The sequence below is a fragment of the Callithrix jacchus genome, chromosome 5, assembly GCF_049354715.1.
Source record: "Callithrix jacchus isolate 240 chromosome 5, calJac240_pri, whole genome shotgun sequence".
Taxonomy (NCBI): Eukaryota; Metazoa; Chordata; class Mammalia; order Primates; family Cebidae; genus Callithrix; species Callithrix jacchus.
In genome coordinates, this window is record NC_133506.1 from 45,916,883 (window position 1) to 45,988,074 (window position 71,192).

The following is a 71,192-nucleotide window of genomic DNA, read 5'->3' on the forward strand; positions in this document are numbered from 1 at the left end:
TTTTTGAGATGGAGTCTTGCTCTGTTGCCCAGGCTGGAGTGCACTGATGTAATCTTGGCTCGCTGCAACCTTAGAAGCCCAGGTTCAAGAGATTCTCCTGCCTCAGCCTCCTGAGTAGTTGGGATTACAGGCACGTGCCACCACGCCTGGCTAATTTTTGTATTTTTTTTTTTAGTTGAGACAGGGTTTTGCCTTGTTGGCCAGGCTGGTCTTGAACTTCTGAACTCAGGTGATCCATCCACTTGGGCCTCCCAAAGTGCTGGGATTACAGGTGTGAGACACTGCGCTCAGCCAAGAAACCCCTTCCGCATACAGAGCTTTGCTCCTTTGTACTAGAATGTTCATGAACAGGTGGGGTCAACTGGTGGATACATTTAAAATCTTGACAGAAGTGGCCAAGGAGATCTTTAGAAAGGACAGAGGGAGCAGTGATATCCAAGTTGATCCCTGACCAATCAGAACAGGTGTCAGCTGCAAACACCCAAGTCAGCTGAGCTAGCCCTGGTCACCACAACTTCTGTTCCCACCAGCAGCATCCAAGAAGGCTTGGCCTATAGTCATTCTCAGGCTGCCCCCAAAGCAAACCAGCAAATGGTCAGCTTTATAATAACAAAGTCAACATATTATAATCTCATGGGCTGTCAATTTCAATGGCAAACATTCATTCATTCGCTCACCAACATTCACTGAGCACTTACTATGTCCCAGACACAGTTTCCGGTGCTGGGAACAAGATGGACAAAAATTTCTTTGCTGGTGGCACTGGTGAGAACAAGCAGATGACAAAATAAGTGAACAGCCTGTGGAGAGGGTTAACTGGTGGTAAGGGCTGTAGATAAAAATAAAGCAGGAACAGTAGATCCAGAACGCCAGGTGCGTTTGCGGTTTTAAAAAGATTGGTCAGCTGAGGCTTCATGGAAGCAGCATTTCGGTGAAGACCTGAAGGAGGTGAAGGCCGAGCCACGTGGATCTCTAGGGGAAGAGCAAGCCCCCAGCAGAGGCCACGGCAAGGGCAAGGGCGCTGAGCACACACCTGGCTGGTTCAAGGAAGACAGAAGGGGCCATGTGGATTTAGTAGCTTTTTAAAAACTGATGATAAAAGCAAATGGTGCTTGTGGAACCACCATCCAGAAAAACGAATAAAAGAGAAATTCAAAGTACACATACAGTAGGCTGGGCGCGGCGGCTCACACCTGTAATTCCAGCACTTTGGGCGGCGGAGGTGGGTGGATCACAAGGTCAGGCGTTTGAGACCAGCCTGGCCAAGATGAAGAAACCCTGTCTCTACTAAAAATATAAAAATTAGCCAGGTGTGGTGGTGGACACCTGTAATCCCAGCTCTTCAGGAGGCTGAGGCAGGAGAATCGATTGAATCCAGGAGGTGGAGATTGTAGTGAGCCGAGATCACACCACTACATTCCAGCCTGGGTTGACAGAGCGAAACCCTGGCAAAAGGAAAGAAAGGAAGAAAGGAAGGAAGGGAGGGAGGGAGAAAGGGAGGAAGGGATGGAACGGAGGGAGGGAGGAAGGGAAGGAACGGAGGGAGGGAAGGAAGGAAGGAAGAAAAAGAAAGAAGGGAAGTCCACAGTCACTGAAGGGTGGGAGCAGGAGAGAGGAACTAAGAGCTCGGTGTCTGGTGTACGGTTCACTTGATAATCAAAGCAATTTTCCATTTTGACAGGGCAACGCCGAAACAGTGCAGCTGCGTCCAAACTTCCAGCTGCAGCAAAACACCCGGCGTTTTCACAGCTCGCACCCCAGCCCTGAGCGAGCTAGGCACATAGTAAGTGCTCTCTCTGCCTTCTACATCCCCCCAGTTCCCTGGGTCCTGAGGGGATGAGGAAGAATGAATGCAAACCCCCAGTGTACAGACCGACTTATCCCCAGACCCCACAGGCCGCCAGCTGGGCCCCCAGCAGCCCGGGAATGACAGCGTCGTCTCTTCCTCCTCCTGCTTTTATGAGCTGTGAAGGAGGCTTGTCTCGTGTTGCACAATTGCCCCTTAATTGCTGTTTCCTCTCAGTTATGAATTATGTCATGGATATAGCCGCTCACGTTATTAAACTTCCACACAGGCCTTATCGTCTGGAGTCCGGCCAGCAACCCAGCCTGACCTACTTTCCCACCGGATTTCAAAACCGCCTCCCTTGTCCTCTCGTTGGACTTTTCCTAAGGAGAGTCTACTGTGCCCAAAAACTCAACGCTAAAAATAAAAACTAGAACGGAGAAGGGGGGCCACAGCTGGCCCCACCGAAGGCCCAAGGCTCAGAGCGGCCCCTGGTGACTGGGACCAAACCCCTCCCTGCCTAGAAGCTTCCTCAGGAAACCTGTCCTTGGGATGCAGGGGTCCCAGCAGGACAGTCAGGGACAGCAGTCCAGGTCCCCTGGGTGATCAGACCCCACTCTCGCCTTCAGTCATGGCCGGGGTGGCTGACTTTGGAAGCAGGGAAACCTGGGTTCAGACCTTGGCTCTGACACTGACGAGCCCATTCATTCATTCATTCATTCACTCACTCCGGATATTGACTGTCTCCTGAATGCTGGCCCTGTGCTGGGCAGTGGGGAAATATTTGAGAATGAGGCAGACACACAGTCTCTGTGGGCAGAGATGGGCACAAAACACAAATTTTGAAGTTAGGGCAATGAAGAAAATAAGACAGTGTGGTAGGTTTGAGAGGAGCAGGGCTGCTCGTGGCAAAGACAGTAAGGGAAGTCCATCTATGAGGAGGGGTTGTTCGAGCACAGACCTCCATCATGAGAAGAGCCAGATCCGGGAGGGGAGCCTCGGGAGGTGCCGCACATGCAGGATAGAAGGAGGTGCTTGCTCTCAGGCTCAGCCACACGAAGGTTGGCATTTGAGAGTGACAGCCTCCTGAAAGCTTCATTCTGGGAACCTCACTTGCCCCACCCTAGTCCTGGGCCTGCTGGGAAGGAAAGGCATCTGAATAAAGGGCTCAACCAATGCAAACGCCCTGCAGTGGGATGAGCCTGGTGCGCTGGTGCAGAGAGAGCCAGGGAAGAGTGCGGTGCAGGGATGGGAAGGGGGTGGGCGGAGAGTTGGTGGGTGCAGATCACAGAGAGCCTCGAAGGCCGTGCTAAGAATTTGGTAAGGGAGAAGCTCTATTGTGAGGGCAGAGCCAGCAGTCCTCGTGGTGAGGTGATACTTGCAGGGCAGGTGTGGAAGACTCAGGATGCATTTCCAGGCTGGATGGAGGCTGGTTTCTTGATTGACGAAGGAGAGATTAGCAAGTGCTTCGTTTCTCAGCGCCTTTAATATTCTTCATCTGGGAAGTAGGAATAATAAGATCAACCTCCCCAGGGAGTATGCTGTACTTAGCACAGTGATTCGCCTGGGTCACCCAGGAAGTTCGTGGCGCCACCAGGACTGGAACCCAGGCCCTGCTCTCCATGATGATCGCCACAGGCAGGGGCTGGGTCTTGGCATGAGATTCTCCAGCGATGCCACCTCCCAGCCAAACAGGCCTCGGCAGCAGGGGCTGGATTATTTTCTTTCTGAATTGTGCTTATGCGTGGGGCTGTTTATCTAAGTTGGCTGAAGTTAATTTTTATAGAAATGGTACATGTTCGCGGAAAACAAACTTGAAAATAAGCAAGAAGAAAAAGAACAGAGAAAGAGAGAGGAAAGAAGGAAGGGAGGGAGGGAGGGAGGGATTTAAATCAACATATGTACACTTAGACGAGTTATATAAGGACCTTCACTGTAGCATCCTTTGACATAACAAAAAGTCTGAAAACAATGTGAGTATGCAAGAATAGGGGTCTCGGTCGCTGCAAAAATTAAATATTTCAATCTTGTGCTGGGACCGAAGCGAATAAAGCAGGTATCTCTGTACCAATTTGAAACAATGGCCAAGATGTAATGTTAGCCTAGAAAAATGAGATGCAAAACAATTGTTATAGAATGCTACAAAGTGTGTGTGTGTGTGTGTGTCTGTGTGTGTGTGTGTGTCTTAAGGAGAGAGCGAGGAATGTGTTGACCTGTTTGCTGGTAGATGCGCAGACCGTCTATCAAGGAGCCACAAGGCTCTGGATTCCTGACTTTCCCGGGGGAAATGGCAAGTGGGAGATGGGAGGAGGAGGATTTGGGCCCGTCCTCTTGCACTGCTGGAAGGAAAACTTTTGGCTTTTGTTTTTGTTTTGCTTTGCCACGCACATGCCTGTCTTCTGTGCAACATTTTAGCAATATTTGAAAAATCAGAGACTTTTTGAAAGGACTTGGGATAATCTAGGCTGGCGTTTCCTGAAAGCTCCCCCAAATCCCGGGATTCCAGCGAGGTGCCTGTGGGCCACAGGGCTTGGGGAGGAGCTGCAGGCGGCCTGACCCTCCTTACCCAGAGATGTTTCTCTTTCATGTTTTATGGGTTGGACAAGTAAAGGTTCAGCTGTCAAAGGGTTTTGCCTGCTTTGAAATAAAATTTTTGAAAAGCTTTGATCTTGAATAATCTCTTCATTTTACTGATGAGGAGACAGGGACCCAGAAAGAAGAAAAAATAATATTCTCAGAGTCAAGCAGACCTGGGTTTGAGTCCGGCTCTGGCTGTGTGCCTTGGATAGTAAATTTTCCTCCCTGAACTCTGGCTTCCTCCTCCAGGGAGAGACAACCTCCCAAACATGAGTAGCTCACAGATATCAAAAGTGGAAGTAGACCCTGAGTCCTTAGCTAAGGACCAGAACAATCTTGGCAGAAACGTGCACAGGAAGTCAGATGGCCTCTGCCTCACCATCCTAGGTCTCAGGGTCCTCTGCCTCACCGTCGGATGTTCCAGGAATGGCAAAAGCTCTCCCTTTCCCCCATGTCACTCAAGCCTAGAATCAGGCATTGCAGTTTGTCAGAAGTCAGCTCACTACAAAACCCAGGTATTCCCTTGGGACACATTCAACTGCAAGGGGTAGGGAAATCAATTCCAAATGACTTAATCATTAAGGAAACGTGTCTTCCTGTAAATTCAGAAATGCAGCGATGGCACGGCGGTTCTGACACGCACGGCGGTTCTGACACGCACGCCTTCAGCTTTGAGAAACACACGCCCTGACCCCTGGCAAGGTTTATTTATATTGTCCCCTGCTACAAGAAATCCAGAGGCATCCAGAGCTGGTGGGGTGACTCCGGGGTGCTACCAGGGCCTCAGGCTCTTTCCCAGGTTTGTTGTTGTTGTTGTTTCATTTTTGACAGAGTCTCACTCTGTCGCCCAGACTGGAGGGCAATGGTGCGATCTCGGCTCACTGCAACCTCTGCCTCCCGGGTTCAAGCAATTCTCCAACCTCAAGAGTAGCTGGGACTACAGGCTCCCACCACCGCGACCAGCTAATATTTGTACTTTTGGTAGAGACAAGGTTTTGCCATGTTGGTGAGGCTGGTCTTGAATGCCTGACCTCAAGTGATCTGCCCATGGCAGCCTCCCAGAGTGCTTGGATTACAGGCATGAGCCACTGCACAAGGCCACTTTCCTGGTTTTTGCTCGGCCATCTTGAGCATGTGGCTCCTCTTGCCAGGGTTGGCCATGGTTGGCCACGGTTGGCTGTGGCTGCAGCATGATATTCTGCCTTCGGCTCAGATCCACACCGCAGGTGGGAAGAGTGGGCAAGGGCTGGGCAGCGTGTCCACCATGTTTGTCTCTTTTTGAAAAGTTCTTCCGGGCGCCCCACTGGCAAACTTGGCTTCCTTATCATTGGTCATACTGAATCACGTGGCCACTCCTGGCTGCAAGGCAGTCTAGGGGAGCGAGTGCCTTTTGCTGGCTCATTGCCACCCCAATAAAATTAGGGTTCTGTCAACAAGGAAGAAAAGGAGTGAGGGCATGGGGCAGGCCCTGGGTAGCATGTGCCACCAGAGTTCAAGGGTCGTTGAAAGACATCTTCCACAACCTGTGTTCTCTTTCTTTTTCCATTTCATCCTCCTCAATGTGTGGATTCCTGCCCTGAGATATGTTTTATCCCCTCAGTTTCAGGCGGGGGTCCTTTCCTTGAAGGCATGTGCTGATGCCCCCTCAAATAAAAGAGGGTTCTCCCAGCAGGGAGGAGAGTTGGAAGGAGCTGTAGCTGGGCAGCTGATGATATTTGTTTCACGTCTATTCACTGGAGCTTCTTTTATCCCACCCTCCTTTCAGTTCAGCTCATTGCAATTTCATTTCCATCTTACAGCATGGATCACTCACCTATGCCTACAAGGGTGCTGCCAGGGAAACCACCCCCAACCTTTTATTCTCTTGAGCAGGGAGTTGGCTTCAGGTTGGCGGACCTTGGCTGGACCCATTAATATAGTTCCTGCTCAGCTGGAGGTCGGCTGTCTTGGTTGGGCTGGCTCATCCTTCTCCTGGGACCAATGGGCCATTCTGGGCATGGCGGTTGATAGTGGGGGCATAGGCACAATAGCCATGTAGAAACATGCAATAGATTTTGGTTTTGTTTTCTTTTGAGATGCAGTCTTGCTCTGTCACCCAGGCTGTAGTGCACTGGCGCCATCTCAACTCACTGCAACCCCCGCCTCCTGGGTTCAAGCGATTCTCCTGCCTCAGCTTCCTGAGTAGCTGGGACTACAGGCGCGCGCCACCGTGCTCACCTAATTGTTCTGTATTTTTAGCAGAGATGAGGTTTCACTATGTTGGCCAGGCTGGTTATCAAACTCCTGACCTCGTGATCCACCCGCCTCAGTATCCCAAATTACTAGGATTACAGGCCTGAGCCACCACGCCCAGCCACATGCAAGAATCTTAAAGTCTGGTTTCAAAATGACACACTATCCCTTTCATCACATGCTATTGGCAAAAGCAAGTCCATGGCCAAACTCAAGTCAAGGCTGGGCGAATACACTCCACCCCTTGCGGAGGAACCACAAAGTCACATGGGTGGCTCACCTTCCTCGTCTTCGCTATTTGCTGATGCTCCTCCCACCTCTCTTTGTTTTGGTCTCATTTATGGACTCCTCTCCTCTCTCCCTTTAAACGTTAGGGCCCTAAGGCTTCTCTTCTCTTCTGTCTCTACGAGTGGTTTCTGTGCCGTCTCAACCATTCTCTAGTTTTCAGTCACTGTGTTGACACTAATGACCCCAAATCCATAACTGCAGCCTTGGCCTCTCTCCTGAGTCCAGCGGCCAATGGGACACACCCCCCTGAACATCTCACAGAATCCCGAGATCTTTCTCCCGCTTTGACCTCAGCGCCCTCAGCCCCAGCCACACCCCAAACTCCCTCCTCCTTTATTCCCATGGCACACGACCCCTTCCATGTAGCTGCCCAATCTGGGAATCTGGATGTCAGCGAGTACCCCTGTCTCCACAGTCCCGTTCATGCTACAGCTGATGCTGATCATGTCACTGGCTGAGCACTTCCTGTGTGTCAAGGGCAGGGCTAACCTCATCCCAGTATTCTCTGATTTAATTCCTGAAACACCCACTCCGAGGAGGGAGGCACTGATATCAAGTTGTCCGTTTTTATGTGGCACAGGCCCTCATCAGACAGGTGGCTTATTTCAGAAGCTGCAGTGAACGCTCCCAAACCAATTGATTCTGCCAATCCCCAGGGAAAAATCCTTCAGAATCCTCATGGCCCCAGAGGCCCAGGCTAAACCCCTTGCTCTGAAGTTGTTGGGTCCAAGATTCTCTCATTTATTCACACAGCAAAGGAAATGACTGCACTCACTCCATGTGCCAGTCAGCCTCTGGGTACTGGAGAAACACGGGAGGCCCTGGAAACTTAGGCCCAATGGCAAGAAAGAAAATAATAAATATCTAACATGTCAGATAATGATGAAGAGCTGTGAAGACAAATAAGGCAAGGCAAGGGGAGAACCATTTACAAGGGGTCACTATTTCAGGAGGGAATTCAGAGCCAGCCTCTCTGCTAGGAAGGGATTGTCATGAAATAAGGGGGCAGCATGTGCAAAGGCCCTGGGGTGGAAAGGGGCTTGGTGGCTGCCTGTGCAATGAGTGTGAGAGGTGGAGGAGGCCACAGCATGGGCGTGGCTTCTACCCCAAGTGAAGTGGGTGCCATGGAGGGTTTTGAGTAGAGGAAGGCCCTGCCCTGACTGATTTTCACAGAATCCCTCTGGCTGCGTGTGGATAACAGTCTTCACGGCAGCCAGGAAGCAATGAAGTCTGCAGCAGGAAGCGAGGTTTTGCAGGCCTCATGACGCTTAGATCACAGAGAGGACTCAGGTTTGAGTGACATTCTCAAAAGGCACAGGAAAGCCAAACAGGACTTTCGGGTTAACCAGAACCTGCCAGAAGATGGATGGTGCCTGGCATACCCTGACCCCAGGTACCTGGTCTTCTGTCCTTTTCTGCAGCATCCTCGGCAGGCGTGGACGCTGCGGAGCTGGTGTTGCTGGTGGGTTTTCCCCTGTGCCTGCCTCCCGGCTGTTGAGGACAGTGCTGGGGAGGATGTCAGCACTTTGCACCCCAGCGTGGTCTAGGCGACGGTGGCCCAGCTCCTGCCAAAGACGCTGACTTCTCTGAACCTGAGAACAAAGAGTGACGTTTTCAGTTCTGAAAAAAAAAAGCCCTGTGTCCATGTAGGCTGCATCCCCCATCGCCAGACTCACTTATCTCACTGCACAAGCCTTCAAAGAACAGCACAATGTATTTATGTCTGTGGTTTAGGTTCCCAAAACCTGTGGCATCAGATAAGTACGATGTTCACAAAAACAAACACTGCAGAAAGGGGAAAAAATGACCAAAAAGAAGTTGCTGGTTTCAGCCTCGACTTCCTCTCCCAAGAAAAAGGGGCTCTATCTGGTTGAGGTTTCACTGTATGGAGGCTGGGGGTCAGAGGAATGCCGTCCTGCCCACCATCCGACTTCTCGCATCTCTGCCTTTGATGTGTGACTTTCTGAGCCTGAAAAATCTCACCTGCAAAATGGAAATGCCGATCTCCACCTCTTGGGACTAATAAAATCAATAATAAAACGATAATTAAAATATACCAATCATTGCTCATCTTTGGATCAACTGTGTTCCCTAGGTCAATTTCTTAGTAAATGCTCGTATTGGCCTGTGTTTTGCCTTCACAGGGTGGCTATGGAGAACATCTCCAGTTGGCAGACGGGGAAACTGAGGCTTCAAGTAGGAGAAATCGGCAGTTACAAAACACTGCATGGCTGCTTTCGGTTTTTAGAAAATACAAATATGTAAAATATCAATTAAACAAATAAATAACAAAATATAAAAATATAATTAAGCAAAAACGTTTGGTGGGTTACATGCCCAAAAGTCACAGTGGTTTCCTGGTATCAGAGTGACCGCTGAGATCCGAGTCCCACAGCTGTCTCTTTTTCATCACTCCTGTCTCGGGAAAATGTCACCTCTGCCAAGAGGCCCTCCCAAAACTCTTACCTAAGGTGGCCCTCCAGTCCCTCTTATTCCACTCACCTTATTTTATCTCTTTATGTCCTGGCCGTCGCTGGAATGCACCGTAGTTTTTCATCTGTTTCTGGGCTTGCCACCTGTGTTCCCCGCTAGAGTTTCAGATCTACGAAAGCAGGAACTTCACTCTGTCCCCAGAGCCTTGCCTAGTCCCTGGCACTAGTGGATCTCAATAAATATTCCTGGACCAATGGATGGTGTTTTCTTATTTTTAAAAAATTTACTTTGCCCACTGGGTGTGGTGGCTCACGCCTGGAATCCCAGCACTTTGGGAGGCTGAGGCGGGAGGATAGCTTGAGTCTAGGAGTTTAATGCCCACCTGGGCAACATAGTGAGAACCTGTCTCTATTAAAAAAAAAAAATTAAAGTATTAGTGGGGCATGGTGGTACCTGCCTGTAGTTCCAGCTGCTCTGGAGGCTGAAGTGGAAGGATTGCTTGAACGCAGGAGGTCGAGGCTGCAGCGGGCCATAATCATGCCACTGCACTCCAGCCTTGTGACACTAGACCTTGTCTCAAAAATAAAAATTAAAAATTTGCTTTGCTTTTTAAAAAGCAAAGCACACCATGTGGGTTATTTTTAATTGTTGTTTTAAGCGCTGGTCAAAAATGAGCTGGCAGGAGCCTCAGCAGGAAGGCATGGCCTCCGCGGCCTTATCTGGCCGAGTGTGAAGGAAGTGGGCACCCTGGCTTCCCACAGTGTGGGTCAGGCAGCGGACATCCCAGAGTTTCCCAGCCCAGCCTGCCCTGAGTTCGCTGGCGCTGGAGATCTCCCCGCCTGGGACAGGGTTATCTTTGAGTGATGGCGTGTTCAGTCTCCCCCGTGGGGCGTGCTGCCCTGAATCTCAGGGGCAACAGGGATCCTCTGGGCCAAACACAACTCCCAGGAGGTGCTGCTTGGCCCATGTGGTTCAAACAGCTTGGAATTTTGTCATTATTTTAAAAATCAGATTTTGTAAGAAAACTAAAAAAAAAAAAAAAAAAAAAAAACAAGTCCTTCCAAAGGGGACCAAATAAGATGAGAATAATTGGATGGGAAGATTTCACATCCTTCAGATGACAATTCTGCCAACATACATAAGCTTAATGCAATTTAAAGTAACGACCCACGGGGGGTTTTTTTAGTTGAATAAAGCAATCTTTGAGTTCATGAAGAAAAAAATATAAAATGAAAGAACGGTGGAAAGGATCAGGACAAAGATAATATTTCAACTCACTGGGAAATGGAATATGTGAGCCAGAACGCCAGCAGAGCCCACTATCAGCAAAAACTAAAAATGAACTCCCATCTTCTACTACAAATCTAGAGATTTCACATGAAACATCTGGTGTTCTGGCTTGTCCAAAAGTCCTGACCACACTGGGCCCTCATTTTTGCAAGGCAGCGATGGGTTGATGCTGAGTGGCAACTTGGGGACACTCAGTGCACTGCAATCCCCGCCACTCCCTGCTGCCTCCCACCTGACTGCCTTCAATCATCAGTGTGTCTCGCTTGCGTGTTTGTAGCCTCTGAACTCACTACACAACAGAAGGACTCAGGGAAGCTTTTGAAGTTTTTGAAGCTTTGAAGTTGGATTTCTGCTGTTAGCCACCTTTGCGCTATTTTCATTTTTCTGAGTGGAAATAGATATTTAGAGGAGCACTGTGGCTTGAGGCATGATTAATAGCATGGACCCGGGCCGAGCTCGGTGACTTATGCCTGTAATTCCAATGCTTTTGGAGGCTAAGGTGAGAGGGATGCCTGAGGCCAGGAGTTCAAGACCAGCCTGGGTGACAGAGTGAGACCCTGCCTCTAAAAAAAGAAGAAAGAGAGAGAGAAAGAAGAAAGAAAGAAAAGAAAGAAAGAAAGAAAGAAAGAAAGAAAGAAAGAAAGGAAGGAAGGAAGAAAGAGAAAGAAGAAGGAAAGAGCCAGAGAGGCTTGAGCAACCTCTGAAGAGTGACTTCCCCTCTCAGTGCCTCAGTTTCCTCCTCTACCACATGGGGATAATAAGAGCTGTCGCTCATCATCCTAGTTGCAGAGATTGGTGCCATTCTGCAAAATACTTAGCCCGAGGCCCAGTGAAGAGTCAGTGCCAGGTAAACAGTGGTGATGACAAAAACCCTCTCCCTCACATCTATGGCTTTTGGTTCTCCAGCTTCTAAGGGAGGAAAGAAAAAAAGGAAGAAAAGAAGAAAGGAGGGTGCAGAGCGGAGAATTTGCTTTTACCTTTGATCTCCTTTTGCCAAAAAGGAGGGGAGAAAGTAAATAAACAGCCCTGGCCTCCTTTGATTCCAGCGCCTGCCCAGTGCAGAGCTCCAGAGCTGATAAGAACCAGCCAAGTTCTAACTGGGCAACTCCACCCTCCTGACCAGGCCTTTCCTTGGCATTTAGAATCTGAGACCCCAGAGCCCTCCCCTGCACGCCGCCCTCGGCTCACACTGTAAATTCACTTCTCGCCTTCCAACCACAGGGAAAAAAGATGGAGAGAACTTGCCCACTGTGGAACCCCGCACAAAACAATCGGGTCGGTTTGGAGACAAGAAAGGGGGCTTGGAAAGGGGCCTCTGAATGCATTAGGAACCCAGTCCCCCTGATCTCAGGAAGAAGCCCCCACACTGGGGACTTCTGGAAAAGCGAAATGCTCAGGGATCAGTCCTGGCAATGAATGAAGCAGAAGGAGGGTGAGGTTCTCAGAGCAGAGGAGACCCACTCCCCACCCCTCAGTGGTTGGTGGAGAGAAGCCATGTGCACCGTGGGTAATGGTGTAGCCTTGAACCCATTCGTTTATGGTTGTGTGACTTGGCCCTGTCGAGCTTCAGTTTCTCATCAGCCCTAGCACTGGGCTCGCGGGATTGCTGAAGGTTAACTGAGCTTGTGCCCATCAGGTGCCTGGCGCAGACATAGCGGGTGCTCGTGATTGGACATGATGATCATAAAATGGCTTAGGGAGTCTGAGGGCGGCCTCAGGAGGAGAGACAAAAAAGAAAAAAAAAAAAAAAAACCTGCCCAGTCCTCATGTCCAGAAAGATGAAAGAGATCAGTTTGAAATCTCTAAGGGCATCAAGGGCCATACAGTGGCCAAGGTCAGCCACCGGGTCTGCTTGAAGTTGGGAGGAGGTAAATTCAGGACAAAGCTTAGTATACACAGAAGACATTCCTCTACATTCCCCCGACATAGGCCCTAAATGACGGCTCTTGGAGCTTCTCCAGGGCCTCTGCTAAATAGCTCAGGGCTAAGGCAGAGGGCCCGGGAGAAGACGCAGAGGTGAGTGGTCCCTCCCACCTCTGCCTCTTCTGGGCTGCCTGACCTGTGTGCCTGGCCTCAGTTTCTCCACCTGTAAAATGAGGCCATAATAACACCAACCCTATAGGTTCTGAGGATAGCATTCAGTTGGTGCTCAGTGAATGAACAAAAGTTACAAACCACAACTGCTTTCAGGATGAGGCTGTGGAAGCGGCCGTCAGCAGAAGTGACTGCTCCTGACTCCTTCCTCGGGACGCCCAGGCTCAGCTCCGCGTCCACCGCCTGTCCACCTACCCTGAAGGCAGGGGCTTGCTCTGCTTTGCACATTCCCAAGTCCTCAGGGCCTGGCATAGAGCAAGCATTTGTTCAGTGAATGCATGAAGCTGGGTATTCTGTGGTCAACCTCCAGTGAGAGCAGATGGAGGCCCAGAGAGGCCAGGTAACTTCCCCAAGGCCTCACAGCCCTGAAGGCAGAGCTGGAACTGGGGCTGAGCTGAGCCTGGCTTACACCCCTGCTTGCTCTGGGCCTTCCCCTCGGGGAGACCTGCCGTCCCCTTTCTGAACACCCTGCCCAGGCTTCCCCCACCCTGGAGAGCTGGCACAGGGAGCTCCTCAGGTGACCCTTCCACGAATGTTCCAGACAATCACTGCCCTCAGCAGGGACTGGCCTTCCACTCTCTCTCTGGTGGGCTGATGGCCACCAGCTTGCTGCCTGCAGGCCTCACCTGGCTTCAGACGAGTTCTGTATGACCTGCACTGCGTGAGTTTCCTTTGTCATTTTGAATCATTTGCCAACATTTAAAAATTGGTGATTTCATATAAAACCCAGAATTTCCAGCTTCTTCCAGAAAGCCAGTCTCTCTGGCCACCAGGTCTGCTTTTTCTTGGGCCCTGGTCAGCAGGAGCTTCATCCTAGGCCCTTCAGTCCCCTTGTTCTGACCTGGTGGTTGTCACTCACCCCTGGGCCTCCTCTCCCAGCCTTGCAGCCTCCTCGCATAAAGACCCAGGCCTGCCCCGGAGACCAGGCCACCCACTCTCTCGCCACCACACAGGGCCTCCTCTGTTCACCCTCAGCCCGGGCACTCCCAGGGAAAGCCACAAAGGCAGGATTGGAGCTGGACTCCAGGTGTGCAGCAGACAGAATGATGGCCCCCAAAGGTGCCCATGTCCTAGTCCCCGGAGCCTGTGCATGTGTGACCACACATGCCAAAAGAGACTTTGTAGGTGTGATTGAATTCAGGGCTTTGACATGGGAAGATGAGCCTGGCTTACCCAGTAGGCCCACTGCAGTCACCAGGGTGTTATGAGAGGGGTGGGGCAGAGATGTGGCAGTGGGTGAAGAGGTGGGAGCTGTGCCAGCCAGCGAGTGCCCTTGACCTCAGGCACTGGAAAAGACAAGGCACGGACTCTGCCCTGAAGCCTCCAGAAGGAACTTCATGCTTCCCTGAGCCTTGATCTTCCCCTGGGAAGACCCACTTCGGCTTTCTGACTTTCAGGAAGGCCATGAATGGGCATCATGTTAAGTTTGGGATAGTCTGTTACAGCAGCAATGGGAAACATCACAGGCTTGGCCTCTCCCTGGCTGTGTGCCCTAGGGCAGGTGACAGAGTGTTGAGCCTGGGTTTTCCCATCTGAAAAGGGGGCAAACAGAGACTTCTGTTAGATGGGAGCTGTGTATGGGAGCAAAGTCAACCACACAGGTGAGGTGTAGGGCAGAGCCCGGCAGCTCACGTGCTGACGCCACCACGGTTAGCACTGCCCTCGTGCTTCCTCTCACATCTCTCGCTGACATTGAAACCTACTCAGAGCAGTCTTTTGAATCTGCCCATTGCTGCCCAAGATAAAGACCAAACTTCCTACTTAGGATCCTACATAATCTGCCTTGCCTACCATTAATAACGATGAGGAGGAAACAATAGTATCCACTAGCACTGATAAAGCACTTGGCATGAGCCAGCTATTAACTACGCGTTAACTCATTTAGGCCAGGTGCAGTGGCTTAGGCTCATTCCAGTGCTTTGGGAGGCAAGGTGGGAGAATCGCCTGTGGCCAGGAGTTCAAGACCAGCCTGGGCAACATAGCAAGACTCCCCCCGCCATCCCTACAAAAAATTAAAAAATTGCCACTTGTGGTGGCATGTACCTATGGTGCCAGCTAGTCAAGAGGTGGAGGTGGGAGGATTGCTTGAGCCCTGGAGACTGAGGCTGCAGTGAGCTGAGATCTCACCATTGCACTCCAGCCTGGGTGACAGAGTGAGGCCCTGTCTCAAAAACACACACAGACAAAAATTATTTAGGCCAGCGGCAGTGGCTCACACCTATAATATCAGCACCTTGGGAGGCGGAGGCAGAAAGATCACCTAAGTCTAGGAGTTTGAGACCAGACTGAGCAGCAGAGTGAGATCTCATCTCTACAAAAAAATTAAAAATTAGCCAGGCATGGTGGTGTGCACCTGTAGACCCAGCTATTTTGGAGGCTTAGGCAGGAGGATCACTTGAGCCCAGGAGCTGGGAGGCTGCAGTGAGCTATGATCAAGCTACTGCACTACAACTGGGGTGACCAAAATAAATAATAACTTCAAAAATGCGTTTACTACTCACAACAATCCTATCACTTTACCTATTTTTCTGATAGGTAAACTGAGACCCAGAGGATTAAGTCACTTGCCCAGGATCCCCTGACAGGCTGGTAGCTAGCTGGGATTTTATTTGGAGCCTGGATGGACCACAGGGCCATGCTCCCTCCATCTATGAGCAGACCAGGGAACAGCACTCAGGGCCCCAGAGAGTGGCCAGAGACTCAGTGATTATGGCCTCCCCTCCACTCACTGCCTGTCCTAGGTTCAATCCTGGACGCGATGGATCTGAGGCTTAAGGCTCTACCTGGTTTACAGTCGTACCCACGAGTCTGTTTATTTCGCAAAACAGTTTCCAGCAGTGCGCACTTTCTGCTGGACACCTGGTTCCAGAAAAAATGCAGACCCGTCCCCTGCATTTAAGTTTATGGAGACAGGCCAGGCTTACACCTGTAATCCTAGCACTTTAAGAGGCCGACGCGGGTGGATCACCTGAGGTCAGGAGTTTGAGACCAGCCTGGCCAACATGGTGAAACCCCGTCTCTACTAAAAATACAAAAATTAGCCAGGCGTGGTGGTGGGCACCTGTAATCCCCACTACTCAGGAATCACTTGCACCCGGGAGGTGGAGGTTGCAGTGAGTCAAGGTTGCGCCACTGCACTCCAGCCTGGGGGATAGAGCGAGGCTCTGTCTCAGAGCAACGACAACAGAAGATTGTGAAGACAGATGTATGCCTAGGCTGTCACAGCCAAGTGAGGGAGAGCAGGGGTTCTGGGGGCAGGCGGAGGTAGGGGGCAGCTCCCTGAGGGGAGTCCATCTGAGGAGAAGCTGAAGGAAGCTGACACTGCCTGGGCTGAGTGCTGTGAAAAGGATGCCCCAGGAAGGCCCTGGTGAGAGGGAGTCCATGTACTTGGAGAGGTGGGTGTGGTCCCAGGTGGCTGGAGTGCTGGAGAGAGTGGAGACGTCAAGAGGTCAGCCCAGGCTTGGCCACTCACTGTGTGACCCTGGGCAACCTACACCACTTTTCTGAGCCTTCGTGTCCGCATCTGTAAAATAGGAATAAGGATAGCACCTGCCTCCTGGGGTGGTTCTGAGGAGTCAATGCATCAACACGTGCGAAGATCAGTGCCTGGCATCAGGAAGGGCTGCATCAGAACGATAATCACCGTCTTGCTGCTATGATTATGAATAAGAAGCATCGCGTTAGCCTGCATACCGCTTCCCCTTCCAATCAGCTCCTCAGATGGAGAAGCCGTGGAGCCTCCGCAACTTCATGGACTGACCCAGAGAGACCAGTGAGGACCCCCTGCCTGCGGGAAGGGATGTCTTCCCAAGAGGGTTCATGTCTGCCATCCCAGACTCCGAATCCAGACTGGCATCTACACTCGCTGGGGTTCCCAGCCTCAGGCAGCTTAGCCCTCTGCCCGGTGTTCACCCTCCGTGTCCCTCCTGTCCTTCTGTGTTTGACCTCTGTGTCCTTCTGTGTCCTTCCCTGATCCCTTGAACTCCTTCCTCATCTTCACCAATACCATTTGTCAGTCACATTCAGTGCTCAAGCTTCTCTTTTACAAGCACATTAACAATACGCATTGCAGCGTGGTTTTGAGCACTTGCTGGGTGCCTGGCAGGTACATTCATTCGTTTATTCACTCAGCAAGGAGCCTGAGCATGACCTGTGTACACTGGCGTTCTTCAGTGATAACAGACAGAGGTCTTTGCACTTCCTGTGGGGGTTAACATTGTGGAGGTGGGGAGTGGAGCCGATCATAAAGAAACCGGTAGTCTCCAAACTTCCTTGTACACGTAAATTCACTAAATCGCAACAACCTTATGAAAAGTTTTCCTTCATTTTTCAGGTGAGAAAACCAAGGCTCAGGGAGAAGAACTTGCCTAAAATCACACAGCTATGAAATGCCCAAGCTGAGGACGGGCACAGTGGCCCACGCCTGTAATCCCAGCACTTTGGGAGGCCAAGGTAGGCCAATCACCTGAGGTCAGGGGTTCGAGACCAGCCTAGCCAACATGGTAAAATCCCTGTCTCTACTAAAAATACAAAAATTACCCAAGCATGGTCTCAGGCACCATAATACCAGCTACCTAGGAGCCTGAGGCAGGAGAACCACTTGAACCCAGGAGGTGGAGGTTGCAGTGCGAACCCATACCTGTCAGACTCCAGAGCCTGTGCTCTTTCTCTCCCCAGGAGGCTGTCTATGAAGATGTTGGCCCAGCTCCACATACAGTCATCTGCCTTGCCAGCAGCACATTTGAGAAGCTCCATGAGGTCTGAGGTCAGGGGTACTGGTGCCCAGGGGCACAGCTCACTCCCACAAGGCCCTGGGCAGGCTGAGCTCTGCCCTCCCTTCCAGCAGCCTCTGACCGGGAAGGCCAAGTACACAGTCATTCTCTGGCCAGAGCCTGCGGGAACAGGACGTCCTGGTCCTCCTGCCCTGGTGGGGCCCAGCAAGCTATTTTCGTGCACGTTTATTGATGCGACACGGGTGCCCGGCTGGACTCCTGATTCAAGAGGAAGGCCCCAGGCTGGCCCGGGGTGGTTCTGCTTCTCCAGGCCTTTCCTGCCTTGGAACAGCAACTGTCTGCATCGTGTCTACATCCCAGGTCAAGGGTGTAGCCTGAGCTGGCTGACTCAGTGAAGAACAAGGGTGCAGATAGATTTGGGGGATCACACAGACTATTAGTGTTTCCCAAAATTCTGGAGCCTGATTAATTCATAGGCAGGCAGAACACAGAATGAATATGACACAGCAGGTTTTGAGGTTAGGCTTGGGTTCAAACCCCCGCTGTGTCCCCTGTGGGGCAAGCCAGGTCAACTCCTGGAGGCTTGGTTTCCCTGCCTGTAAAATGATAACAATCCTTACCCACAGGGAGGTAATGAAGCTTGAATAAGATAGCCCCCACAGCTCAAAGTCGGCATACAGTAAGTACTCAATAATGAATAAGAACTTCGCAAATAATGATTGACAGCTGACATTTATTGGGAGTTTAGCAGGGGCGAGGCAGTGGGCTAAATTATTGACATTTAAAAAAATCTTGGTCTGGCCGGGTAGCTCACACTTGTAATCCCAGCACTTTGGGAGGCTGAGGCAGGTGGATCATGAGGTCAGGAGTTTGAGACCAGCCTGGCCAATATGGTGAAACCCCATCTCTACTAAAAATACAAAAATTAGCCAGGAGTGGTGGTGGGTGCCTGTAGTTCCAGTTACTCAGGAGGCTGAGGCAGGAAAATCGCTTGAACACAGGAGCAGAGGTTGCAGTGAGCTGAGATTGCACCGCTGCACTCCAGCCTGGACTACAGAGTGAGATTCCATCTCAAAAAAAAAAAAAAAAAAGTACTCACTTCACCCCCTAACAACAATTCGTGGTGAATGACGTGCTTATAGGTGCCATTATTATTCCCTTTTACAGGTAAGAGCACTGAGGTTCGCAAAGAGGAATTATTTGTCCAGTATCACCCAGCAGATGTGTGGCAGAAAAACCTGCCTTTGAACTCAGGCCCTAAGACAGGACAGGGCCAGGGTGCGGAGCTGTGCCTCACGCCGTTTCCCTCCCAGGAGGACTGGTTACAAAGACCCCATCAACACCCGAGTGCCCGCTGTACTTGCTCCTCTCAGTCACCCCCTGCCCCAGGAGGTGACCTCTAGGGCCTTCCTGATGATGGAAACCCAGACAGCGACATTCCTGAATATTCCCTTGACCCTTCTTCCTGCCCTTGGGGTTATTTTGTTTTCCTGGAGAAATCTCCAAGAAACCGGCTGTGCCGGCAAAGTCTGGACTGACTCGGAGGCTGCTATGCTGTGTATGCTGGGGTGGATGCCGGGGGCCCGGCGGGCAGGGGAGGGCAGAGGCTCGCATGCCCAGGCACCTGAAGGCCCAAAGTCAATGCAGTGTTTCCTTGGTAAAGTGCCCTCCTGGCCTGGCACCTGCTTACAATTCAACTCAATGCCCTGAGGGTACATTGCAGTCTCCTTCAGCTAAAAGAAGCAGCCTTTTGTGATCTGTCCTCTGCCTTTCTAGCCTTCTACCACTGGACCCCCTCCAAAAAGAAAAGCTTTGCCCTGCTTCCAGGCCTTTGCCCTGCTGTGCCCTCCTCCTGTCCTGCCTTTCCTCCATGGTTCTCTCGCCATCTGCTTCTTCTCCTGGTGCTTCAGGACTCCTCCACTGTGAGGTCCTCCCAGAATCCCCCAGCCCCCTACTCGGGCTTGCTACTGTGACAAAGGGACTCTGCTTCCAGAACTCCGTTGTACTCTAGACTACAATGCCCAGCTGGTGAGCTGACACCTCCATGTAGGTTTCGCACAGGCCATTTAATTCTTGGTGACGACTGTGTGACATCTAGCTTGCAGGACTCGTGAGCCAGTAGGAGCTGGTGCCAGCAACCCCACTAGTTGAAAGCAACACGAGGGCAGGGACACTGCCCAACTTGTCCCCGGCTGTTTCCTGGGGCTTGGGAGAGTGGGAGCCTGCATTTGTTGACTATTTTATGATGCACCTGTTTGCATCCGGGAGCACAAACTGTTTGCCTCGACTTGACTTCATGGGCTGAGTCCAGCCCACAAGCGGGTGTCACCTGGCTCTCAGAATGTTTTTGGTATTTTTACAAAATTCTTTGCCAACATTTAAAAGTCAAGAGTTTTTTTGTTTTTTTTTTTTGGTTTTTTTTTTTTTTTTTTTTGCATGAAATCGCACATAAACCTAGTTCTAGCTTCTCCTGGAAAATCAGAAGCTCTGGGCATGCTGGGCCCGGCTCCCTCATGACAACAGAGGCTGGAGCTGAGGGGCACGCAGCCAGCGCCTTCAGACTGGGCAGGGGCTCGCCAGTTTTCCTCAGGCCCCACCCTCCCCGCAGTCTCACACCGGGCCCACTTCATTTGTTAACATAACCCGCTGGGCCTGTGGATATGGAGATGTAACTGCCATCTTGGCCCCCATCGCAGCACTTGTCACAGTGTGGGCCTGTCACGGTGTCCCCACTAAGCAGTGAGCACCTTGGGGACAGGCTCTGTGAAGGACGCCCCTTGGGGCCCCCACTCCTGACACATAGTAGGTCCACAGGTTCTTGAACTGGCTTAAATGTTTGTTGTCCAATGAATCCCAATCCACCCCCATCTACCCGAACTAGGGCACGCATTAAACTCAAGCCCCGACCGGAATGTGACAAAGAGGTTGGCCGAGGCCAGGGTTTAAAAATACCCCGGGGCTGGTCAGCTGTGAGGTCCTCGGAGGTGTTGAAACAACCAGACCGAGGTGGCTGGAGGCCAGCGCACCCACTTTGCTCTGTGTGATGTGGGCTAATGGGAGGGATCACCAGTAGGTCCTGGCGTGGGGGTGTGGGGGTGGGAGGACTAGATGCTGCCCCCTCCCCCATGGCTCTGCTTGGGAAAGGTCAGAGCTGTTTATAAACAGCATGGGGTGACATGACATAATTTCGCTTAAAGGGTTATCAGGCAGGGCATGGACATCGGGTGGCCTTCCCTGATGTTTCCACGCCGCAGTGTCCTGGCATCAAGAAAGCCGGGATGCTGCTAGCACTGTGGTCTCCCCGTGGCCTTCAGAGCCATGGCCCAGCCCGCTGGAGCCAGGCTTAAAAATAACGCTCCCAGCACAGTCTCCTGGGGGACAGCCAGCATGGGGGCTGGACAGGGAAGGAACGAGCTCTGCTGGAGTGCCCACTGGATGCCAGGCATGTCAGAGCATCAGCTCATGGAGCCACACATGGGCCTTGGGAGGGAGAGATTGTCATCCAGATGGGGAAACTGAGGGTCGGGGAGTGGTGCCACTGGCTCAATATTTCCCAGGAAGCAGCAGTGCTGCCATGCCAATCTATGAGATGAGAATGACAAGAAGGCAGACTCTGTGTCACGCTGCTGTTCCCGTGTCCCTGGAATAGCGCTCGGCCTCAGGAAGCCTCAGGAGGCAGCTCCCATGGAACATTTCCAGGATTGAAACCCGCTCTCCCACCATAGCTCGTCCCCGTCAAGGGCAGCCCCATCCTCCCAGATGCTCAGGCCAGATACCCGGGCATCATCCTCAACTCTTCTCCTTCTCTTATCCCCACACCCTCGATTTCTGCTTCATCCAGACCCAGCCACTCCTCCCTGCCATGGCCCAGCACCCCCCTCACCTGGATCCTCAGGAGCCTCCTTCCTGGTCTCCTCCTTCCACTCTCACCCCGACAGTCCTTCTCCATCAGTGCCCAAGGCAACACATTGGACTCAAGTCATCTATCACCTGAATGTCATTCATTCGTTCACTCTGCATCCTAATAGGATGCAACAGTGAACAGAACACACTTGTCCCTGCCAGTGTGGAGCTGAAATTATGGCATGGGGGAGGAAGGGGGCATCAGCCTTAACAGGTAAATTAAATAGATCAGGTTTCTGATGGCAGTGAGTGCTAAGGAGAAAAATAAGCTTGAGAAGGAGGAGGGGAGCATCAGAGAGGAACAAATCTGAATAGGGGCTGGGGTGCAGGGCAAGGAAGATCTCACTGAGCAGTATTTGAGTGCAGCTTGAAAGAGTGAGGGACTGGGCAACGGGATTTCCAGAGGGAGGGCATTCCTGGTAGAGGAAACAGCAAGTACAAAGGCCCCGGGGCCGGACCATGCCAGGCATGAGTGAGGATGGCAGAGAAGAGGCCAGTGTGGCTGCAGCAGAATGAGTGAGGGGAAGCATGGGAGCAAGTGAGCTCAGAGAGATGAAGGGCAGTGCCCATAGAGCCTTGCACGTCAAAGGAAGGACTTAACTTGCCTCTGGGGTAGGTGGAAGCCACGGAGCGTTCTGAGCAGAAGAGGGTTCTGACTTTCTTTCTGAAAGAATCCCTTGGGCTGGGTGTAGAGAGGATGGGCTGTTAGGAGCCAGCGGGAAGGGGACAGTCAGGGTGACTGCAGTGGTTCAAGCAAAAGAGAATGGTGACCAGGCCCAAGGGGTGGCTGTGGAGGTGAGGAGGCAGGGAGAAGGCCATGGCCTCCAGATCTCTTCTCAGGTGGAGCTGGCAGGACATGCTGCTGGACTGGATGTGATCAATGGAAATCAAGAAGCCAAAGATGTTTGGGTTTCGGTTAACGCAGGAACAGAAAACCAGACGCACATGTTCCCACTTGTAGTGGGAGCTGAACAATGAGAAGACCTGGACACAGGAAGGGGAACAACACACACTGGGGTGTGTCATGGGGGTCGGGGAGGGAGAGCATCAGGATAAACAGTGAATGCTTGCTGGGCTTAATACCTAGGGGATGGGTTGATAGGTGCAGCAATGATGGCACACGTTTACCTATGAGACAAACCTGCACGTCCTGCACATGTATCCCGGAACTTAAAATAAAATCTAAAAATAAAAGCCATGGATGGCTCCAAGGTTCCAGATAGAGCAGCCGGAAGGATGGCGCTTCTGCCTGCGGAGGTGCCGGAGCACTGTGCCAGGCTCCCGGGAATGATGGGAGTGGGGCGGCCCTTCACTGGGGGGGGACACTTGTTGTGCATGAAGGTCATCCCTGATACAGTGGGCTTTGCTTTATGAAATTTCCTGCTGATTTACATCAAGATTCTTCTCCAGGTCCTCCCTCCCATCCCTGTCCCCAAGTCCCTTGTAAATTGTGCAGGAACCACCAGGTCCCTCCTCCCCTTCGATTCCTGAAGAGCAACAAACGCTCCTCTAGCCCTCATCATGTGCCGGGCAGGATCCTATCCCTTTACCTTTGTGAACTCATCTGATCATCACAGCAATTGTGGGAGCTGGGGAATCTTATTACACCTATTTCATAAATAGGGAAAAAGGCTCAGAAAGGTTAAGTCACTTGTTCAGGACCACACAGCTAGCAAGTGGTAGAGGCAGGATAGGATCTCAGGCAGAGGCCCAAGCTCATGCTCTTAGCCACTCCACTTACTATTTCACCCTTGGCCAGGAGGAGCCAAACTGGGCTTGAGAGATTGGGTGAGGGGAGAGGGCTTCAGAAGCCCCTTCCATATTACAGAAACAGCTGCCGTTCTCTGAGTACCTCTCCCATGCCTAGTTCTATAGCCAGCCTTCCTCTATTCTGTACATCAAGAGAAAGAGTATTATAAGAATTGCACCCATTCTACAGATAAGAAAACCAAGGCTCAGAGAGGGGAAAGGCCATGTCCACAGTTACATTCAGGACGATAAACATGGACCTCTGAGACTCCAGACCACATCGTGACCCCTCCTTCACACCGCCTGTGCTTGTCACCTGCTTTCTGCCTTGGTGGTGAGCCGGGATGCTTGGGGGTCTATGGCCACGCTGCATTTTCTTCTTGCTGCAAGCTGACGGAGGACAGGTGACATGACAGGTTGCACAGCTGTGTGGATTCCTGCTCTCAGGGCTTGCAGATTTTGTCTGGCACAAGCAGTATGTCTGAGGCCAGCTCTGGGCCAGGTGCTGAAGAGATTGAGCTAGGAACAGAGTGGAGGGTGAGAGAGAGACTGAGGCGCTAGTTGGCATTGACGAGATAGACAGTGGTGGGGTTGTCACAGAAGCTCAGAGAAGCTGCTCAGAGGAAGGAGTAGGTGCATGTGAACCCTGGGCCCCTGGCAGCCTCTTCACCTCTCTGGCTCTCAGTTTCCTCGTCTGTGACATGGGTGGTCGTGCCTGCCACCCCGTCTCACAGATCTGGTCAGGACTAAAGGTGACCACCTTTAGGGGGCATGCACCATCTCCACCCTGCCCGGTGCTGTCACCCAGGACGGAAAGAGCACAGGCCCCAGCTTGTTGTAGGCATCCGGGGGACCTGGCCCACAGGAGGTGCTCAGAGCCTGCTGGACATATGGAAATAAAGAAATAAACTTTCTTGGGACTTGTTTTCTTCCCCTGCAAAGTGAATGATACCCATTTACTTTCCAAAAACGCAGACCCTCCCAACTACCTGGCAAGGTGAGTACTAAGCTTCACTTCACAGGTAAGAAAAACGGACACCCAGAGAAGTTATGAGACTTCACCAAGGCCCTGGAGCTAAGAAGGGATGGAGCTAGGATTTGAATTCCACTCCCTCTGCCTCCTCAGCACTCGCAGAACTAATCGCAGAACTGAACTAATAACACCGTGTGTTTTGTGGAGCATTTATGACATGCCATGCATCGCTCCAAACGCTTTACATATATTAACTAATATTAGTCTCTACCGCAAATGTGTAGGAGAGGAGATATTTTCTTCCCATTTTACTCATAAAGAAAGAGGTTAAGGGCCAGGAGCAGTGGTTTAGGTCTGTAGTCCCAACATTTTGGGAGGCTGAGGCAGGAGAATTGCTTCAGTCCAAGAGTTCAAGACCAGCCCGGGCAGCACAGCACAGCAAGACCCCCATCTCTTCAAAAAATGAAAATTAGCTGGGTGAGCTGGATCACACCTATAGTCCTAACTGCTTGGGAGGCTGAAGTGAGAGGATCACTTGAACCCAGGAGGTCAAGGCTGCAGTGAGTTGTGATCATGCCACTGCATTCCAGCCTGGGTGACAGAGTGAAACCCTGTCTCAAAATAAAATTTAAAAGAAGAAAGAGGTTTGCTGGGTGCGGTGGCTCATGCCTATAAACCCAGCACTTTGGGAGGCCAAGGCAGGTGGATCACCTGAGGTCGGGAGTTCGAGACCAGCCTGATCAACATGGAGAAACCCTGTCTCTACTAAAAATACAAAATTAGCTGGGCATGATGGTGCATGCCTGTAATCCCAGCTACTCGGGAGGCTGAGGCAGGAGAATCACTTGAACCCGGGAGGTGGAGGTTGCAGTGAGCCGAGATTGTACCACTGCACTCTGGCCTGGGTGGCAAAGCAAGACTCAGTCTCAAAGGAATAATAATAATAATAACAAATAATAAGTAAATAAACAAATAAATGAAAAAGAAAAAAGGAAGAGGTTAAGTTACTTGTGCAACGTCACAAGTAATTTGTAAAGACAGAATTCAAACTCAGACAGTCTGGCTCCAGAGCCCGTGGTCTTAAATCACAGTGTCCTGTGGGAGCGGGTTGGCAGTGTCATGCCCGCACAGAGCCTGGCACACAAGGAGCGCTTACTGGATTGTGGACACCTCACAAACCATGTAGAGACAAGCGGGGTTTTCCTATGCTGAACCACGCTGAGGCCTCCCTTGAGAATTCACTTATTTCCATTCCTTCCTGTGAGTCCCATTTGACAGAGAAGAAGCTGCCCACGGGCCATTTTCCCCCTGCTCCCCTCCCTCTAGAAAAATTCTGGGCAGCATCCACCAGGTCACGGCTGCCGGCCAGAGGACGGGCTACAGCAGAGTTTGGCCAGGTTATCGGGTTTCGTGGTCAGCCACCTTCGCCCCTGACCAGAGCTGTCTTTCCAAAACAGAACGTTCAGTCACCGCCTGTCCCTGCGTCCAGCTGTCCTTGTGCCCCGACCTTGTTTTCTGCCCACCGGCCCAGGGTTTTTCCTCGTATCCTTGTCTCTTACTGACCTCTCTCGAAGATGACTGGAGCAGAGAAAATAGAGTCGGGGGCAGGCTGAGAGAAACGATGAGGAGACAGAGACAGAGAAAGAAGAGATAGAGAAAGAGGAGACAGAGAAAAACAGAGAAAGAGGATACAGAAAGACAGACAAAGAGGAGACAGAGATAGAGAGAAAGGCAAAGATAGGAGAGCCTTGCAGGGACCGCCTGCCCTCCAAAGCTGTCTCAACAGCAGGGCCTGTAAACTTGCAACTCCATCCAATGTGTCTCGACCTTCTCCCAAGGCCACATCATCTTCACCCAACAACCCCCCAACCTGCTGCCAGCCCAGCAGGTCATAAGACCTCATTACCTTCCCCTTTCACCTCGATGTACAATCCCTCACCTAACTAACTCCTGTTTATCTCCCTTCCTCCAGGAAGCCCTCCCTGGTCCTCTGTGCATCCTGATTACACCTGCCTCCTACTTTGTGGTTCATTGATAGGTTTGCCTCCCCCACTGAAATGGCAGCTTCTCCAGGGCAGGTCTGGCTCACCCTGCATCTCTGCAGTCAGCCCAGTCCCTGACACATAGTAGATGCTCAATAAATGTTAGCGGAATGAAGGATTAGGCCAGCTGCTGTGTGTCAGCTCCTTGGAGAATCCTTCCTTGGTATGGCTTACTGTTTGCATTTAATCACGTATTTATTTGATTTAGGGTCGATGTGGTCTCTGGCCCCTGGGAGGCAGGGTAGGTGTCTGCTGTGTTCACCCTTGCCTCCCCAGCACCTGGAAAGTGCCTGGCATGGAGTAGGTGCTTCAATATTGGCTGAATGAATGAATGGATGCATGAGCCAATGAATTAACCACTAGCCCTCTGGAGGTTTTGAATCATATTTTTTAATCCATGTGAACCAGTTCAAATGCTCCCCATTGCCCTTCAGCTCAGACCTCAAGTCCTGCCAAGACCTATGAGGCTCTGCGACATCTGGCCCCTGCCACGTTTTCTACCTCTGCCCTTCTCACACCACCCCTGCAGGCACCAATGTCTCTAGGGTGCCGTGCATGGTAGCAGCTCCCATCCCCGCTCCATACCCCACCGTAAGTCATGTCAACAGAGCTGAGGGTTTTTTGTTTGGTTGGTTTTTCCCTGTGAACAAGACTGCCTAGAAAAATGAAGCTTTTTGCATGAACAACCTCAATGTCACCAATGGACCTTGATCACTGTGGGACGGTCTCCAACATTTGGCCAGCCAGCTTCCCAAGGCCCTGACCTGAGACAGGGTTTGTGCCCTGGTCACTCTGTTCCTCTCCCAATCGGCCCTCTAAAGAGCTGGCTGTCTGGGTGGGAGGAGTGTCTTCAGAGCCCCTGAGTTTGACCTTCATGTTCTGCAGGAAGCCAGGGAAGGGGACCAATGGAGTAGACCCCACCACATCCTTTAGGCTCAGACCAGGCCTCACCCCTCCAGAAAGCTGCCTTTGCCACTTTCCTGGCATCTATGGACTCCTGTTCTCACTCTAATTGCATCTCATATCATGCTTGGCTGAAACTCTCAATTGGACAGTTTCTTCCACTGGCCTGAGCTCCAAGTCGCTAAGGCCAAGTCTTTTCTATCTTGGTTTCCCCAGAGCCCAGGTCTGGCTTATGACGGGCATGAGCAAACATGCACTGAATGAACAAAGGATTATTGAAGGAGCACTCCTGCTGTGGTGCATGCTGACCTCTGCCTCGCTCACTAGGATGGGGTCCCGAAGATCTTGTCTCTTTTATCTTTGCTCTTCAGCATCTAACACTGCTTGGCATATCTGTGGCATCATGAAACATGTAGAATAAACAAACAAGGGCTTCCTACCATCCATCATATCTGCCTCTCCTCCTGGACTCGGAATTCTATGAGGTTAAGGACCAAACCTTATTGTTTCCAGCTCCTCTGAGTCCAGCACTGGACCTGGTACAAAGGAGATGTTTGGTAGGAACTTACTGGATGGATGGATGGATGGATGCATGGAACTGAAACTGATGGATCGATGGCGGAATGAATGGACGGTTTGGACAGCGTGAGTGAATGAATAGAATGGACGGATGGAAGTGCAGGTGGGTGGGTGGATGGCAGATGGGTGGATGAAAGGCTGGATAGAGAAATACTATAGTCCAGGTTGTGAATGTGGGAAATATTACTTTCCACCCCCTCCCCACACACAAAAGCCACCATTTTAGAAGAGCTAAAATCATTTTAGAACAGCTAAAATGAGGCCAGAGAATGACTCAGCTAGCGTTTTTATGAGAGATGTTTAGGAGAAAAAAATATGAGAAAGACAGGCCTCGGAGGCTCTGGACTTCTTAAGCAAAGGCTGTGCGTTGGCCGTGCTTTCCTGCATTGTTTATTGATGGTTACGGAGGGCCTGCCATATTTACTGCCCCTGGGTTTGGTCTGGAAGTAGAAAGAAATTTCAGATGTGGAGCCTGATCCCAGGTTGCTCAGAGGCAGGCATACGCCCATTCATCCTCAATGTGTCTACTTTTTGGGGTGTCCAAAGAGCAAAGCTTTGGGAAACAAACCTAGATTTGTATCCTGACTTCTTTTCTGTGTGACCTCGAGCAAATAGCTTGGCCTCTCTGAATCCTGGTTTGCTCGTCCTGCTTTGCAGGGTTGTTTAACAAGCCCATGCTTATTAAATGCTGAGCCCAGAGCCCAGGCTGGGGTTGCTGTTGATGATTGGTAAACACTAAACTGGGCCTCCGTGTGCGATGCTGCTGACTTGCTGTGAGATGCTCTCGGAATGTTGAGACTTTTCTGTTCCTTTGTTTCAGCTCAGTGGCATTCATCCACAACAAGGGCCATGAACTAAGGAAGAGCTCAAGCAGGGGAACCCAAAAGACTTGGGTTTGGGGCCCTTTGCTCCCCGACTGCCTGGATTCAGACGAGCCACTGTGCCTGTCTGAACCTCGATCCTGCATCTACATTGCAGACCTCCTTGCTGTGTTGAGACACAGCAGTCTCCCCTGCACCCAAGCTCTCTTTTGGCAAAAGAGCCAAAGAAAGTGAGCTCCTGGCATCCACCTTGGGGAGCTGTGGGCTCCTAAAAGTGGTGCTGCCCACACAGGTCAGCCTCGAGGCACTCCAGGGTAAAGAGGGGTGCAGAGGAATCTGGAAAGACAAACAGAAGATACTTGGCTTCTCACCCTGTCTGGAAGGGGACCCCCATTCCATGGGGCCCCACTAGCCTACTGATTTATGTTTCCAATAGTTTATACCACATGGCTTTATAGAACATGTTTATTTGGTGGGGTGCAGTTCCCAGCACTTTGGGAAGCTGAGGCTGGTGGATCACAAGGTCAGAATTTCGAGACCAGCCTGGCCAACATGGTGAAACTCCATCTCTACTAAAGATACAAAAAATTAGCTGGGCATGGTGGTATGTGCCTGTAATCCCAGCTACTCTGGAGGCTGAGGCAGGAGAATCACTTGAACTCAGGAGGCAGAGGTTGCAGCAAGCTGAGATCTTGCCATTGCACTCCAGTCTGGGCGACAGGGCAAGACTCTGTATCAAAAAAAAAAAAAAAAAAAAAAAAAAGAGTGAAGAGCAGGGATGCTATAGCAATTCTATCCCCCAGAGAAACACCTTGCAGAAATACTCGCACATGTCCACAGACAGGTGTACCCTACAGACCAAGACAGTGTGGCTCATGACAGCAAAAGCCAGGAAGCAGGCCCAACAGACATGTTTAGGGCAGAGTTCACTTCAGCCAGGCGAACATTTGGGGTCACATAATTCTCTGTTGTAGGGACTGTGCTGAGCATTGTGGGGTGTTTTGCAGCGTCCCCCTGGCTTCTACCATCTAGATGCCAGTAGCACGTCACTACTCCAAGCTGTGACGACAAACTATGTCCCCAGACATTCTGAATGTCCCCAGGAGGAAAAAAAAATCACCCCATCCAAGTGGAGAAGTTTATGGCCCAGGGTGATGGAGCTCGTATTTCAGCAAAGCTGTGACTCGAGCCTGCGCTAAATCCCAGCTCATACTTTTCCTATTTGCTTTTTGTGGATTCCTTAGACTGCTCCATTCACAATCACGTGTTCTAGGACTAGAAATAATTTTATTTCTTCTTTTCCCATCTGGCTGCCTTGGCACGTTTGAGGACAGAATACAAAGTGTAGCTCAAGTGGATTACATAATCTGCACAGGGACGCTTTTTTGGAAAGTTAACTTTGTTCGAATATTGAAAATTCATAAAATAGAGAATAGAAAGAAGAATATGAATTTTTTACCGAGGTCACCCACAGAGGCCAATTTTCTAGCAGTTTGTTCCTCTGAGTAGCTTTCTCCATTTTGAAATTTTATTATAAAGTTGCGATCACACCGTATGTACAATTTCAAATCCTGCTAGTCCCAAAGTCTTCAAAATCATACTTCTCATATTATTACAAAATCTTCCTTGACATTCTCTTTAATTGTTGTCTATTGTTTCTCTCTCATTCTCTGATCTCTCCTTCTTCCTTAATAATGGAAATTGTGAGCTTTTGCTGGGCATGTGACTACCCAGAAGAAAAACTACACTTCCCAGCCTCTCTTGCGGCTAGGTGTCCATGTGGCCAATGGGATATAAGTAACTTCCAAGTAATGTCCTTAGGAAGGGGTGCCTCTACTTCTTCCCATCCTCCTTGCTGGCTGGATTGCAGATGTGATGGCCAGAACCTGAGTGGCCATCTTGAAATAAGGCAGAGCAACAAGAGAAAAGAACCCTGAGTCCCCGATGAATTTGTGCAGCCACCCTACGAGTCCTGGACTGCCATCTCCATGCACCTTTTATGTAAGAAACAGACTTCTCCCTGGGCTCAGTGGCTCACACCTGTCATCCCAGCACTTTGGGAGGTCGAGGCATGTGGGTCACTAGGTCAGGAGTTTGAAACAGGCCTGGCCAACGTGGTGAAACCCCATCTCTACTAAAAATACAAAAATTAGCCATGTGGGGTGGCGGACACCTGTAATCCCAGCTACTTGGGAGGCTGAGACAGGAGAATTGCTTGAACCTTGTAGGGGGAGGTTGCAGGGAGCTGAGATTTTACAACTGCACTCCAGCCTGGGTGACAGAGCAAGGCTCTATCTCAAAAAAAGAAAAAGAAACAAACTTTTATCTCATTTGAGCTCTTTTTTTGTTATTTTGGGTTTTCTGACACACGAAGGTGAACCTAATCTGAAATATTGCACTAATATTTTGTGCAAAAGGTGTCTCTAACACTCTTTTAGGAATCATTCCCTAATTAACTTAAACATTCCCTGCTTATTGGACATTTAGGTAGATTCTGATTCCTCACTACTTGTCTCTTTTTTTTTTTTTTTTTTTTTTTTTTTTGAGATGGAGTCTTGCTCTGTTGCCCAGACTGGAGTGCAGCAGTGTGATACTGGCTCACTGCAACCTCCACCCCCTGGGTTCAAGCGATTCTCCTGCCTCAGCCTCTGGAGTAGCTGGGATTACAGGCACCCACAACCACATCCAGCTAATGTTTGTATTTTTAGCGAAGACGGGGTTTCATCATGTTGGCCAGCCTGGTCTTGAACTTCTGGCCTCAAGTGATCTGCCCACCTTGGCCTCCCAAAGCGCTGGGATTACAGGTGTGAGCCACCGTGCCCAGCCTTACTCTTGTCAATTCTGTTGTGAACGTCTTTGCCCACTGTCACTATTTGTGATTATTCCTTAGTACAGAATCCCAGAAGAAGGCTTTGGGGGTCAAGAACATGAACATTCTTAAAGCTGTCAGGTTGAGCTGACATACATGCCCCCCTCCTCCAGCAGGGGATGTGAGGACCCATACTGGGGCCAGAGTAAAAATGACAACGTTCAACATTATTCCCTCCAGCATCCGAAAATGAGTCCGAGAGAGTCACTTTCTGATAGTTCTTAAGTACAAGATATCGATGAGCAGTCATAAACCACGAAGCTTAGGAGACCTGGAGTGATCTACTGTCAGTCTTGGGGTCTTAGTCGCAAGTGACAGAAGGCACCCTCTGGCTAGTTTACACAGGAAATGAGTTTATTAAAGATTATTGGGTGGTCCAGAGGACCCTCAGGGGGCTTCCTGAGTCAGGACTGGGGGCTACATAGATAGGAATCAGGCTGGAATTCGATGGATAACTGCCCCAGTGAGCCCCACTTCTTCCCAAGGATGCCACCACTGCATCCTCCAGACCCAGGTTCTTTTTCCCACCTCTTCTGTTCTTTTCTTTTTTAATTGGAGGCCTCCCGCAGGGGAGCCCACGTTGGACGCCTGCACCCGAGCTGCTTAGGAAAGCAAGTTTTCTGGCGGGTCCTTTGAGAGATGTGAGCTGCTGAAGTAGGAAATTCCCTGAAGGATGACTGCAGAGTGTGGGCAGCCAGAAAGTAGGGCAAAGGTCAGCTCCTCACAGAGACGGCTGGGCTTGTGGGAAGAATCCAAAAAGGTTTCTAGCATCGCCTTCTTCATTTCTTCTCCACTGGGGGCAAGAGAAGAGCAGCGAGAAGTAAAGGTGACCGCAGCACCGTTCCTGTTTGTGTCACCTTTAGGGTTTACCCAGCTCTGCAGAGGCTAAGTGAGAGGAGGGACCTCGAGATGTGTCCTCACTTCACCAACCTGAGGCCAGCAAGTCAACGTGGTGCCATTATCTGAGGGATGCGTGTCTCCTGGACCCTGAGCACATTCTTCCAGGGGACATTCTTGAAGGATGTGTCTGCCTTGTCCACTGTTGTACTGAACAACGCCAGCATCTGAACAAGCCCTGGCACATAGCAGGTGCTCCATAGATAAACCTGGAATGAATGAATGATGGCATTGGGCTCTCAGGCTTGGAAGAAACCTTGGAGTCTGGAGTTAACATGGATCGACTCAACCAATATTTCCTGAGCACCCACCATGCTACAGGCCCTGTTTCCAGTCTGGGAATTCTCCAGGAAAGAAAAGACAGTCTCGCCAGCCACCGTGGCTCATGCCTTTAGTCCCAGCATTCGGGAGGCCAAGGTGGGGGGGCATCATCTGAGGTCAGGAGTTCGAGACCAGCCTGACCAACATGGAGAATCCCTGTCTCTACTAAAAACACAAAAATTAACCGGGAGTGGTGACGCAAGCCTGTAACTCCAACTATGTGGGAGGCTGAGGCAGGAGGATCACTTGAATTCACGAGGTGGAGGTTGCCATGAGCCAAGATCATGCCATTGCACTCCAGCCTGGGCAACAAGAGCAAAACTCTGTTTCAAAAAAAAAAAAGAAAAGAAAAGAAAAGAGAGTCCCAAGTCCCTGTCCTCAGAGTGAAGGAGGTGGGCAATCAATTTTAAGACCCCAAAATATTAATCTAACACAGCACAACATAATATAATCTGATTTAATGCAGTATCAAGTAAAACGTTTAAAAGGAAATCTAACACTGGATAAGTGACTTGGAGATGCTAATGTAGAAAAAGAGTTAAGGAAGACCTCTCTGAGGAGGTGATTGATGTTCAAGCAGAGATCTAAAGTAGTAAGGGAGTGAGCTGAGCAAATATCGGAGGGAAGGGTATTCTGGGCACAGAGAACAGCTGGAACAAAGGCCCTGAGGCAGGAATGAATGAGCTTGGCTGTGCCCTTTGTGGTGAGGTGGCCAGGGAGGCAAGGGTTACACTAAGTTTCCCAACTTCAGCAAATCTACAGAACCCTTAACTGGCGGAAACAGGAGGTAGGGAGGGAAGAGTTCTTCACTCTTAAGCTTCTCTGGAAAAACATGATGTCAGGAACGGACAGTAAATCTTGACTTGTCCTAGAAAACAATGGCCCCGTGTAACCAGTGAAGTGCTAGGCTGAAAGTAATCGACCATAGGGCTGGGGCGGGGGTGGGTCATATGGAATTTGTTAACAGATCTGCATTTGAAGAAGAGCTTCCCGGTTGGGGGCAGCAGAAGCTTCTGGCTAACATCAAAAATATGTTTATTGTGGTGATTTTGTGCAGACATGAAAAATGGAGATTTGCCACCCAAAGATGTGGAAAGATGTCCCCAAAACATTTAGTGAAAAAATAGGTCACAGGATAGTATTATATACTGTACGATCCCTTCTGAAAATTCACTAGTCATTCATTCAGAAAATATTCGGTATGGACCTACTATGTTGTAGAAGACTCAGACGCCGTCCTACCTGCCTCCTGGAACTGACCGCACAGTGGGGAAGGAAGATAACGATCAGATCAGTACACAAACATGTCATCTGAACCTTTGATCAGCACTAGGGAAAGATACCTGGTGCTACCAGAATGTGCACATACATCATCAAGTGACCTGTGAGGATGTGCTCCAAAATGTCAAAGGGGTAGTAAGGTTTCAAGAGATTCTACTTTCCTTTTTTATTTGTTTGTTCCTTTGGTTGGTTTTTGGGAGGGGATCTCTCCCTGTCACCCAGACTGGAGTGTGGTGGCATGATCATGGCTCACTGCAGCCTCAACTTCCTGGGCTCTAGCCATCCTCTCACCTTAGCCTCCCGAGTAGCTGGGACCACAGGTGTGCACCACTGCATCCAGCTAATTTTTTTGTTTTTTTAATTTTGTAGAGATGAGGGTCTCACTGTTACCCAGGTTCGTCTTGAACTGCACCCAAGTAATCCTGTAATCCTCCTGTTCCCGCCTCTCAAAGTGCTGGGGTTACAGGCGTGCATCCCCACACCTGGCTTCATTCCACTTCCCTGATGTTCCTCTCTTGATTGTCTGTAGGTTCTGATTTTTAAAAATAATGTCACAATTTTTTTTCTTATTCTTATTTTTTTAGGGTTAGGGTTAGGGTTCAATGTCATGATTTATAATTGAGTGAATAAAAAAAAGAACCTCAAAATGAATAGGAGCAGGAGAGCTGGAAGTCAGGGGTCTGCAGAGGACTTCGACCCAGGGAAGGAAGGACACACAAGAAATGGATCAACAGAGGCTGGAGTACGAGGTGGCCTCATTTCTCCCTGGACACCTTTTGAACCTTTTGACTGTGTAAGTATTCAAATAATAATAATAAGCAAAGGTATTTTAAAATGAGACTTCGAGTCGAGTTTTATTTTCATGAAAAATGAAAAAGCAGACAACAGTAGGAGCTCAATATAAGTGCGTGAGCCGAGCTGAATTCCCGTGAACACCGTAGGTGGTTCCCTCTGGGTCACCTTTTTGTTTTCTTCTTTGTACTTTTCTGTGTCCCCTATGGTTAAAATAAGAAGAATAAAAAAAGACGAGAAAAAAAGGCTACTGAATATAGAGCATTTACCACGGGCAAGGTCCCATTCTGGGTGCTTTACAAACATGCTCTGGCTTCATCCCCACAACCTTCTCATTTCTTACTTTCATTTGACAGATGAGGAAACTGAGGCTCAGAGGGCGAAGCTACTGGCCAGGGTATCCCAGCTGGATTTGACCCATGTTAGTCGGATCCTAAAGTCTGTTTTTAAACTAGGAAACTCAAGTACCCTTCAAATGTCCTTCAAGGAAACTACTTTGCTTTGAAAATCAGGGGGAAAAAACAAACAAACCAAACAAGAAATATGACATTTTTCAAACCACTTATTTAAGCTCTGATGGGGCCCGAGACCAACTGGGCTTGGGGAGGGTTTCTCGGCAGGGCACTGTTTGTGTAGCGGGTGGGGCTGCCCTGCCTGGCAGTCCCCCATGGCACATCCCTGCCTGCTCGTCAGCTATGCTCCCTGGTCATGGTGACACCCAGATCCCCCCCACCTCCCTGCCAGCCTCCCCTCCATGAAGACTGCTGACCTAGACCCTGCAGTGACACTGAACTCCTGCTGTGGCCTTGCTCGTGCTGTGAGCCACTGTGAGCTGATACCCACTGCAGACCTGAGAAGCAGGTGCCTCCGTAGCCTTGTTTTACAGGGAGACTCAGAGAGGCTGGGTGACTTGCCTGGGTTCACACAGCTAAGACTTGGCCCCATGCTATACTGCCGACCCTCTGGGACCAAGTCTTTTGTGGCTGTGGAATCGAAGTGGGGGAAGGGAAAAGGTGAGTGGCCTGTAGCCCCAGGTGCAGAGGAAGGCAGCCACGAAGTGCCGTCCACTCTCCAGCCAGCTGCGGCCAGGCCAGGAGAAGCAAAGCTTTACAGGCGGGGCAGGGCGGCTGCAGGCGGCCACTACAGTGGGGCCCGGGAGGCCAAGCTCTCCCTCCTGCCTGCCCGGCAGCGGCCCGTGGCTGCCCGCCAGGCCCCGCCTGACGTCAGGGTCTGACCAGGGACATAATGTGCTGGCATGGGGACAAGGGCTGACTGCAGAGAGACAGAGCCGTGAGGCGGGGCAGCCAGCCTGGGGAGGCAGGCAGGCAGAGGAGCGGGGAGAGAGAGAGAGAGTGAGAGAGAGAGAGAGAGAGAGAGGGAAAGAGAGAGAGAGGGAAAGAGAGAGAGAGAGAGGGAAAGAGAGAGAGAGAGAAACAGGCAGAGTGAGAGAGAGAGAGACGGGGGTGGGAAAGAGAAACACAGAAACAGATGGAGAGAAAAGGAAACAGAGGGAGGGAGAGAGATGGAGAAAGTGAAAAAGAGAAACAGGCAGAAAAGAGACACAGAGAAGGAGAAAAACACAAGTAGGAAGATGTTCAGAGAAAGCCACTGAGAGAGCAAGAGTCAGAGAGAGGAAAGTGGAGGTGCTGGGGAAAGTGACAGAGGGAGGAGCCCGGCAGGGGCTGTGCGGTTAAGGGCAGGCCCTTGGCTCGGCCCCTGTGAGCTGCTGACTCGCCTCCGGGGCCTCCACTCCTTACCTGGTGTGATGGGAGTCCAAGTAGCAGGGCTTTGCTCATTTGGGGAGGGGACAGAACTCCTTCCCATCATGCGGGGGCGGGCAGGAACCAGATCTGTGGAAAGTACTTTGGAAGAGCCCTGCATGTAATAAGTGCTCAATAAATTGAAGGTGAAAATTGAGAAAGGACTGGGAAGAAAGAAATGGAATCCCAGAGTGGGGGTGGATGGGGTTTGAGTGGATGGGGGTTGCGCCAATGGACAGAAACTCTCGCTCCATAGCACTCCCTTTCCTGTAGCCTTGGAGCACCCCCCTTCCTGTCCCTGCTCGACTTTAGCTTGAGGCCACCAGCACAGACCTTGGCCTGGCCTTGCCTGTCTTGGGGCCCAACCCCCTGTTTATAGGTTCAAGAAGGCCATGATCCCAGGGCCATCGCGTCACCAAAGCCAAGCAAGGCCAGACCCTGGTCACTTTTGGCTTTCCAGCCCTGTCACCCCTCAGCCAGCTTAATTATTCAATGGCCTGGCAGGGCTGAGGGACTGAACCAGTTGCCTGCCTGGGCGGGGGCAGCCATGCCCGCATGTTTTCCATTAGTGTGGGAGCACACACACCAGACGTGCAAAGGTGAGGATGCAGAGACCCCTTTCCCTAGCTCCCATTCTTCCCACAGCCTTCATCAGCCTCAGCCTCAGCCTCTGAATTCCCACTGTGTGCCAGGCATGGTTCTGAGCACTTCTCAGGATTAATCTACTCTATCCTTCTGACGGCCCCAAGTGGTGAAGTGCAATTATTATCTCATTTTACAGATGAAGAGGGTGAGGCTCAGAGAGCTGGAGTCACTGGCCCAAGGCCACCTGCTAAGGAGCGGCAGTGCCAGGAAGTCACTTAAGCACAGAGCAGCTATAATTCCCTGCACAACTTGAGCACTGGGCTGTGCCAAGATGATACCACAAGCATCTGGATAATCTGACCAAACAGTGCTACTCGGCTGGGGGTGGATTTTGCCCCTACAGGAGACATTAGATTATATCTGGGGACATTTGGGGTTGTCGCAACTGGAGAGAAGTTACTGGCGTCCGGTGGCTGGAGGCCAGAGATGCTGCTCAGGACAAGACGCATAGCAGAGAATGATCCAGCCCCAAATGTCAGGAGCACCAAAGTTGAGAAAGGTAAGCACTGTTACGATCTCCATGTTGTACATGTAGAAACAGAGGCACAGAGAGAGGGTGCCACTTGCACAGGAAGCCCACCTATGCCCCTGCTCTTCCTTAGACCCCATTGCCAATCTGCCTTAAAACACTCCTGCCTCTGTTCCAAGCCTTCTGAGTTCTCACCTGCTCAGTACAGATGATGCTTTGCCTCCTCTCAATATATGAGGGCAGTGCCTTAGTCATTGACAGAACAAAAGATCCAGCCACAAAATCACTGAGAATGTACAAATGCCTTAAAATGAGTTGGTATTTGATTCATGGCAGCATCGAGGGACATTTGGAATAAAACATGCGTGGATTCATGGAGCACGTATTTTCTGAGCACCTACTATGTACCAGGCTCTGTCCTTGGTGCTGGAGATACATCCAAGAACCAGACAGAGCCAGCCTCTCCTGGGTCTTTAGGAGCTGATGGTCTGGTGGGGAAGGCAGATGAGAGATAAAAAAACAAACACACAACCAAGGTCACTTCTGATTGTGTGAAATGTAACTGTGGGGCAGGTGAAGGGCTATTCTAGGGAGGGGAGTGTCCAACAGGGCCTCTCTGAGATGAGACCCAAGGGAAGAGAAAAGTCCAGTCTTAGGAAGAGGCAGGAATGAAAAGTTCCAGGTGACAGAGTGCAGTGGCTCACACCTGTAATCCCAACACTTTAGGAGGCTGAGGCAGGTGGATCACCTGAGGTCAAGAGTTCAAGATCAGCCTGGCCAATGGTGAAACCCCCCTCTCTACTAAAAATACAAAAATTAGCCAGGTATGGTGGTACTCACTTGTATTCCCAGCTACTTGGGAGGCTGAGGCAGGAGAATCACTTGAACCTGGGAGGCGGAGGTTGCAGTGAGTGGAGATAGCACCACTGCACTCCAGCCTGGTGACAGAGCAAGACTCTGTCCCAAAAAAGGAAAGGAAAGAGGGAAGGGAAGGGAGGCGAGGGGAGGGGAGGGGAGGAGTGGGGAGAGGAAGGGAAGGGAGGGGAGAGGAGGGGAGGGGAGGGGAGGAATGGGAAGAGGAAGGGAAGGGAGGGGAGGGGAGGGGAGGAGTGGGAAGAGGAAGGGAGGGGAGGGGAGGGGAGGAGTGGGAAGAGGAAGGGAAGGGAGGGGAGGGGAAGGGAGGGGAGGGGAGGGGAGGGGAGGGGAGGGGAGGGGAGGGGAGGGGAGGGAAGGGAAGGGAAGGGAAGGGAAGGGAAGGGAAGGGAAGGGAAGGGAAGGGAAGGGAAGGGAAGGGAAGGGAAAGTTTCAGACATGGGAAAAGGCACATGGCAAGGCCGTGACGCAAGTGCTTGCCTGGAGTGTTGAAGTATAGCCAGGAGACCAGTGACTGGAGCCAAGTGAGGCAGGAGAGGAGAAGCAGATGAGATGGGGAAGTCACAAGTGAAGAGATGTGTGGTGCCATGTGGCCACTGTAAGGGCTTTGCATGTGGGAGGTGGGAGCCATGGCAGGGTTTTGAGGAGAGGAGGCACAGGGTCTGATTCAAGTTCTGATAAGATCCTCTTGGATGCTTTGGTTAGCTGAATAGTGGCCCTTCAAAGATATCCACGTCTTAATTTCTGAATCTGTGAGTGTTACTTTATATGGCAAAAGGAACTTCAGAGCTGTGATTCATTTATGGCTCTGAAGATGGGAGGGTTATCTTGGATCACCCAGGTGGGACCAATTAATCACAGGAGTCCTTATACCACGGAGGCAGACGGAGACATGCCTACAGAGAAGGAGAAGGCAGAGAGGAGAGAGAATGACAGAAACATAGACTGCGGTGATGTGCTTTGAGAGCGAAGGGTGGGGCCATAAGCCAAGGGCTTTGAGCAACCACTAGAAGCTGAAACAAGCAAGGAGACAGATTCTCTCCTGGAGCCTCCAGAAGGAAGTGGTCTACCAACATCCCAACTTCTCCCCTCTGAAACTGTAAGAGAATAAATGTGTGTTGTTTCCAGCCACTAAGTAAGTGCTCATTTGTTTCAGTGGCAAGAGGAACTGAAGGTAATGCGGTGGGGAGGATAGACTGTAGGAGGGTGGGGGTGGGAACTGGGGGACCCATGGGGAGAGGCTACTGCAATTATCCAGACAGGAAAGAATGGCAGACAAAGAGAAGTGGATGCCTCATTCAGCCACCTTGGGCTGGTGCCCAGGACACGGAGCTGGCCATCCAGTGGTTCTTGTTTTGAAGACTCCAGCTAGAGGAGGCCAGGAACAGTTCTGGGAAATGGGAAGGATGGACTTAGCTGAGCTAGAACCTCATGCCAGTCAGGTCTCTGCCCCAATGTCCCCGTGCAGGGCAGTGTCCTGACCAGCCCAGCCTGGGAAGCCCTTCCATGGCCCCCACTCCCTCACTCAGCTTTAGTTTGCTCTGTATGTGTCCACTGTCACTTCTGTCAGTTTCTTCATTGTCTGGCCCCAATTGAGGAAGGACTTCACCCATCCTGCTCATCGCACATCTCCAGCACCCAGAAATAGTCTGGTACAAAGATATGCTTAGCACATATGCACTTAGTGAAAGAACCAACAAATGAACCCCCATTTTCCAACCAGGAAAAAGGTTGAAAACTAACCAGGAAAGTGATTTACTCAGCACCACACAGTGGCTAACTATGGATCCAGGATTTGAACCCAGAACGGACTCCAAAGTTTGTACTAAGTAGGCTACCTCCTTGTAACACCAATGACACTGGCTGTGTTCCAGAAATTTCTGCTTTGTGGGAGTACTGCTGTATCCTTCTTCAGGTGTCAGACACTCCAAACAGCACCTTGGGGAACCTACTGACGTGCTCAGGCTAAAATTAGATGGGGAAACCGAGGTTCAGAGAGGTCGGAGTCTTCCCTGAGGTGCACAGCGGCCAGCAGCAGAGCCCAGAGCTGGGACTTGATCCCTGTTGGATCCCACAGCTAGGGGCTTCTCTCATATTTTCCACCTTGCTTTGGGTCCCATAGAAATAAGAAAGACCCTCCTGGCCTAAGAGGGGAGTAGGTGCAGGTCACTGCCTGGTGTCCAGGCTGAGTCTGGAGGAAGCCCAGCAGCACCTCAAGCTGGAAGCTTCCAAAAAATGAGGCTGAGGGGTTAGGATCTAGGCCCCTGAAGTGAAACCCCAGGTCTGCCCCTTTCCTGCTGTGTGGCCTCAGGCAAGTGGTCTCTCCTCTCTGGCCCAGGGCTCCTCTAATAACTCCAACCAAAATTCTGGACAGAGTTGATAAAGCCCTATAGACTACCTTTTGAAATCAAAAGACCCAGCCAGGAGCGGTGGCTCACACCTGTAATCGCAGCACTTTGGAAGGCTGAGGTGGACAGGTCACCTGAGGCCAGGAGTTTGAGACCAGACTGACCAACATGGCGAAACACTGTCTCTGCTAAAAATACAAAAATTAGCCAGGTGTGGTGGCAGGTGCCTGTAATCCCAGCTACTCAAGAGGCTGAGGCAGAAGAATCACTTGAACCCAGGAGGCAGAGGTTGCATGAGCCAACATTGCACTCCAGCCTGGGTGACAAAGTGAGACTCAATCTCAAAACAAATAAGTAAAAATTTAAAAAATAAAAATTAAATTAAAAGACCTAGTGTGTATTCTAGCTGACATTTTATATCAGATTGTATTGCTTGGGGACATGCAAATGTAGTCATAATAAAATATAAGTAACCGCCGGGTGCGGTGGCTCACGCCTGTAATCCTAACGCTTTGGGAAGCACAGGTGGGTGGATTGCCTGAGCTCAGGAGTTTGAGACCAGCCTGGGGAACATGGTGAAACCCCATCTCTACTAAAAATGCAAAAAATGAGCCAGGCATGGCGGTATGTGCCTGTAATCCCAGCTACTCCGGAGGCTGAGACAGGAGAATTGTTTAAACCTGGGAGGCAGAGATTGCAGTGAGCTGGGATCGCGCCATTGCCCTCCAGCCTGGGCGACAGAGTGAGACTCTGTCTCAAAAAAATGTATACACACACACACACACACACACACACACACACACACACACATATATAAGACACTGAATTTGAAAAAAAATTACAAAATAAGAGGAGTTTCTATTTCTCTCATGTGAATGAAGTTGAGATGTAGGCAGTTTGGGATGGATTTGGTAACTCTATGGAGCTCTCAGTGTCTCCTCTTCTTCCTGTATACCAGTCTGCCATCTCTAGGTGTGGGCCCTGCTTTCTCATGATCCAAGATGAAAGCCACTGCACCAGCCTTCACATCTGCTTTTCAGATGGAGAAAGAAGGATGATGAGTAAAGGGCAGGCATCAACTAAATCTCCAGGAAACGGTCCAGAAACTGTCACACTACTCCTAATTTCAACTCCTTGGCCAGAGCTCAGGCACGTGGCTGTACCTAGCTGCAAGGGAAGCTGGGAAGGTCTGGGTTTATTGTGCACAGCCATGAACTTAGCTAAAAGTTGATGAAATGTTTGTAAATAAACAAAACAATTTTAGATGGTGATGTATCCTGGGAAGGAACAAAACAGGGTAATCTGGCTGGGTGTGGTGGCTCACGCCTGTAATCCCAACACTTTGGGAGGCCGAGACAGGCAGATCACCTGAGGTCGGGAGTTCAAGACCAGCCTGACCAACATGGAGAAACCCCGTCTCTACTAAAAATACAAAATTAGCCAGACGTGGTGATGCATGCCTGTAATCCCAGCTACTTGGGAGGCTGAGGCAGGAGAATCGCTTGAACTAGGGAGGCAGAGATTGCAGAGGGCTGAGATCGTGCCATTGCACTCCAGCCTGGGCAACAAGAGTGACGCTCCATCTCAAAACAAAAACAAAAATCAGGGTAATCTGCTGGGCAATGAGGGTGGGGAAATGCCGCCCTCAGGAGGTAGCACAGCTGAGATATAAATGATGATAGGGCCTGAGGGATAAGCATTCCAAACACGAGAAACAGAAAAACAAGCTGCCCTGAGGCAGAAACAAGCCTGGGACGGTAAAGAAACAGAACGGCCAGTGTGGCTGGAACTGGGACGGGGATGTGGGGCGGGGTGGGGGACATGCAGCTGGTGGGAAAGGAGGTCAGAGAGTTCAGCAGGACTAGGTACTGGGAGAAACGAAAAGGCCAAGGGAAAACTTTGGAATTTTTTTCTGTAAGTCCAGTGAGGCAATATGGGAGGGTTGGCCTGATGCGCTACCTCTGATGGAGAGCATCCAGAGCGCCCTTGACCCCTAGAGGATTTGCCATAACCCTTCTGAGAACTTCATTCACTCACCAATTCATTCCTCTCATAAATATTTACTGCTGACCTGGTCTGTGCCAGGTGCTGACTTATGGCAGCAGAAATTACTCCTCCAGTCCCCAACCTCAGGAAAAGGAGAGACAGACTGAGCAAACACAAAAGCCTATAAATACAGCTCCCAGATGGCTGCCAGTGGTTTGGAGGGAAGGTAAATGGGGCCACAAGAGGACCTGAGTTCCCCTGGGGATGGGAGGCAGCTTCCCACTGGAGGTGATGTTTGAGCTGAAATTTGAATAGTAAGGACCCTTTATCTTGTGGTCTAGAGATGAGGGAGAGAAACTTCCAGGTAGAAAAACCAGCTTGTGCAAAGGGCCAGAGAGCTGCATATATCCAGAAACTCACCACCAGGCTCTGGCCTGGCAAGAGTTGAGAAGGGTGAGAGGGAAGGTGTCTCAAGATGGCCCTGGAGAGGTAAGCAGAGGTCAGATCACAGAAAGTCTGGAAGGGGCTGGGCTCGGGGGCTCACGCCTATAATTCCAGCACCTTGGGAGGCCAAGTTGGGTGAATCACTTGAGATCAGGAGTTCAAGGCCAGCCTGGCCAACATGATGAAACCTCGTTTTTACTAAAAATACAAAAATTAGTCGAGCATGGTGGCGCACACCTGTAATCCCAGCTACTTGGGAGGCTGAGGCAGAATAGTTTGAGCCAGGGATGGGGAGGTTGCAGTGAGCTGAGATCGTACCACTGCACTCCAGCCTGGGCAACACAGGCAGACTCCATCTTAAAAAAAGGAAAAGAAAAGAAAAGAAACAGAAACAGAGAGAGAAGGAAGGAAGGAAGGAAGGAAGGAAGGAAGGAAGGAAGGAAGGAAGGAAGGAAGGAAGGAAAAAGAAAGAAGGCGAAGGAAAGAAAGAAAGAAAGAAAGAAAGAAAGAAAGAAAGAAAGAAAGAAAGAAAGAAAGAAAGAAAGAAAGAAAGAAAGAAAAGAAAGAAAGAGAGACTGGAAGGAGGGAGGGGCTCAGGGATTCCCTGTTTTGGGAAGATGGTTTATGAAGAACTTTGACCCCAATCCCTGGGAGGGGCATGCAGCCAATCCCAGACAAGCAGGGCCTGGCTCTCCTTGGACGGTGTTTACAAGCTCACTGATGACTTGGGCTTCTGCCTTCCTGCGGTTTGCTAACTACTGGGTGCTATGTGCCGTGATGTTCTCTACTCCTCAGCCCCGAGACCACAGTCTGACTCATGCCCCAGCCACCCCCTCCCATCACCACCAAGGTTGCCATCTCTCCCCCCACCCGGCCCCCAAGGCCTTACTGAATCACATGACCCTGGCACCAGAAAGTGCACCTGTGTCTCCAATCAGAACTGCCCATTTCACAGAGGGAGAAACTAAGGCCCCATGAGAAGAGCCTTTCCCCAAGTCTCACCCCAAGACTGGAATAGCAGGGCCTGACGCCTGGTCCTAATTCTTCACACTGTTTAATGAGAGAAGAGAGAGAAGGAGAAGAAAGGAAGCAGGAAAAGGTGGAGGAGAAAGCAAAAAGGAAGGGAGGAGAGGGAGGGAAGAGGAGCTGGAAAAGCAGTGTTCAAATCCCCAACTCCTAAGTGAGCCCTGGGAGGGGAGGGGATTAACGTTTGTTGGGCACCCACGACCCCCAGGTGCCTCGCCTGTGTCAGCTCCCTCAGTAGAATCTCACAGGAGAATGGATATGATTACGTACTCTAAATGCTTTGGAAAACAGAGAGTCTGTGCAACCCATCTACCATCATACAGCAGTTACCTGGTAGAGAGAACAAATCCAGGTCTGGCTGTAATCCTAGTCCCAAGCACACTCCAGTCCTCAGGCTGCCTCCAGCCCAGCCTCTGCTCCACTCCTCTTTTTGAGGCGGCTACAGCCTCCTCTTCCAGAGCTGATCAGCAAAGGCTTTCCCCTGGCTGCCTACAAGCCAGCAGACAGATTTCCTTTGGTCCACAGGGCATTTTGAGCTAATGTTCACAAATCAAGAGATTTCACACAAAAATTCAGATTTCTACTCCCTTAAAACACTCTAAAATTTCACCATGCTAAATCCACATTCCCACCTGGCAACAGTCAGCTGGGGACAGGGGTATTTGAAGGGGACACACCAGTTTCCCCCACACTCCCCACCTCTCCCTACTGCCTCCCTGGTCCTGAGGCTGAATGTCAGGTGCCATTTATCACAATGCATACACTGTTGTTCTCCTGAGAGCAGGGATGTATTTCTCTGTACCCATGTCTCTTTCAAAAGGAGGAAAACAAGAAATCCAAAAGGGGTCAGATTTCACGAAAAATGGGCGAATGTCTAATTATTTGCAGAACCAAGAGATCCTCCTTCATGTTTATTATGTAAACAGTATCCCTGAGCCCCCACACCACTGCTTAGTTTCCTAAGCAGAGACTCTGGCAGGATTGCCAAACCTAGCAAATAAAAATATAGGATGTCCAGTTCAGTTTGAACTTCACATCAATAACAAGTAACTTTCTCAGTATAAGTATGTCCTGTGCAGCATTTGGGCCTTTTTTTTTTTGAGATGGAGTCTCGCTCTGTCATCCAGGCTGCAGTGCAGTGCTGAGATCTTGGTTCACCGCAACCTCCGCCTCCTGGGTTCAAGCAATTCTCTACCTCAGCCTCCTGAGTAGCTGGGATTACAGGTGCCCGCCACCAAGCCTGGCTAATTGTTTTGTATTTTTAGTAGAGACGGGGTTTCACCTTCTTGGCCACTCTGGTCTTGAACTCCCGACCTTGTGATCCACCTGCCTCGGACTCCCAAAGTGCTGGGATTACAGGTGTGAGCCACCGCACCCTGCCAGGACATTGTTATACTAAAATATTTTCCTTGTATATCTGATACTCTAACTGGGCATCCTGTATTTTATCTGGTAACCCTCTCTAGAGTCACCTTGCTGGGTGAGTGATTTTGAGCAAGTCATTTAAGTTCTCTGGGTTTCAGATTGTTTCTCACAGATAGGGTTAATAATAGCAAGAGAGGTTGAGGTAGGAGAATCCCTTGAGGCCAGGAGTTTGAGATCAACCTAGGCAACATAGTGAGATTCCGATCTCTACAAAAAAAAAAATGTTTTTAATTAACCGGGTGTGGTGACTTGTTCCTATAATCCTAGCTACAAGGGAGGCTGAGGCACAAGGATTGCTTGAGCTCAGGAGTTCAAGGCTGCAGTGAGCTAGGATCACACCACTGCACTCCAGCCTGGGCAACACAGCAAGACCCTGTGTCTAAATAAAAATAATAATAAATAACAAGAGGACCTGGTGAGATAATACACATGAAGAGCTTAGGACAGAGCCTGGCTCACTGTACATGCTCAGTAAACGTCAGCTGCTGGGGCAAATGGTACAGGCTGCTTGCCCAATACCCATCCCTTCTTCCTGGCTAACTGAACCCTGGTTAGTGGTAGCCATAGTGCTTGGCCCTAGAGGATGAATGTGATTGGTCTAATCACACATGCCACGCCCATTGCAATCTGCCAGTGATTGGACCAAGGTGAGCATGTGACCCGACTCTAGCCAATGAGGCACAACAGGAAGTCAGCTGGGATAAGTACTCCAGGGAGACTTTCTCTTCCTAAGGAGTTGCCACTACTCTCCTGGTTCCTCTATTTTTGTTTTTGACACATCCATTGGGTAAGAGGGATATGGAATCCTAGCCCCCATCTTAAAACAATAAGCATGGCCATGGACTAGGTGGAGGACTCCTGGGCTGACAATGCCAAACTTCTTTTGAAGTAAAGGATAGATGTGTTTATGGCCAAAGCCACTGCTAATTGGCTCTATAGTGTGGCAGCCCAGTTATGTCACTGACGAGCTCTGTGCCTTAGTTTCCCAATTGAGGGATTGATAGTATCCACTTCATAGGGTTGTTGAAAAGTCATTCAATGAGTTAGCGTAAATGAAGTGCTAATTACCGTACCTGGCAAGTTACACTTACCATATAATTATTAGTCATTATGATTCGTCTGTTATTTGCAGTCTTTCTGATACGGTAAAAAATTCCCTGAATGCTGTGAATTCTGAAGTTTGATAATACATCAAAGAATCCAAGCCCCAAAACGTAAGCAAATGTTGTGCCTGTTTAAGTTGAGTCAATGTCAAAGATTCACCCAAGATGTTTCTTTATATCTCACTCACGCTGCAAAGGGTCCAGGCATATTCAACAGCCTGTTCATCAGCTCCCAAGAAGGGGAGGTGGGAGATGGGGTGTCAACCAATCCTAGAAATAAGAGATGGTCTCACCATGTGGAATTTTGGGTAGAAACTGCAGGACCAAAATATGGTAGCCTGAACACAAGTATATTAGGAATACCTTCTGCTGCAAACTTCATAAGGCCCCAGTCACAGTAAAGGCACTCTGTTATTTCACAGACAAAACGTTTGAAGGTTGATGGCTTCAGGGTCAAAAAAGCATCTCAGCAATGTCATTCAGCATCCAGCTACTTTCAGCCTTCATATTTAGCCATTCCGTGTTGGCTTTTTAACATCAGCCTTGTGGCCCCACAGTTACAATATAGCTGCCACAGCCCCAAGCATCACATTCCTTAGTGAAGTTCAAGATAGGAGTGTTGGGTGGTGGGTTAAAAAAAAAACTCCCTCCTTGAGATTTTTTAATTTTTTAGATAAAGACAAGGTCTCACTATGCTGCCCAGGCTTGCCTCAAACTCCTGAGCTCAAATAATCCTCCCACCTCAGCCTCCCAAAGTTTTAGGCTTACAGACATGGGCCACCATGCTCAGCCTCTCCTTGAGCTCCTTTAATCTGCAAAAAAAATATTTCCCATGATCTCCCTGAAAGGACTTCCGTTCACATTTCATTAGCCATAACTGGTCATATCTCTGCTCTACACTGCAAAGGAGGCTGGAAAAGGGAAGTAGGATAGTGTGACTGGCACAGCCCAATCTTAACCCCTCTCCCATGGCTGGACCTATCACCTCCCACCCCCAAACAAAATCAGGGCTCTGCTGTTGAGGACTGAGGGTCCAGCCATTAGGGAGCCAGCAAACGGTGTCATCATAGAATAAACCTCTACTTCTTCCAGAAATCCCTCTGAAAGGGTAAAAGGGCACAAACTCACAGGGCAGAGAACAGGCAGAGGAGGAGGTGATGCCGCCAGGTTTTAAAAGCTGGACGGCAGCTGTGGGTGAGGGATCCCCCTGAGCTGTCCAGAGAAAGCTGGCAGCAGGTACTTGCAGGGAGGTTGGGGGAGGCAGAGGCAGGCATATGGCACCCCAGAACCCTGAAAGTACTGAGACCTTTGCAGGGACCACTGAAACCCGAGAGATGACATGAAAGTGCCCAAGGACCCTCATCCCCCTTCACTCTCATAGGAGATTCTAAGGTGAAGCAGTTGAACCAGAGAGGCTCCGGCCACAGGAATGGGGGTTCTACATGGAACACAAGGGCACCGAAAGTAAATGTATTTACTGAGCAATGAGATCTGCAGCCCCCTTCCTCCACCTGGCCCTCAAGAACTGCGGCCTAGGACAGTAGATGGAAGTTTTTGTATCTTGGGAAACGCCCTGACTCAAGACAAAAGAGAAAGCCCCCGAGAGATAATGATTCGGTCCCATCCAGGCACCCCACCATGTGACAAGCCCTGCCCAGACACACAGAGCATGCCACGGCGATTGATTGTCTCACACTGAAATATCACGGAACATGAGACATTTGAGAATGGCTAACACGAGACACAAACAGGAAAAGGTCCTGGGGAAATGCCAGTGCTCCTTGGCTGGAGACCCACCCAGTCGTGGCTCTGTCAGGAGCTGGCTGTGTGGTCATGGCCAATCCCCATCCCCTCTCTGGGCCTCAGTTTCCTTGTAGTTTAGGAGAATCTTTCTGGCTGGGAACTCGCCTCAGTATATCTCCTGCTGGGGCATGGGAGTCCTCTGCTGTGCTTGAGAAATTATCCTCAAAACTGCTGGGTTATTTTGTGGATCTCACCTGGATGACCTAACGGATGTGGATTTCAAGGGCAGAAGAAAACTTATCAGTCCTCAAAGTGCATGAAATTCCAGCATGCTCCTCTAAAGGAGACCCTTGAAACAAATAAATGTCAGTGGATGGTACCCAAAGGATATGTGGGAAGAGAGTGGTTATAGCAGGCTGGCTTTGAGCACTTAAACGCTGCCTGCACTTTATATACATTGTCTCATTTCCTTATTCTCTTTGTGACCTTGAGGAACCACTTAACCATGCTGTGCCTTAGTTTCCCCATCTGTCAAATGAAATGTGGTTGAGATTGTTAGTTGTCCCTAAGTATCTTCCCCTACTTCCATAGCAATGCACTTGTGCCTGAGCATAGGGCTGTCTCAATAAAAACTACATTTCCCAGTCTCCTTTGCAGTCAGATGTACCCATGTGACCAAGTTCTGGCCAATGGGATGTGAGTCTAAGCTATGTGGCTGATTTCCAGGTTGCGCTTTATTTTTTTAATTATTAATTTTAATTTTTTTAGAGATGAGGTCTTCTTATGTTACTCAGGCTGGTCTCAAACTCCTGTCCTTAAGCAACCCTCCCACCTTGGCCTCCCGAGTGCTAGAGTTACAGACATGAGCCACTACACCCAGCCCAGGTTGTACTTTTTCTTTTCTTTTCTTTTTCGTTTTTTTTTTTTTTTTTTTGAGACAGGGTCTCACTATGTTGCCCAGGCTGGAGTGCTGTAGCTATTTACAGGAGAATCCCACTACTGATCAGCACAGGAGTTTTGACCTGCTCTGTTTCTGATCTGGGCCATTTCAGCCCTCGTTAGGCAACCTGGTGGTTGCCCTGCTCCCAGGGAGATCACCATAATGACACTGAGCTTAGTGCGGACACCCGATTGACACCGTGTACTATAACCCAGAACTCTTGGACTCGAGTAATCCTCCTGCCTCAGTCTCCCGAGTAGCTGGGACTACAGGCTCACACCACTGTGCCCGACCCAGGTTGTACTTTAAAGGGAAAGGATATGCTAGTCCCATTTTCTTTTCCCACTGGCTGGAATGTGGATGAGGTGACACCCGAAGGAGGGGAGGAAAGCAAGTTAGCAGCCCGGGCATGGGCAGTGGGGGTCTGCACTGTCAGCCTCAGCCTGACATGCCAGGTGTGAAGCCTCAGTGTGTAGAGACATGTAAATCACTTATCGCAGGGCTTGGAACAAAGCCAGCATTCTGAAATCGTGAGCTGTTGTGTTATTATTCTCAATGCCATTATTATAATCATCACTCCAAATGAGCCTGTGCAGGAAGGACTCTTAACGCCCATTTTTCAGATGAGAAGACAGAGTCTCAGAGAGGTTAAGCCCCTGCCCAATGATCCTGGGGGGAGGGTAGCAGAACCAGATCTGCCAATCTGGGGAAGGAAAAGAGAGAAGCAGTGGGGATGGAAGGGGGAGTGGCCTCAAGTCCCCATGCCAGCCCTCCTTCTGTCTGGTTGGTTTAAGGCGTTTTCTTTAGCCTACTTTAAAATAAATTAGTATTATTAATTTAATTATTTTGGGTCTATTGCAACGGGTCTTAACCAAGCACATTTTTGTACCCTGGGGGACATTTGGCAATACCTGGAGGCATTTTCTTTTTTCTTTTGAGACAGGGTTCCACTGTCTTGCAGGCAAGTTGGAGTGTAGTGGCGAAATCTCGGCTCACTGCAACCTCCACCTCCTGGCTTCAAGCGATTCTCATGTCTCAATCTCCCAAGTTGCTGGGATTACAGGCACCCGCCACCATGCCTGGCTGATTTTTGTATTTTTAGTAGAGACAGGGTTTTACCATGTTGGCTAGGCTAGTCTTGAACTCCTGACCTCAAATGATCTGCTCACCTCAGCCTCCCAAAGTGCTGGGATTACAGGCATGAGCTTTGCAATGGCCCTGCGTTTTCAATCATTGTGGCTAGGAGAGAGGGCCAGCTGCTGGCCCTAGGTGGTGGCGGCAGGGGATGCTGCTAGGTAGTCTACAGCGCACAGCGTAGCCCCCGCCAGAGAGTAGCAACAGGGCTGTGGGCGAAGAGCCCTGGTCTCGTGAGAGGATGCCCAGCCCTCACCTGGCACCGCAAGAGGTGGAAGGCTTCATGGGCTCCAGGTCTTGAGCAGGAGTCTCTGGTTTCTTCCCCTGGAAGGTGTCTCTCTGCCGTCACCACATCTTCCTATCACTCACCCTCCCTGTCCACACAGGCCCATTTGCAGGGTGAGGGATTTTCATCAAGGGAATCTCTAACTTCAGCCCATCCCTGCAGCTCACCCCTGCCGCCTGCCCCTCTCCTGAGGCCGGCAACAAGCCCCAACAGTTCAGCCTTCCTCCCCACCCACCCGTCTCCAGCAAGGCCAGTTTCCGGGTGGTGGGTGGAGGGCAGGGTGCCATCTGAATGCGGTCCAGTTCTCCCCGGCCCGGGAGGGAAAGAAGGGTTTTGCTCCTGGAATGCAGGGCCCACACATCAGGACTGCCGGTCTGTCTGTGTATCAGTCCACGTGAGACAGGAGCGGGGACTGTTGACGGAACTGCTCCCAAATTTCTTCCCCTCTTCTCCCTCAACTTTCAGGAGGTGGTGAAGCCTAGCCTCTTAGGATGGCAGAGCAGGCTTCCAGAACCTTCCATCTCAGCCACACCGAACCAAGAGACTGAAGCAAAAGGTAACCAGGGACTCCAGGGACTTGCGAAAAATTCAAGAGGGAGTGGTGCCCTCGCCTAATCCATATCCAGAGGCATTTCTCGCTCTGCTGCTCTGTCAGGAAGCAGTGACCCCTTTACTGAAATTCAGACGGCACCTGCGGCACGGCAGCCACAGCCCTCTGCACCCACCAGTCCTGCTCACCAATGGCTTCCAACCACTAGTACCTACATCTTTTTGCCGAGGATTTTCTCTGACCACCACTGCCCACTGAGCCCATGCAGGACAAGCGAAGTACCTGAGAGTTTCATGCTCCTGCAGCTGCCCTCAAGCAACCACTGACGGGAGTTGGTGGCAGAAGATGCCCGTTTCCTTGCCCCTTGGTGGAAATAGCTTGGAGGCATGTTTACACTGGCTCCCAGAGTTCCCCAGTGGGATCGAGCCCCAGTTGCCCAGACCAGTAACTTGCTCAAAAATGTCCCCTGTGTGCATGTCTTCTCATCCCTGTCTCATGTCCCCACTCCTTTACTTCCTAAACCGCCTCTCAAACAAACCACTGGAATCCTTGTCTCGGTATCTGCTTCTGGGGCACCCAGGCCGAGACCAACACATTCTAAGAGTCAGAAACAGATATCTGCAGATCAGGACAAACACGGCTGCCCCCTCTAGCAACTGACAATCAGATGGAAAGCCTGATACCACTCAGTCACACAGATGCAGCATAGCCAATGGGATGAAGGCTGAGACTGTGAAGCAACATAGGACCTCATAGTTAAAACCCTCCCTCCAATGGGCCGGTGGCTCATGCCTGTAATCCCAGCACTTTGGGAGGTGAATCACCTGAGGTCAGGAGTTCAAGACAAGCCTGGCCAACATAGCGAAACCCTATCTCTACTTAAAATACAAAAATTAGTTGGGTGTGTTGGCACAATCCTGCAGTCACAGCTGAGGTAGGAGAATCACTTGAACCTGGGAGGCAGACTTTGCAGTGAGCCAAGATCATGCCACTGCACTCCAGCCTGCATGACAGAGCAAGGCTCCATCTCAAATAAATAAATAAATCCCTTCAGGCCAGAGACGATGGCTCATGCCTGTAATCCCAGCCTCTGGGGTGCTGAGGTGAGTGGATCACCTGAGGTCAGGAGTTCGAGACCAGCCCGGCCAACATGGTGAAACCCCATCTCTACCAAAAATACAAAAATTAGCCAGGCATGGAGGCACATGCCTATAATCCCAGCTACTTGGGAGGCTGAGGCAGGAGAATCACTTGAACCTGAGAGGCAGAGGTTGCAGTGATTTGAGATCACGCCACTGCACTCCAGCCTGAGCAACAGAGGGAGACTCCATCTCAAAAAATAAAAAATTTAAAAAATTTAAAAAACCCCAAAAGGCCACCCTCCCCTCCCAGGCCAAAGTTCAGCTCCTCAAGGTCCTGGACCATGTGCCACGCCTTCCATTTCCTCCACTCCCCTCTCCCCACCCTGCTCTAGCCTTGACGAGCTGCCGGTTGCTTCCCAGTTGTGCCGGACGTGCTCCTGCTTCAGGACCTTTGCACTTGCTGTTCCCTCTCTCCAGATGCCTTTCCCCAGATCTCCCCATGGCCGGCTCCTTCTTCTGGTTCAAATCTTGATTCACATGCCACCTCCTCATGGGGTCCCCTCACCACCCATCCCCCACGACCTCCCACCAGTCACTTTCTAACCATGTTACCATGGCATGTTGGCTTCATAGCCCAATCACAGCCTGAAGTTATATTGTTTACTTATGTGTTGAATGACCCCCAAATACGGGCTCTGTGAATGTGAGCAGGGGCTATGTCCCCAGCACCTGGAACAAAACCTGGAGCACAGCAGCAGCCCTGTGGCTGTTTGTTGGAGAAGTCATTAAATGTTTAAGTGATGAGAGGGAAAATGAATGAATGAATCATAGAAAGACATTTAACAGGGGGACCCAACCTTGTCTGGAAAATCAGGGAAGGCTTCCCTTAGGAGGTGTCATGGAACTGAGATATGAATGGAGATGGGGTGTTAATTGATCCAAAGAGACAAGAAGAGCTATTCAAGCAGAGGGAACAGCACATGCAAATGTCCAGAGGATCCCAGAGGACACATCAGAACCTTGCAGGGGACAAGGCAGCTGTCACTAAAGGTTTTACTTAATATTTTTGAACCTACTGTGTCCAGCTCATGGATCCATGGGGAACAAAGCAAGCAAGTTGCTGCGCTTCTGGAGCTCCCAATCTGGAGGGGAGGACAGACACCAACCAAAGAGGGGGCCAGTGTTCAGTCCCGAAGCTTGAGCTGGCCTCACACAGCCTCCTCTCACAGTGCCCTGTCGGCTCCTGTTTTCCAAAACACCCCAGTGAGAGGCTGTGTAGAAACACGCTTGGCATGAACACACACGCATGCATGCACACAAACACACACGCACGCACATGCATGCATACACGTATGCACGCACACGCACGTGCACACACATGCACATACACGCATGCACACGAAGTGAAGAATTCCCTGGATTTCTTACCAAAAGCAGTCAGAAAAGACATTCAAGTCGCTCCTTTTTGTTTGTAATATTTTAATTAATCATCCCCTACCAATGCGATCACCATTAGCACAGAGCTGCAATTTCCTGAGTTCCAGAAAGCATGGAGCAGCTATGCCATTTGTATCACAATGGATCCTCCCATATAAAATTTAACCCCAGCACCCGCCACTGCCACTAGTCTGGCAAGAGCCAAAGCCAGGCCTAGTCACCTAGTGGCTTCTATATGAAGTGCTGGGTGGTGCCAGGTTTTGTCTCTCGGCCTCCCAGTTCAGAGCTCATGTTTGGTCCCTCCCAGCAGTCAGAAAAAGGCTCCAGCTGGACGCTCGAGCCTCCTCTCCCCTGTGCGGCCAGAGCAGTATTGGTCCCACTCCATTTGCCTTTCCTATGGGCTCCTAAAGCTGTTTGAGTTTTTTACCCCAGAATGTCATGGCAGGAGGGTCACTGTTAGAGACCTGTCAGGGAATTCTTCATTTGAGAGAGAGAGAGAGAGAGAGAGAGCGAGCGCACACATAGGCTGAGTGTGCTTCTACACAGCATCTCACTGGGGTATTTTGGAAAATGAGCATCTAGGCTGAGTGCAATGGCTCCCGCCTGTAATCCCAGCACTTTCAGAGGCCGAGGTGGGCAGATCCCTTGAGGTCAGGAGTTTGTGACCAGCCTGGCCAACATGGTAAAACCCTCTCTCTACCAAAAAATACAAAAATTAGCCAGGCATAATGGTGCATGCCTGTTATCCGAGCTACTTGGGAGGCTGAGGTGGGAGAATCACTTGAACCCAGGAGGCGGAGGTTGCAGTGGGCCGAGATCACACCACTGCACTCCAGCCTGGGTGACAGAACAAGACTCCATCTCAAAAAAAAAGAAAGGAAATGAGGCTCTACTGAGTCCTGTAGGAGGAGGCTGTGCGAGGGTAAGGCAGCCTTTGGGAACAAACATCCCATCAAAGCATCCGCCACCAGCACCTCTGGAGGAGCTTCTTCCTCCTGCCTCACTGGAGCCGGCACAAAAGTCCTACCGTGTCTAACCAGCTGGAGTCATGAAGATCGAGCTCAGAAATGAGGCAGCAATCAAAGGACTCTGAGACAATTGAGCTCAAAGTCCTTGTTCCACAGAGAGAAGTCACTTGCCTCGAGGTATATACCCAAGACCCTTCAACAGAGGGAGTTTAACACAAGGAATTGGTTACACAGGCATTGGAGGAGCTGAGAGGCCACAGGAGGGTAAGGCAAGCCCACAGCAGACCTACTGTCCCTAGGGCTGGAGGAACAGAGGAGGAGGTAGCGTCACCAGCTGATTGGTGAGGGCTAAAACCAGGGAGGATCTGCCTGATGGGAACCGGGGCCACAGAGATGCACCTCTAATGCCCGAGGCATAGAAAAAGAAACACCTGAGTGTCTCTTTACCTCCCTTCCACTCTCTAAGGCCACCTCCCATTGGCCAGACTCAGGAGGACACCAGGGAAGTGGGGGCAGTATTGTTCCTGCCATACAGAGCTGAGTAGGGACACCGAGGACTGAATCTGAGAGCCCACAGGCTGTTGACTGCCACCCCACAGCTTTCAGGTCTCTAACTGTGACCTTCCTGCCATGACATCCTGAGTTCAAAGACTCAAAAGGTGTGAGGAGCCCAGTAGGAAGTGCAAAGATGGGAAGCGGGCAGGGCGAGGTCAGGAAACTACCCGGTACAGAATGAAGGCAACTACTTCTTGGTCTCAGGGTCAAGGAGCAGCAGGGAGGGGTGGAGACTGGGGTGAACTCGTGAATGCATGGCTGGTGTAAACGGGCAGCTGGCTGGGCATGATGGCTCATGCCTATAATTCCAGCACTTTGGGAAGCTGAGGCAGGCAAATCACTTGAGGTCAGGAGTTCAAGACCTGCTTGGCCAACATGGCAAAACCCTGTCTCTATTAAAAATACAAAAATTAGCCGGGTGCTGTGGTGTGGGCCTCCAGTCCCAGCTACTCAGGAGGCTGAGACATGAGACTCGCTTGAACCTCGGAGGCAGAGGTTGCAGTGAGCCAAGATCGTGTGACTGCACTCCAGCCTGGGCGACAGCACAAGACTTTTTCAAAAAATGAATTAATTAACACATTAATTTAATTAAATTCAAATAAAGGGGCAACTGCCACTCATCTCCACCCAATCCCTGCCAATGAGGAATGCAGGCCCAGAGCTGCCAGAGTTTCCCCTTCTATTTCAGAGAAGACAGAAGTTTGGACTTTCATATGAAATTTCCAAATTTCTTTTTTTTTTTTTTTTTTTTTTAGATGGAATCTCACTCTGTCACACAGGCTGGAATGCAGTGGCACAATCTCGGCTCACTGCAACCTCTGCCTCTGCCTCCTGGGTTCACATGATTCTTCTGCCTCAGCCTCTCCAGTAGCTGGGATTACAGGTGTACGCCACCATGCCCAGCTAATTTTTGTATTTTTGGTAGCGACTGGGTTTCTCTGTGTTGGCCAGGCTGGTCTCAAACTCCTGACCTCAGGTGATCCACTCACCTCAGCCTCCCAAAGTGCTGGGGTTACTAAGTGTGAGCCACTACACCCAGCCTAAAGTTATAAATTTATGCAAATAAATATTTACAATGTTTATTTGTCAATTAAAATATATATACAAGTTTTTATTTGTCAATTTAAAAATGTCATGGGAGAGGGGGTTGGGTGATCAGGGAAAAATGTCTAAGAAGGCTCCTAGAGGGGGACAGACTCTATATTAGAGGGCAGCATGGGCCTATGAGAACACTTAACAGGACCCCTTAACCCAGCCTGGGAAATCACAGAATCTTTCCTGGAGGAGGATGCTTTTTAACTCATTCTTAAAGGGTAAAGTCAGCTAGAGCAGGGCTCAAAAACCTTTTCTGTAAAGGGCTAGATAGTAAATATTTACGTTTCATGAGTTTCTGTCACAACTATGATTACAGATCTAAAGCAGCCATAGATAAAACTGAAATAAGATGTGGCTGTGTTCCAATAAAACTTTATTAACAGAACCATAAGTTGAGCCAGATTCGGCCCCCAGGCCATAGTTTACTGACCTCTGAGCTAAATGATGGAAAAGGAGAAAGCAAGCGAAGGAAGTCACTTGAGCAAAAGCTGGAGGTGTGAAAGAGCAGAGAGTTAGGAAAGAGCCACCTGTGGTTTTCCGTCTCCCTGAGGCACAGAAGGAATTGTCTATGTTTACACAAAGACTTGGGTTCTGATGCAAGCTGAGTGCAGGATTCCAAATTTACCCCATCGACAAGTATTTATTGAGTGCCTACTAGGTGCCAGGCACTGTTCTAGGCACTGGGACACAGCAATGAACAAAACAGATGTTTTCCTGGGGAAGACAAACACTAAGCACACACAAATGAGCAAACAAGCCTAAATAACACAGCTTCCTCATCTGCTTTGTGACCTTGAAGAAGTTCCTTAACCTCTCTGTGCCCCGGGAGGATAATACAATCAAAGTGCAGGCCCAGCAGTTGCTGTTCTATAAATATAGCTGCTGTCACTATTGTAAGTCAATATGTAAATAAATACACAATTTTTTTAAAAGACCGTGCATGGTGGCTCATGCCTGTCATCCCAGCTACTCAGGAGGCTGAGCTGGGAGGCTGAGGCTGGAGGATCGCTTGAGCCTGGGAGGCGGAGGTTGTAGTGAGCAAGACTGAGCCACTGTGACAGAGAGAGACCATGTCTCAAAAAACAAAAACAAAACAGTGGCAGGGAGTACACAGGAACCCATCAGGTGCATGAGATGAGAGAGAGGTGGGGGCTACTTTGGATCAGGTAGTCCAGGAGGGCCTCTGAGGAGGTGGCAGTCAAAGACGCCCTGGATGCATCCTGGAATTAGAGTTTGCAGCCCCCAGGCCCTGTGACCTCACAAGAGCAATTAATTAAAAATACCTGCCTCTCTGGAGCATAGGAAGGTGTCTTCCCTAATTAGTGTGTGAGTGTAAAGTGCTTTGAAATTTAAGGATAAAAGGGGAGTGAGGGGTGAGGCTCTGGTCACTGGGCCAGGGTGTCCCACTGGGAAGTGATCCATGAACCCGGAGAGCTAGACTCAGAGACCCACGCCCTCGCGTGCTCACAGGCCTGCTGGAGCCGACCCTCTCTCAGCTTCCAAGTGGAGTTTAGGGCAGTGGGAATTAATCCACCCAGGGCGGGCTGAGAGGAGCAGAGCACGGGTGTGGGAGCCAGACTCCAAGGTCATGTGCTTAAAGCCTCAGACCCAGCACGTGGCAATGAATGGTGCCAAATTGGTATTAGCTGTTTCCAATCTTGTTCCGCGATCGCTTTTGTGTTCTTGTTGTTGCTGTTATCTGCCACTTACTAGCTGGGTGACCCTGGCCAGGTTCCTGACCCTCTCTGAACCATGGTTTTCTTCTCTGAGCCTTAGTGTTCTCTTCTTGAAAGTGGGACACTTGCAACACAGCAGTGCCAGGTGCAGGCAACGTGTGTGGCACAGAGCAGAGCACCACTTCTGCCGGTGATGCCCAGCCAGCCGCTGCCTGGTGCCAGGCACTGCCGCAAGCACATTGTATGCGTTCACTCATTTAATCCTCGAAGAAGTTATTCCCATTGCCTGCACAAGGACCTCAGAGCCACCAGGAATAGCCATGCACTCCCCAGCTCCCAAGGACCCCAATCACACAGACCATGACGTGAAGAGCAGCCCTGAAGCCATAAAACACAGACAGGTGAGGTTACTCACCCAAGGCCACACAGCTAGTATTTGGCAGAAGTGGAATTAGATCCCAGACTGCCTGGCTCCAGAGCCGGGCTCCTAACCCTGGGTCAACATTGGTCCTTGTCAAGGAAACTAAAGCAACAGAGGATTTCTGAGATGTAGAAAAGTTGGTTTGCCCTCTGCCCAGGCAAGCAGACAGCAAGTCTCAATCTGCCAACCTCTCCTTTCTCGCTAGCCCAAGAGCCTGTATGTTTCTGGGGATTTTTGATGTTTCGTTGATTTTAGAAGAGCAATTCTGGTATGTTTCGGTTTGCTGTGCATACTGCAATCCTTGGAGGCTTTTGAATATGCTGCCTCAGGCCTCCGATTGGCGCTGAGGGAACACCAATAATCACATGATCAAAGCCTTTGCTTGACAGATAGGCTCAGAGAGGCAAAGTGATTAGCCCAAGGTTACACAGCTAGGAGGTGGCAGAGCTGAAATAGGACTTCTAGACTCCGACTTCTTTCTTAATTCCCATGTCTGATGTCTCAAACTGGTGGCCCAAGGGCCGAATACAGACTGATTTAGCCTGCATGACGTTTTTGTAAAGTTAGAATTTATCATCAGTATGTAAAGAAAGGGATATTTCCAGGAATAGTATTCAAAATATGTAACCAGCCTGGCCTGGGTGAGACCATTCAGAGTGGATGCTGGTGGGGCAGCAGAAGCCAATGGCTACTGCAAGAAGATGCCGTAAAAAAATCATATCTGGAAAATGCACAACTATGGAGACAGGACAAAGATTGGTGGCTTCCAGGAGTGAGAGGGAGGGAGGGAGGGATGTCTAGGCAGGGCACAGAGGACTTTCTAGGGCAGTGACATGACTCTATGATACGACAATGGTGGATTCCTGTCATTACACATTCGTCCAAACCCGTAGGATGTACAACACCAAGAGTGAACCCTAAAGCAAATGATGGACTTTGGGTGATAATGATGCGTCAATGTAGTTCATCGATTGTATCAAATGTCCCACGCTGGGGGGGCGATGTTGAGAATAGTGGAGGCTGTGCCTGTGTCGGGGTAGGGGGCACGTAAGAAATCTTTTGTACCTTTCTCTCCATTTTGCTGTGAGCCTAAATTTTCTTTAAAAAAATAAAGGCATTCTAAGTCACAGGGTGAGACAGGAGGTCAACACACAGTGCAGGTCACGAAGACCCTGCTGATAAAACAGGTTGCAGTAAAGCAGCCGGCCAAACCCGACAAAGCCAAGATGGCCACAAGCGTGACCTCTGGTCATCCTCACTGCTACACTCCCACCAGCATGTTGACAGTTTACAAAAGCCATGACAACCTTAAGAAATTACCCTATATAGTCTGAAAAGGGGAGGCATGAATAACCCACCCCTTGTTTAGCATATGATTAAGAAATAACTACAAAAGGCTCGAAGCTGTAATCCCAGCGGATCACCTGAGGTTGGGAGTTTGAGACCAGCCTGACCAACATGGAGAAACCCCATCTCTACTAAAAAGACAAAATTAGCCAGGTGTGGTGGCACATGCCTGTAATTCCCAGCTACTCGGGAGGCTGGGGCAGGAGAATCGCTTGAACCCAGGAGGTGGAGGTTGCAGTGAGCTGAGATCATACCATTGCACTCCAGCCTGGGCGACAAGACTCCATCTCAAAAAACAAGGCATCCAGAAGCCCTTGGGGCCGCTCTGTCTATGGAGCAGCCATTCTTTTATTCCTTTACTTTCTTAATAAACTTGCTTTTACTTCACACACAAAAAATAATAATACATAAATAAATAATGTGTACTTTTGGCTGGTGTGGTGGCTCATGTCTGTAATTCCAGCACTTTGGGAGGCCAAGGTGGGAGGATCACCTGAGGTCAGGAGTTCAAGACCAACCTGGCCAACATGGCAAAACCTGGTATCTACTAAAAATACAAAAATTAGCTGGGCATGGTGGTGTGTGCCTGTAATCCCACCTACTAGGGGGGCTGAAGCAGGAGAATCGCTTGAACCCCCAGAAGGTGGAGGTTACAGTGAGTTGAGATCACGCCACTGCACTCCAGCCTGGGCAACGGAGCAAAACTCTGTCTCAAAAATAAATAAACAAGTAAATAAGTAAAATAAAGTCTACTTTTAAGAAAAATGCAGAAGGATTGGCTACATGGCTCCCGCATTCTCACAAGGCCATGATGGCTGCAGCGAGCCCCAGGTGCCTCACTCCGCAGATAGAGTGTGTGACGGAGCCTGCCGGTCCCCTCAGCCTGCCTCCCTCTGCAGCATCAGCCACCCAGTCCCTGCCGGCACCTGGTCAGTGACTCAGGCATGAAGGGGATTCTTTGGAGGTTTCTGGTGAGAAAGAGAACCAGGGGAAAGTGTGCCCTGCAGGAACAGCCAATGAGAAGGAAAGAGGAGGGTGATGGCTGCCTGCGTCAGCCCCTGCTCATCAGATCCCAGGCGGGAGCCCCCTGGGCACTCTCCACAGGGCAGAGTGAGCCACTCTTGATTCACCCTTCCTCTGCCCAGGCCTGCAGTGGGCGGGTGCCTACTGTGGTACATAGCCCGTGAAGCAGCCACGCTCTGCCACTGAGGCTTGGCAGTTTGAATGGATGCCATCCTATGAGATTAGAAGGAAGATGGGCAGGACATGAAAAATCAGAAGCTGCCTAATTACCCCCAGGAAATGGCTCCTGAGATCGTGCCCTTCCGCATCTACTTGTAGCATCACTCTGTCATTGACAAGCAATTACTGAGCACTAGGCAAGTCCAAAGGAGCCTTGCAGTAGACACAGCAGGCCAGGCGAGGGGCTGGTTCAGTGGCCAGCTGCTGTTTGTACTTGACTACTGTTCCTCCCCCATGTTCTGCTAACAGTATCCTTCCACCACCATCACCCCATGTGCCTCCTGCACCAGAGGGGCTGGATGAATCAGGCCTTGGCAGTCAGCATATTCCATCCCTCCCGGCCCCAGGGATTGGTCTGAGATCAGCATGTGAACCAAGTCTGGCCAATCACAGTCAATCCCCAGACATGTGCTGAGGCTCCATAGAAAAGTCAGCTTCTTCTCACTTGGCTTGTCGATCTGGCAGAATGGAAGCTGAGGGATACTGGGGACTATTTTTGCCACCACATAGGGTGAGCCTAACTGATACAGAGGAAAACAGAGCTGAGAAGTGGAAACAACATGATTCCTAAACAACAGGTGAACACCTAGATCTAGCCATTCCTGAAGCTGAAACCATCTGGACTTTTCATTTACAAAAACCGAAACAGTCACAGAAACACACACTATTTTTTTCTTAAGTCACTTTGAGTTAGGTTTGTTTCGTCACATTCAACCAAAAGACCCTGATTATACAAGTGGATGTATACGTATTTCCAGGCTGGAAAACAAATAGCTATGGCAAAAGCAGACCATGAGACATCCATGTAAAATCTGAGAGTTGAAGGCTGGGCACGGTGGCTCACACCTGTAATCCCAGCACTTTGGGAGGCTGAGGCAGGTGAATAACTTGAGGTCAGGAGTTTGAGACCAGGCTGGGCAACATGGTGAAATGCTCTCTCTACTAAAAATACAAAAGTTAGCTGGGTGTGGTGGCATGCACCTGTAATGGCAGCTACTGGGGAGGCTGAGGCACAAGAAACAAGAATTGCCTCCCTCTGAACTTTTTACTTGGTGCTATAAAGAAACCCGTTCAGGTCTGAGCCACAGTCAGGTGGATTTCCAGTTACTTGCAGCTGAATGCATCTCTACCTGTCACACCACCTCAGGACCATAGGTTACTCTGGATTCCCACCATACCCATAGAGATACTGAGGTCTGGAGTGCAGAGAGAACGTCCCCAGGGTCACGTGGTGGAGTCATGAGTTTACTGACTCACCACCCGTGCTCTTTCCGCTCAAGACAACCTCGTGGTCCATTCCTTTCATTCAGGCTGCTGTAGGCATGGCCAACAGCTGCTTTGTTTATAAATTAAACACTTCCCATGGAGGCAGTGATGATGATGACCTTGCCCCTGAATCTTTCCAGCCTCTTACGTAAATCGCCCCCGGGTCACCGTCTCCATGCCTCTGGAACCAGGACAGCTTCCCCACATCCTTTAAAATGATGAGATAACCAAATGTAAACCCAGTGCTCCTGGAAAGGTGTGAGTCATGCATCATGGAACAGAAGGTTCACAGCCAGGAGTCTGCCTATTGTGCTTGTCACCCATCCTTCCAGGCTTGCATCAAGCTTGTTCACTGAAAAACTGACTCATCTGCAGCTTGTGGTCAGCTCTGACACTCAGATCATTTTCTACTCATCTGTATGTGCCTGGCTAGTGGCCTTAATTAGGTGCCGTCAACTTCCTGTCTTCCTGTCTCTGTCCATGTTGTCTTTCCGCCTATTTTAAGAGGACTGTATGAATACTCCAGACATGATGATGAGGATGATGATAGCAGTTATCACTTACCATGTTCTAAGTGCTCTAAATACATTTCACAGTTGTTTCTCAAAAGCCTGTCTGAGATAACTAGTGCAGTTTTATGGACAGGAAAACAAGGGCTTAGAAAAGTGAGGTCACAGCCAGTTGCAGTGGCTCATGCTTCTAATTCCCAGCACTTTGGGAGGCCAAGGCGGGCGCATCACCTGAGGTCAGGAGTTCAAGACCAACCTGACCAACATGGTGAAATGCCATCTCTACTAAAAATACAAAAATTAGTCGGGTGTGGGGGCACGCACCTATAATCTCAGCTACTCAGGAGGCTGAGGAAGGAGAATTGCTTGAACCCTGGAGGCAGAGATTGCAGTGAGCCAAGATCGTGTCACTGCACTCCAGCCTGGGTAGCAGAGACTCTGTCTCAAGTGACTCGCCTTGGGTAACAGAGCCAGCAGTATTTGGTGAAGCTGGAATATGGCCATGAGTGTGTTTGACCCTGGGGTCCAGCTCTAAAACACAGAGCCTGCTGGGTCTATTAAGCTAGTTTAGATGCTCCACTACGGCAGTTGAGATGCTAATAATATTTACTGTTTGTTTCAAAGACTTCAGGAGACTAGAGACCGCACGGGGTATTTGGCATCTTAAGGCTGCCATAAAGGACCCAGGGTCTTTGCAGTCTACCTCTCCAACAACAGCAAGTCAGCAACTTCTCCTGGGTCTGGTCTTCACATCACAGATGGCTGCCACAGCTCACTTATCACCTCTTCACACAACAATGTCCAAAGTAGGCAGAGAAGGGAAGGGGTAAATACATTTCTCTTTATGTGCCTCTTTCTTGTCAGAGAGGAAACTCTTTCCCAGAAGCCCCCAGCTGAGTTTCCCCTTGGGTTAAACTGGGTCATGTGATCACCCACCCCTGAGCCAATCACATGTCCAGGAGAACGGGGTAGCCATGACTGGGTAAAGCAAATGTGGTTTTTCCTCTAGGACTGGGCACAGTCAGGGTTTTCTCAGCAGGAAAGAAGAGGGGAATGGTAGTTGGCAAGGCAACCCCCGGGTCTGATACCCTAGCATTTAAAAACGTGTAGCACGGGCACCTTTGTTGGTTTGCAATATGATCATAGGTGGTACATGAATGAAGTTGTGTTTGTGTGGCTTTTTTTTTTTTTTTTTTTTTGAGACAGAATCTTGCTCTATTGCCCAGGCTAGATTGCAGTGGCATGGTCTCAGCTCACTGTGCCCTCTGCCTCCCAGGTTCAAGCAATTCTCCTGCTTCGGCCTCCCAAGTACCTGAGATTACAGGTGACTGCCACCGTGACCAGCTAATTTTTGTATTTTTAGCAGAGACGGGGTTTCACCATCTTGGCCAGGTTGGCCTTGAACTCCTGACCTCATGATCCACCCACCTGGGGCTCCCAAAGTGCTGGGATTACAGGTGTGAACCACCACACCTGTCCGTTTGTGTGTTTTTAAATAATCCTGCGCTCTCTATGGCTGCTTTTTTATGCCACAATGGCAGAGCTTTTAGTATTTATTAAGTATGTAAGTGCATTTGAAAAAACATATAGGCTGGGCGTGGTGGCTCACACCTGTAATTCTGGCACTTTGGGAGATTGAGACTGGCAGAACACTTGAGGTCAGGAGTTCGAGACCAGCCTGGCCAATATGATGAAACCCCAACTAAAAATACAAAAATTAGCCAGGCATGGTGGCAGTGTCTGTAGTCCCAGCTACTCAGGAGGCTGAGGCAGGAGAATCGCTTGGACCTGGGAGGTGGGGGTGAAATGAGCCCAGATCGTGCCACTGCACTCCAGCCTGGGTGACAAAGCAAGACTCTATCTTAGAAAAAAAAAAGAAAGAAAACAGATATATATAGCTAACTTATCAGTCAGAAGCACGAATTCATAGGCATTTTTCTTTGGATAAAACAACTAAAAGAGTTTTTGAAAAAAAATACAAGTTAAAGAAAAATATTAAGTAAATAATAGACCGTTTGCTTCAAGATTTGGCAAATGTGAGGGTAGGAAACGCTGTTCTATGCTATCCTGCTTGGCCTCTTTTCCAACTTCTCAGAGGCATTCTGCCTTCAAACTCCCTCTTGAGGAAAATAAACACCCACAGAGATTTTTGCATCATCTGCAAATATGAGTCAAATAAAGCCTTGAGCTCAAATATAATCCAGGCTTCCTCAGCTGGGAAGGACAGGCACCTCCAATCCAATCCTTTCCTGCGATTTCACCTCTGCCTTCGTGGTTCCATGGCTTTATTGGGTCCGCCCCTCCTCTGGAAAGCCACCACAAATCCGATTTCTGAGAGAACAAGATATAAGTAATAAACAGAATGATTCCTTCAGATTTCATGTCCTTGTCAGGAATTTTCAAACTTTCCTAAGATATGAAATCTTTTTGTTTAAACAGGAGTTTAGGAGTTCGTTGTAAGAACTGGATAAATAATGGCCCAGTGATACAGTGACAGATGTCGGAGGCTTTGTTCAAAGAAATAAAGTAGCTCACTATGTGCTGATAGCCAAAGTCGCTGGGATCCGTCGCGATGTGAGAATAGCAAGGTCCAGAGCCACATCTGCAGACTTTTCTGTAAAGGGCCACATAGAAAATCCTTTGGGTGTGGCAGGCCGTCCGGTCTGTGTTGCAGCTGCTCAGCTCTGCCATCGTGGCATAAAAGCAGCCGTAGACAGCGAACAAAGCAGCTGGGCTATCAATAAAACTTTATGGACACGGATGTACATTTCATATCATTTTTCATGTGTCATAAAGCATTCTTCTTCTTTCAATTTTCTTTTTTTGACACCAAGTCTCACTGTGTCTCCCAGGCTGGAATGCAGTGGCATAATCTTGGCTTACTGCAACATCTGCCTCTTGGGTTCAACCGATTCTCGTGCTTCAGCCTCCCAAGTAGCTGGAATTACAGGCATGCACCACCATGCCCAGCCAATTTTTGTATTTTTAGTAGAGATGGGGTTTCACCATGTTGGCTGGGCTGGTCTCAAACTCCTAATCTCAAGTGATCTGCCCACTTTAGCCTTCCAAAGTGTTGAGATTATAGGTGTGAGACACAGTACCTGGCTTTTCTTTCCAATTTAAAAATCATTTAAAAACGTAAAATCTGGCCAGGTGTGGTAGTTCCTGGCTGAAATCCCAGCACTTTGGGAGGCTGAAGTGGGTGGATCACGTGAGGTCAGGAGTTCGAGACCAGCCTGACCAACATGGTAAAACCCCATCTCTACTAAATACAAAAAATTAGCCAAGTGTGGGATGCATGCCTATAATCTCAGCTACTTGGGAGGTTGAGGCAGGAGAATCACTTGAACCCGGGAGATGGAGGTTGCAGAGAGCTGAGATTGCGTCATGGGACTCCAGTCTAGGTAACAAGAGCAAAACTCTCTCTTAAAAAAAAAAAAAACGTAAAAACCGTTTTTAGCTTGCAGGCCACACAGAACAGTGAGACAGATTTGGCTTGAAAACTATAATTTGCCAATCCATCTATAAGCCTCTGATGCAAAACAAAACTGTAGAGAAACACCAGAAGTATAGAGAAGCATGCTACATATGCGTGTGTGTGTGTGTGTGTGTGCGTGTGTGTGTGTGTGTGTGTGTGTGTACAGTTGGCCCTCCATACCCATGGGTTCCACCCATCCATGGATTCAACCCACCATGGATCAAAAGTATTCAAAAAGGCTGGGCACAGTGGCTCATACCTGTAATCACAGCACTTTGGGAGGCCGAGGTGGGCAAATCACCTGAGCTTAGGAGTTTGAGACCAGCCTGGCCAACATGGTGAAACCCTGTCTCTACTGACAATACAAAAATGAGCCTGGCCTGGTGGCACACACCTGTAATCTCAGCTACTCTGGAGGCTGAGACAGAATGCCTTGAACCAGGACCCGAGAGGTAAAAGTTGCAGTCAGCTGAGATCGCGCCAATGCACTACAGCCGGGACACAGAGCAAGACTCCATCTCAAAAAAAAAAAAAAAAAATTAAAAGAGGCCGAGCGCAGTGGGTCACCCCAGTAATCCCAGCACTTTGGGAGGCCAAGGTGGACAGATCACCTGAGGTCAGGAGTTCGAGACCAGCCTAGCCAACATGGTGAAACCCCATCTCTACCAAAAATATAAAATATTAGGCAGCGTGGTGGCACTCACCTGTAAACCCAGCTTCTTAGGAGGCTAAGGCAGGAGAATCACTTGAACCTGGGAAGCAGAGGTTGCAGTGAGCCAAGATGGTGCCATTGCATTTCAGCCTGGGTGACAGAGCGAGATTCTTTCTCTCTCTGTCTGTATATATTTTTGAGAAAAAAAAAAAATACACACACATATATATTCAAAGAAAAAAATGTATCTGTACTGAACATTTACAGACTGTTTTCTTGTCATTATTCACTAAACGATACATTAAAACATCTATTTACATTGCATTACATGTTATAAATAATCTAGAGCTGATTTGAAGTATACAGGAGGACGTGCATAAGTTATGTACAAATGTTACTTTATTCTACATAAGGGACTCAAACAGCCACGAATTTTGTATCTGTGGAAGGTCCTAGAAACAATCCCCCAATCAAGGGGCAACTGGAGAGAGACAGGGAGAGAGAGAGAGAGACAGATATTTGTTTATATCTCTAAAAGGACACACTAAAAACTGGCCACAGAGGTGCTTGTGAAGAGGAACTGGGGAATGTCAGAGGAAGTGCGAAGGAAGAGATTCTTTTTTGCCATGTACGCTTTAACACAGCCTGAGCTTTTCCCAAGTGCTTGTGTTACTTTTGCAAAGCAAAAAGCATTCGCCAAAGCAGGAAGGATTACTCTGCCACAGACAATAAAAGTGAGACGCTATAAATGAACATGTGCAGCCATGCATCACATAAGGAGGTTTTGGTCAATGGTCAATGATGAACTACATATACAACGGGGGTCCCATAAGACTGCAACGTGGTATTTGTACTATATTCCTTCCTTCTCTCTCTCTCTCTCTCTTTCTTTTTTGAGACAGAGTCTTGCTCTTACCCAGGCTTGCAGTGGTGCAGTGACACAATCTCAGCTCACTGCAACGTCCACTTCCCAGGTTCAAGCGATTCTCCTGCCTCAGCCTCCCGAGTATCGGAATTACAGGCACCGGCCACCATGCCCGGCTAATTTTTGTATTTTTAGTAGAGACAAGGTTTCTCCATGTTGATCAGGCTGATCTCGAACTCCCGACCTCAGGTGATCCTCTCCCCCCCATCCATCTTGGCTTCCCAAAGTGTTGGGATTACAGGTGTGAGCCACAGCTCCCAGCAGGTACTGTATGCCTTCTACATTTAGATGTGTATAGAGACAGATACTTCCCATTGTTTTACCATTGCCTACAGCAGGGGTCCTCAAGCTCCCAAGGCATGAGTCGGAGGCCTATTAGGAACTGGACTGCACAGCAGGAGGTGAGTGACGGGTGAGTGAGCAAAGCTTCATCTGTATTTCACCCACTCCCCATCGCTGGCATGACCCCCTGAGCTCCGCCTCCTGTCAGATCAGGGGCGCCATTAGATCCTCATAGGAGCGCAACCCCTATTGTGAACTGCGCATGTGGGGAATCTAGGTTGCGCGCTTCTTATGAGACTCTAATGCCTGAAGAGAACCCATCATCCCCAGATGGGATCGTCTAGTTGTGGGAAAACAAGCTCAGGGCTCCCACTGATTCTACATTAAGGTGAGCTGTATAATTATTTCATTATATATTACAAGGTAATTCTAATAGAAATAAAGTGCACAATAAATGTCACGCGCTTGAATCATCCCGAACCATCACCCTCACCCTGATCCTTGGAAAAATTTTCTCCACCAAACCGGTCCCTGGGGCCAAAAAGTTGTGGACCTCTGGCCTACAGTTTCAGTTCAGTTTTCACGTGCTGTCCAGGTGTGCAGCCTAGCAGCCGCAGGCTCCACCGTTAGCCTGGGTGTGTAGCAGGCTGTGCCATCTAGGTTTGTGTAGTACACTCTGATGCTCTCACCATGATGAAATCGCCTAACAACGCATTTCTCAAAACATAGCCCTCTCATTAAGTGACACGTGACTTCACAGGCAATCACAGCACAACTCCAGGGGGCGCCGTTCCTCGGGCCATTTGTAGAATGGAAGCCTTGGAGTTGTGAGGGCACACCCCACGTGGCGGCCCTGTTGGCTACAAAACTAATACCAGGCCGGGGGTGCAGTGGCTCACCCTTGTAATTCCAGCACTTTGGGAGGCCGAGGCAGGCAAATCACGAGATCAGGAGTTCGAGACCAGCTTCTCCAATATGATGAAACCCTGTTTCTACTAAAAAATACAAAAATTAGCTAGGCATGGTGGTGCACACCTGTAGTCCCAGCTACTCGGGAGGCTGAGGCAGGAGACTCACTTGAACCCAGGAGGCGGAAGTTGCAGTGAGCCGAGATTGTGCCACTGCACTCCAGCCTGGGAGACTCAGTAAGACTCTGTTTAAAAAAAACAAAAACAACTAACAGTAAGAATTAATATGAAGTGAAGTTTGTAAGTAAATATTAAGGGAGTAGGGTCTGAGTGGAAGTTGTGGGAGGGGAATAAAATCTCACTATTTCTGTTTTATGCTGCTCCTTATCAGGGCCACAATAAAGCCAGTGTTCTGACAATATTTATTTTTGACTTTTTTCTCCAGAGTGGAAGAAAAATGCCCGGGGCCTGGCAGGAATAGGAGAATGGGACTGAAAGTTGGAACAAGAGCAGGGAGCTCACCCGGAAGTAAAATCAGCTCCAGAACCTTACCGTGAAATGCCACTTATTTCACAGAAACACTCAAAGGCTGACTCCACCTGGGGGCACTCCGTTTTTTTTGTTTTTTTTTTTGAGATGGCGTCTCACCCTGTCACCCAGGCTGGAGTGCAGTGGTGCTCAGTGCAATCTCAGCTCACTGCAACCTCTGCTTCCCAGGTTCAAGCAATTCTCCTGCCTCAGCCTCCCGAGTAGCTGGGATTACAGACATGCACCACCACACCCAGCTAATTTTTGTATCCTTAGTAGTGACTGGGTTTCACCATGTTGGCCAGGCTGGTCTCAAACTCCTGACCTTATGATCCACCTGCCTTGGCCTCCCAAAGTGCTAGGATTATAGGCGTGAGCCACAGCTGCCAGCCAAGATACCGCCTCTTGTAACTCTGGTCAGCTTTCCCAGATATCTTGGGATTCCATGAAACTCAACTCTAAGCATTTGCCTTTTTGGTTTTGTTTTTGTTTTTTTAGATGGAGTCTCTCTGTTGCTGAGGCTGGAGTGCAGTGGTGAAATCTTGGCTCACCACAATCTCCGCCTCCTGAGTTGAAGCGTTTCTCCTGCCTTAGCCTGCCAAGTACCTGGGACTACAGGCGCGTGCCACCATGCTTGGCTAATTTTTTGTATTTTTAGTAGTGACGGGATTTCACCGTGTTAGCCAGGCTGGTCTCGATTTCCTGACCTCATGATCCGCCTGCCTCGGCCTCCCAAAGTGCTGGGATTACCGGCGTGAGCCACCACGCCGGGCCCTCTAAGCATTTCGGTCCAGGTTGGAGGCCTCAAACAGCAGTCTCCCACCTAAGAACATGGAAGATGTGGATTTTTGATCAGCGGTAGTTTCAGTCTCAAGACATTTCACATAGATGCAGGAATTTCCGGCTTCCTTTAAAACAAGCTCTCTGGCTGCCCTGAGTCCACATTACCACGTGGAAACTTCAGGCTGCAGTTAAGTAGTCGTTGCTCCTTCCACATAGGGCAAGGGCTCCCAGTTTGCCCCAGTCCCCACCACTCCCTGTCGCCCTCCATCAGGACCACTTCACTCACTTCTTTTTTCATTTGTATTTCATTCTCTCAACCAATATTTATTGAGCACTTACAATGTGCCAGGAAGCTGCAAACAAAACTCACACAAATTCCTCCTTCATGCAACTTATCCAGCTGGGAGGCAATGAACAAAAAGAAGGAAAAGCACAAAGGCCAGAGGGTGGTAAATTCTGCTCACAGTGAAAATAGTGCTGCGAAGATGGAGAAGGCATGCTGGGTGTGGTCAAGGAAGGCCTTAGGAGGAAGGTACATTTGAGCAAAGACCTGAAGCAGGTAAGGAGAGCAAGCTTTGAGGCTACCTGTGGAAAGAAGGCTCCAGGCAGCAGGAACAGCAAGCGGGAAGGCCCTGGGGCAGGGCTGTTCCTTGCGTGTCTGCAGAGCAGCAGAAAGGCCAGTAAAGCCAGAGAAGAGTGAGTGAGGGGCATGGGGTGGAAATGAGGTCAGAGAGGGGATGAGG

General features: G+C 49.8%; 2 long non-coding RNA genes across 3 annotated transcripts; one reads left to right on the forward strand and one right to left on the reverse strand.

The window, feature by feature from the left end:
* Positions 1–34,596: 34,596 nt before the first annotated feature.
* On the reverse strand, positions 34,597–36,605 carry LOC118153631 (uncharacterized). Its single transcript, XR_004742989.3, has 2 exons — positions 36,321–36,605; positions 34,597–34,766 (listed from the first exon to the last, which is right to left on the reverse strand). It is a non-coding gene; the product is annotated as an uncharacterized LOC118153631 (long non-coding RNA).
* Positions 36,606–37,210: 605 nt separating this feature from the next.
* LOC144582862 (uncharacterized) lies at positions 37,211–39,436 on the forward strand. 2 transcript variants are annotated; one of them, XR_013536369.1, is made up of 2 exons: positions 37,211–37,467; positions 39,172–39,436. It is a non-coding gene; the product is annotated as an uncharacterized LOC144582862 (long non-coding RNA). The 2 variants fall into 2 exon arrangements; XR_013536368.1 differs by having other exon boundaries at positions 39,195–39,436.
* The last annotated feature ends 31,756 nt before the right edge of the window (positions 39,437–71,192 follow it).